This window comes from Colossoma macropomum, unplaced genomic scaffold (genome assembly GCF_904425465.1).
Source record: "Colossoma macropomum unplaced genomic scaffold, Colossoma_macropomum, whole genome shotgun sequence".
Lineage (NCBI taxonomy): Eukaryota > Metazoa > Chordata > Actinopteri > Characiformes > Serrasalmidae > Colossoma > Colossoma macropomum.
In genome coordinates, this window is record NW_023494801.1 from 27,659,830 (window position 1) to 27,718,502 (window position 58,673).

At 39.7% G+C, this 58,673-nt stretch overlaps 1 protein-coding gene across 5 annotated transcripts; it reads right to left on the reverse strand.

Moving 5' to 3' along the window:
* Window positions 1-18,010: 18,010 nt before the first annotated feature.
* Window positions 18,011-54,535, reverse strand: sec24b (SEC24 homolog B, COPII coat complex component). Of its 5 annotated transcripts, none has more exons than XM_036589284.1 (24): window positions 54,249-54,535; window positions 50,606-51,277; window positions 49,355-49,495; window positions 45,823-45,942; window positions 39,324-39,407; window positions 36,095-36,261; window positions 35,577-35,761; window positions 34,517-34,619; window positions 33,608-33,731; window positions 31,817-31,926; window positions 31,522-31,634; window positions 30,578-30,696; window positions 29,906-29,961; window positions 28,827-29,033; window positions 28,334-28,457; window positions 27,957-28,115; window positions 26,845-27,018; window positions 26,124-26,234; window positions 24,718-24,893; window positions 24,189-24,326; window positions 23,088-23,192; window positions 22,623-22,715; window positions 20,185-20,288; window positions 18,011-19,180 (listed from the first exon to the last, which is right to left on the reverse strand). In XM_036589284.1, exons 1-24 carry the CDS (start codon window positions 54,361-54,363, stop codon window positions 19,066-19,068), a joined length of 3,615 nt encoding a protein of 1,204 aa, XP_036445177.1. In that variant the 5' UTR covers window positions 54,364-54,535; the 3' UTR covers window positions 18,011-19,065. The 5 variants fall into 5 exon arrangements, with proteins under 5 accessions (XP_036445177.1, XP_036445176.1, XP_036445179.1 ...); XM_036589283.1 differs by having other exon boundaries at window positions 33,608-33,734; XM_036589286.1 differs by lacking the exon at window positions 54,249-54,535 and adding an exon at window positions 53,992-54,106 and having other exon boundaries at window positions 33,608-33,734.
* Between the last annotated feature and the right edge of the window lie 4,138 nt (window positions 54,536-58,673).

The window sequence follows — 58,673 nt, forward strand, 5'->3', positions numbered from 1 at the left end:
TAAGTTATGATTTTAGTAGTTCTTCCACAAGTTGTATTAAACCAAGCGTGAGAAGGTGAATGTACACCACCATTAGCACTGAAACACTACCATGATGTGATACAGGTAGCTGGTACATGTTTAAGTTCAAGTATTGCAATGTACAATGATGGGTTACACTATATGGCCAAAAGTATGTGGACACCCCTCCAAATTGTTGAGTTCAGGTGTTTCAGCTGCTGACAGCTGTATAAAATCAAATACATGGCCATGTAATCACCATAGGCAAACACTGGCAGTAGAATAAGTCTTGTTGAAGACTTTAAACGTGGCAATGGTAATAAGATGCTACCTTTGCCGCAAGTCAGTTTGTGAAATTTCTGCCCTGCTTGATCAGCCCTGGTCAACTGCAAGCACTAATATTTTGGAAACGGGTCTACACAATTTGCTTACATAATTTTGTTTACACAAACCACAGATATATTTGCTCAGCCAAGACAGGTTTGGTGTTCAAACTTTGCTTTCTTTAGTTTAGCACTGGAGTTACCAAGTTATTGTTGCTAACAAACTAGAAGTCAATAGTCACCCAAATCTTATCTATAAACACATCTCCAAAACTCATCTCAGCTGGCTTAAACTGTATCCAGCTCTTTATTAATGTCATGCAGTGTAAAATTATAATTGAGTTTTATACCATGATATTCCATTATAACCAATAATCTCCTATTCCTGCATGGAATGACTGATTTTTCACCCAGAGGGCTTTAATCTGCAATTCAGAGAACCGAACGGATTACTGCTCCAACTTCTGATGGAAAGATTGGTCGAGGCGTCTTTCCAGAAGGAAAGAGTTACACATGGACCTTATGTAACCATCATCCTTCCCACAACACACACACACACACACACACACACACACATATATACCACTCTACACATTTGGAACCCAAACCAGCTCAGACCAAAGAGAGGAAATGAGTCTCCTGTTATTGAAGATGAAAGAGAGAGAGAGAGAGAGAGAGAGAGAGAGAGAGAGAGAGAGAGAGAAGAGAAAAGGAGAAAAGGAGGAGAGAGAGAAAAGAGAGAAGCAAATAAAGGGAGAGAGCAAAGAAGAGAAAATGAAGAGAGAAAGAGAGAGAGAGAGAGAGAGAGAGACTAATATTCTATCACAGACTGTGAGAGTAAAACCTCCAAACCACCAGCAGGGCAGACTACACGACAATAGAACCTAACAGAAAAGTGTGTGTGTGTGTGTGTGTGTGTGTGTGTGTGTGTGTGTGTGTGTGTGTGTGTGTGTGTGTGTGTGATTGTGTGCAGAGCAGGATGTCTTGCACTACTCAAATAAGCAGTGTTATTCATCCTGACATCCAGATCAGGATTACTGTTCCTGTATTACTGAGAGATACAGAGCAGACAGAGAGAGAGACAGAGAGAGAGAAAGAGAGAGAGAGAGAGACAGAGAGACCCCTTTTCTCTGTCAAGTTCTGAAGCTGCAGTTCATATTGTTCAAGTAACAAATAAATAAATTTATAATTAAATATCTAATTTGCACACTTCCCTCTCATCACTCCCTCGATCTGCCAAGACATGTTTGGCATCTGAAGTTTCAGTTTTGCACTGGAGCTACAGGCTAATGTACATAACAAGTATTGAACACTTACACTCCAACACTTAGCATTGTACGAACTGTATACCTAAATTATCACATACTTTATATAGTGTCGTATAGTTGGTCATCTGAAATCTTGACTTGCTAATGTGGTTTCTGACGCTGTATGATATACTGTCATCTATAAAACTGGATGAAACTGTATTGAACGGCTAAAACAGTGGCTATTCAATGTACTTAATTACCTTTGGGAGAAGAATAAAAACTGTAAGGCAGGAGTTAGTGCTGGGCAGGTGCTGGCCAGTAAGTAAACACTTGTGTTTGCTCTGCTATCGTATAACACAGCATATATGACATGATATTAGAATACAGGATGTGTACAACTGTGTGTGCACATCAGAAGGACCAACTGACTGACTGCTAAACGCTCATGAAATATTCATACATTTATACATAAAGGTAATAATAGTATGTAGTGTAATAGTATGTAATAATTTGTGCTTTACACATATCGCTGTTGTCAAAATAAAACCTTGTATCTCCAAAATAGTAACTTTATAGGAGAAGGAAAAAACAGCTTTACTTTTGATGTCAGTCAATGGAACCAGACTTTTTTCCCAGTCATTTTGGGTCAGTTCTTTTAGTCCATTCATCATGAAATTTAGTTACAACTAAAAGGGTAAACAGGTATTTTCAAATTATGTCAATAACTGAAAAACGTCAAAAATGGAGATATGAGGTTTTCTTCAGACAACAGCGATATGTGGGTATCTAGCAGTAACATTCCCTATATTTATTTTACAGTATGTATGTATATAAGCACCTACAATCTAAAATGTGATGTTTATTGATAACACACTTACTTGTGTTACTTGTTTTACCACATTTCACACCTTATGTTAAAAGTAATAATAACATATTATTAATAGTCTGTATTATATACCATATGTATTACATAACTGGCCACTTCATTAAGTACACCTCCTCGTATTTTCTCAGCTCTACTTCCCATATAAGTGCATGTCATAGTTCTGCAATTACAGACTGTAGTCCATCTGTTTCTCGGCATACTTTGATAGCCCCCTTCAGTGGTCAGGACCCCCACAGGACCACCACAGAGCAGGTATCATTTGGGTGGTGGATCATTCTCAGCACTGCAGTGACACTGACGTTGGTGGTGTGTTAGTGTGTGTTGAGCTGGTATGAGTGGATCAGACACAGCAGTGTCTAATTGTGGAACCACAAAGTGCCTGTATATGGTCAGTGGAGCTGATAAAATGGACAATGAGTGTAGAAACAAGGGGGTGTACTTTATGAAGTGGCCAGCTGGTGTATACTTAGTGTAAAATAATAACAGTATGTCTCATAAGTATCATATATGGGTGGGTCAAATAGCTCTATTTAGTAGAAGAAATTGAATGATAATGCAGAGGGGAGTCAGTGTGCTTTGTGTACTTTATGGTCAGTGACGTGGATGTTAACAGCCTGTTTATGGCTGAAGAGCAATACCACCTTAAGAGCACCGCTGTATCAACATCACCACTCGGTCCTCACTCGGCAGCACCGCAGGAGTCCAGTACTCACATTACAACCAGTGGCTTTGAACCATACAGGTCACGGTTTGTTTCCAGTTGAAAACATCTGGCTTGTGCTCACGGGTGCTTTGTGGGGACCGTCCTCATAACAGCCTCATGTGAAAAGCTTCAGGCAAGAGTGATAGAGCTAAATAGTGAAAGTAAAGTCATTACTAATGCACACAGCTCACTTCAAAATTTACAGTCTTTGAATAAGACTGCTTTTGCATGTTGATGAAGGTCAGATAATGGTCATATACTATAGAGTGCCAGTCATAAGTTTGGACACACCTGACTGAACGTTCATTATCTTGAAGACAGTGTGGTCTAAAGGCTTGGACGTAAATGCTTGAAATGTGGTTCTGAGAGAAATGTAAATACAGAAAAATCATGGAAAACCAAGTGTTTCTCAGTTTTTTGGTGTACAATTGTATGCAAAAGTTTGGGCACCCCGGTCAAATGAAATGTTTTGTTGTTTTCTAAGTGAAAATAAGTCAACATATCCTCTATGGGGAACACACTTCCACACATTTTGATACACGAATACTGTTTATTTGCTAAAGTTAACATATTGGAGTAAAAAATAATAAAATGTGGCTTATGCAAAAGTTCTGGCACACTTTATGTTTATAGGTTATGTTAACCTCACCAAATGAATAGAAATTATGCACTAAAATTTGCATGTGTTTTACTTATCTTCACTTAGAAAATCACCAAAACATTTTTTCAAACGTTTGCATATGGCTGTATGTAAGCATTGTCAAAGTTTCTAAATGTCTTTGGTCCGTATATGGAAACCAAGCTGATGATGTGTGATGTCACAAAAACCAACCTATTTACATACACTCCCTTTTGCAGCCTACAGCAGTTTAGCCCCGCCCACTCATGAAACTCACTTTTCAGACTAGTTTCAAGAGTGATTTAGCCCAGACTGCATTTAAAAACAAAGAACAAAACAGGGCAGCCAATCAGAATAGAGGTCATTTAAATATATCAGTCTTCAGGCACAGCTTCTTTCACTCTTAGGAATATAAAAGGTCATATAAAAATGAACTATGACTGTTTTAGGGTCTCAGTGGAAAAAATGAAATACCTTTTAACGTATTTAAGCTTATCAGCTATGGTTGTTTGTAGGGTGGCTCTAAATAGCTCTGTTTGGTAGAAGGCCAAAAAAGGTAAGAATGGTCAACCACCTAAAAGAATCCAGCCAAAAGTAACACTGCGGTCAATGATGAAGGGCTAAAAAAAGGCTAATACAAGTTGTGCAGTAACAGATCAGCCACAGTCTCTAACTGTATACCAGCAAAGCGAAAACAACAATGTAAGGTTTTCTAATAAAGTGACCACTAAACATACATAGTGTCATTGCCTAAACTTGTACTAGCGCTACGCAGAATACAATGAAACTACCATGGCAGTGTCACTGCTGTGCTGAGAATGGTCCAGCAGTGGACCCTATTGTGGTGTAAAGCACACTGCCACTGAACTCTGGGGTAGTGCAAACGTGTTGACTGAAGGGATGAATTACATGTCACTACCTGGCAGTCTGATGGACAAATCCAGGTTTGGCAGAGGCCAGGAGAACACAACCCACTGGAATGCATAGTGCCAACAGTAAAGTTTGGCAGGGTATGGATAATGGCCTGGGGTTTTTCAGGGTTTGGGCTTGGCCCCTGAGTTCCAGTGAAGGGTAATGTTAATGCTACAGCCAAGCTGTGAAATACAGGGGGTCTGGGACCTCCTAATGAATCTCTTGGATCCCCTGAATGTCTTAAAATCAAAATTCTGGAGGGTCCCTGAAAATAAAGATATTATGAAAAATAGACACTCAAATACAAATTCAGGGAAAGGTCATTATTTTCCCTACTTCACAATTGGTGAGCTTCTGTCTTGTGTCTAATATTCTCAACTTACTATGCAGCACTGGTGCTGTAGCAAATTAGTTCACCCTGTTGGTCCTTCGTAGCCCAGCAACTGTAACTATACTCAGAATATTTCTGTAAAACTTATACATGAAGTAGTATATATGTAAATCTGAAAACTTGCCCAATTTCAGAAGAGTTGGTGGAAAGAGTGAATTAGAGTGAAGACATTTTAGACAATCATATGATTCCAACTTTTTTGGGGAACTGTTTGGGGAAGACCCTTCCCTGTTCCAGTGTGGCTGTGCCTCTGTGCACAAAGCAAGGTTTATGAAGACGGTTTGATGAGTTTGGTGTGGAGGAACTCTAGTGGCCCTGACCTCAACTCCAGTGAACACCTTTGGGATTAATTGGGATGTTGATTATGAGCCAGGTCATCTCTTCCGACATCAGTGCCTGACCTCACAAATGCTCTTTAGACTGAATGGGCACAATTTCCCACAGACACACTCCAAAATCTTGTGGAAAGCCTTTCCAGGACAGGCAAGGCTATTGAAACTGCAGCTGCAAGGGGAGGGGGCAGGATCTAGATCTTTCTAAAGATCCACCCCCTGTCACGTCCCCCCGTGCGCATTAAAGTCTATGATTTTGGAATGGAATATCCCACAAGCTCATATACACCAATCAGGCATAACATTATAAGATCCTTGTTTCTATGCTCGTTGACCATTTTATCAGCCCCACTTACTATATAGGTGCACTTTGTAGTTCTACAGTTACAGACTGTAGTCCATCTGTTTCTCGGCATACTTTGTTAGCCCCCTTTTACCCTGCTTTTCAGTGGTCAGGACCCCCATGGACCCTCACAGAGCAGGTATTATTTGGGTGGTGGATCATTCTCAGCACTGCAGTAACACTGACGTGGTGGTGGTGTGTTAGTGTTTGTTGTGCTGGTACGAGTGGATCAGACACAGCAGTGCTGTTGGAGTTTTTAAACACTGTGTCCACTCACTGTCCACTCTATCAGACACTCCTACCTTGTCAGTCCACCTTGTAGATGTAAAGTCAGTGACGATAGCTCATCTGCTGCTGCACAGTTTGTGTTGGTCATCCTCTAGTCCTTCATCAGTGGTCACAGAACGCTGCCCACAGGACGCTGTTGGCTGGATATTTTTGGTTGGTGGACTATTCTCAGTCCAGCAGTGACACTGAGGTGTTTAAAAACTCCAGCAGCACTGCTGTGTCTGATTCACTCAGACCAGCGCAACACACACTAACACACCACCACCACATCAGTGTTACTGCAGTGCTGAGAATGATCCACCACCCAAATAGTACCTGCTCTGTGAGGGTCCATGGGGGTCCTGACCACTGAAGAACAGGGTAAAAGGGGGCTAACAAAGTATGCAGAGAAACAGATGGACTACAGTCTGTAATCAGGTGTCCACATACCTTTGGCCATATAGCGTATATGGTAGGTGTTTCTGATAAAATGGCCATTAAATGTAGGTGAATGGTAGTTGTATCTAATAAACTATAAACAGTTATCGCTAATCTTCGCATTATTGCTTCTTGGAACTGTTACAGGTACATGATCACATGATAAGATGAACGCAAAGTCCGCAGTGGTAAAGCACAGCATTAAGCTTATCCCTACTGGGTGAATCCAACTGACATGTTCAGCGTTTGATGTGGAAAAGGAGCTTCATTGTTGATAGCACTGTTTGCTCCATAATGGTGGAAAGTTGTTTAGTTTCGTGTGCATGAGGAGCAAAGCTATCTTAGCTCATTTTCCTGTTAAACAATGCTTATTGTGTCCAGAGAGGAAATACACGCACGTTCAGGCCCTGGGCAGGAATAAGGGCTATCTACTGTAGATCATCTACAAAAGCCTTGTTGCTCTTGTTTTGCCAGCACTGTAGGAGAGCAAAATGCTGAAAGTGTCCCCTTGTAGAGACTTTCTAAAGATCGACCCTGTCACGGCACTCTGATGCTTATTGACAGAGTTAGAGGTGGGTTATGATGAAGTTTAGGATCATGGTAATGAGTTTGGGTTCAGTTTGAATGAGACAGAGACAGAAATCTGACAGTTCACAGTGACAGTGATAGGGGAAGCGTTAAAAAAGCTCCCTCACAAAAGTTCTAACATGAAATGGTTATGAATGTTTCCTGATACCTGAGACATTATTTTAAAAACATTTGAGAGGTTTTTGTCATCAAATGTATTTTTTTCTGAAATCCATTCATGTTGGGTGGTCGAAAGGAAAAAAGTCCCCAAAGAAAACTTTTTTTTTCATATTTACTAATATTTTACTATTGTCAACATTACATATAAAAGCAGATGTATTCATGTTGTTTTGGATAGCAAATAAAACTAGAAAGGAGAAGTTTGTGATTTTTTATGAATTTTAAGTTGGCAACTAGTTGCTACAATTCCATGGTGTTCCTACAATGTGGTATTCCAGCTTGCTGTTCAGGCGGTTTGGTTGCTGTTAGATGTTGCCAGGCTGTTACTATGGTATCCCAGGTGGTTGTTAAAGTGTTGCTAAACTGCTACTATGGCATCCCAAGTTATTGTTAAGGTATTGTAAGGTCTTGTGTTGCTATGCCATTGCTGTGCTATCTACAGTGCTTGCTAAGGTGTTGCTATGCTGTTGTTAGAAATTCGGCAGGAATTCGGCGTTGACTGGAGTTTATTTCCACGTACAGAATATGGGTACAGCGTGGTCATCAAAGGTCAGTCAGCAGTATCAGGAGTCTAGTCTTATTTACATACATGCAGACGATCATGCACGGGCACAGCTTGGTCATCAATGTGTCACCAGTCCAGTCTGGTCACCAGTCCATTCTAGTCTAGCCTGGTCAGCAGTCCAGTCTCCAGTCCAGTCTAACAAGAATATTTTGGAAGGACCTTATATACACTGAAAACTGTGGGGGAGGAGGGAGGAAGGAAAGGAGTTTGAGGAGGGGTAAGGAGTGAGATTTTTGTGCTATCTACGTTGGCTGCTAAGGTGTTGCTAAGCCATTGCTATGGTAGCCCACATGATTGCTAGGGTGTTGCTAGGCTGTTGTTGTGCTATCTACATTGGTTGCTAAGGTGTTGTTAGGCCATTGCTATGTTATCCCAGGTGGTTGCTAAGATGTTGCTAGGCCTTTGCTGTGGTATCCCACATGACTGCTAAGGTGTTGCTAGGCTGTTGCTATGGCGTCTGAGTTGGTTGTTAAGGTGTTGGACAGCCATTGCTGTTATCCCAGGTGGTTGCTAGGGTGTTGCTAGGCTTATTATTATTTTTCTTTTCAGATTTTCACTTTTCAACATCATTTGAGCACACCAGCTGATCTTTGTGTAAAAGTCATATGAATGGACCAACAGAAATGCTCTAAAATTGCTTGGAATAGAATAATTTTACGTTAACGTCTATTAAAAATAAAGATTTCTTTTGCCTTCTTGGACATATTTGTTTTTTTTTTTGTTTTGTTTTGGTTTTTTTGGACAGTGACAATTTGCATTGTGGGCATTGTGATCCCTGGTTCCTGTAAATAAATCTGAGTTGGGAAGTTTGTCTACTATGAATCATTTCACAACAAACCACTCTAAATGGGTTAATTTACATCTCAGGGTTTGAATTTTGTCGAATTTTTGTTTTAATTTGGTGGAGTTTTCCTTCATGTAATCTCAAATAGACATATAACGATTCTGATGCTGTATGATCTACTACATATACATATATATATGCCACCAAAAAACCAAACAAGCAAGAAGGTAGAATATAAAAAAACTTTATTACCTGTTGTTCCATTAAGTTAAACATTAAAAGGGTTTATATTACAGAAGCCTGGTGAAGGCAAGTGGCCAACATAAAGAGGTGTTTAGTTGTGTAGATGGTAGGTGCTGTATAAACAAATAAAGCTTTTGTAAGGTTGGTTATCTGCTGAACATTCTCCATTCTGTCTGCCTGTTAGTGTCATACTGTATCAGAGGAACACGACACACAAGCTGTTTCATATTCAGCATGAATAAAGGAACAATGCATGAAAGGAACAGCTTATCTACAAAGAGTTCCTTCAAAACAAGCATAACATACACACGTACAGCGTAGAAGACATAACATCATTCAGAGAGAGAGAGAGAGAGAGAGAGAGAGAGAGAGAGAGAGAGAGAGAGAGCGAGAGAGAGAGAGAGAGAGAGAGAGAAGACGAAGAAGACAAAGAAGAAGAAGAGGAAGAAGGATTATAAAGAAAAGAAAGAAGAGAGAGAACAGAGAGAATAATAAAAAGGACAGAAAGAAAGAAGAGCGAGAAAAAGTGCAAGAGAAGAAGGAGAGAGACAGAGAAGAACAGAGAAAAGGATTAAAAGGACAGATAGAGGGAAGAGAGAGAAGAAGTAGAAGAAGCAGAAAAAGAAAGAGAGAAGGATAAAAGGACAGAAAGAAGATAGAGATAAGGGATACAAATGACAGAAAGAGAGGAGAGAGTGATTAGAAAGAGAAGAAGAAGAAGACAAAGAACAACAACAACAACAGAGAGAGAAGGATAAAAAGGATAGAAAAGGGAGAGGAAAAGAACAAAAATGACAGAAAGAGAGCTAGAAGAAGAAGCAGAGGAACACAGAGAGAATGATAAATATGACAAAGAAGAATAAAAAAGAAAGAGAGAAGAGAGATTAAAAGAAGAAGAAGAAGAATGGGGAGAGAGAGAGGACAGAGAATGATAAAAACAGAGAGAAGGAGGAGAAAGAAAGAGAGAAAAGGAATAGACACAAAAAAAGGGGCAGAGATGAGGAAAGAGGAGAAAGAGAGAAGGATGGGGAGAACAAGGAGGAGGCAGAGAGAGATATAAAAGAGAGAGATAGGAAGAGAACAAGACTGAGAGAGGGAAAGAACATTAGAGAAAACGGGAAAGAGAAAAGGAGAGAGGAGAAAGAAAGTGAGATATGGTGAAAATGAGAAAGAGGAATGAATGTGAGAGAGAGAGAGAGAGAGAGAGAGAGAGAGAGAGAGAGCAGAAAAAGCTTTGGGATTGCTGGAAAATGTCATCATGTAACTGGGCAAGAGAACATGTGACATCATCCTCATGAAAGTATCAAAGAGATTCTGCAGTGGAAACAGCTCAGCCAGTGTTAGAGAGGTTAAAGAGAGAGAGAGAGAGAGAGAGAGAGAGAGAGAGAGAGAGAGAGAGAGAGAGAGAGGCTGTTCAGCTGATTGGCTGCTCATAAACAGGCTGCAAATATTTGCTGCAGCTAGCTGGTGGCTACAAAGCCCTGAGTGGTTTTACTGCACCAACTAACAAAACCCACCAGGAATGGAGGAGGGGGTAAATACCTTCTGCTGAGTGTGTGAGGGTGTATGCACTCTACAGGCGTGGAAACTCTCAGAATCAATGTTCTCATCACTGCTGGCGGACCATGAGTTCCGTGTACATGCTGACCCCTTAACTACTCAAATCTCCCAGCAACAGAAACAAAATTGCAGGCCATTATTTCAGAAGCAGCACTGGGCGCAATTTGGAAAATTGCTAAACCATTTTGCTGGTGTTAACGCAGAAAGCCTGTGATTAGGGTTTTACATGTTACTTTGACAAAATTGTGGTCATTCAACCTGGGGCCTGCATATTTGATCTGCAAGGGCAAACTCACTGGCCACTTCATCTCGCACACTTACTGTGTATCTGCACTCATTGTCCATTTTATCAGCTCCACTTACTATATAGTTGCACTTTGTAGTTCTACAATTACAGATTGTAGTCCATCTGTTGCTCTGTTTAATTTGTAAGCCCCCTTTGATCCCCATAGGACCACCACAGAGCAGGTATTATTTGATTCTCAGCACTGCAGTGACACTGACATGATGATATAATATCAAATCTATGAAAAAAAGTTATTCACTTAGTTATTAACAATTTTAAGACATATCTCTAGAGATTAGATATGAAATAACCCTCTTGCATAAGGAAGAGAAAATCAAAGGAAAATAAGTGAAAAAAAAACAGGAGTTTCCAACAGAGTTCAAAAAATTATTAAAAGGTACTGAGAAAATTAGACTCCTGACAACCATCTGCAAGACTTGGTAGACCACCAGAACTGTCCCCATCAGATAAACAGTACTTAAAGCTCTCATCTTTGAGAGAGAGGAGAAAATCAAGCTCCATTCTTACTTCAGATCTGAAAGTCTATTTGGGAATGCATAACATCTGACATGACATTTGGAGTTGGTGATTTGTTTTTGATTGAAGGCATCATGGTTGCTCATAAGTACTATTGAGTTTTAAAACATCATGCAATACACTGTGGAAAATGTTTAATTGTCTTATTCATTCTACAGCATAATAATGACCCAAGCACACTGCTGAGATCACCAAGATAAAGGCTCAGTTTCAGGCCCCACTTCTTACTTTTACCTCTACCCTTGTTTTCGAGTGTCACCTTGCCCCTTGGAAGTGAGTTACAAGAGGTAGTGGTTGAAATCTTCCTCTACAAAATGGGACCCTCAAATAAAAAAGAGCATTACTTCATTATCAGGCTACTAGCACTGCTCTGTAGGCGACCCTGCCAGTCTGCAGTGATAGCAGAGGAGGGTAAAGTTCAGCTCCTCACTGCTGGGGTTTAGTTAAATTTGGGGAATCATATGCTTTCAAAGAGTGGGGGGGGGCAATTATTTATTATCACCCACCCCTAATTCTTCAGTGATATGAAGCTGAAGTCAGCTATTCACCAGCTTCTTGTTCCAATTTTCCTGTTCCACCTTAAATGAAGCAGCATTTACATTCTGGCACTTCAGGCGACAGAACTGCTGGGCTATTTAAGGTGGAACGGGACATTTAGCTTGCTAGCTACCGAGACATTAGCATACTATTGTCAAGCATTTTTATGCTTGTTATGAAGAAAAGCACCATAATACACTAAAACAACATTAATCAAAGAAAATATGATGGTTATCATATTTTTTAACCAAGCAAATTCTCACATTTGTAGGTTTCTTTGGTCGCTTGCGCCGCCATCTTGGCGTTTTTTCTTTTCTTCTCACGCTTTGTTTGGAGTGTGCCTCTGAAAAACCTCCATTTGGAGGGCCGTGTAGCCCTAACACTTTGCCCTACCCCTCTATCTCAACAAAAACCGGGACACCCTACCCCCTAGACATGAATGTGCAAAACAGAGGGCTAAGGGCTAAGTGGTAGGGTGACGGGGTAAAATGGGATTGCCCCAAAGAAACCGCTGGTGTTCTCAGAAATCCACACCTCAACATCACCGAATGTATTACTTGGTTTATGAGAAGCTGAAAATGCAACCAACTTCTTAGACTGAACTGAAAAAACTGAAAGCGAGTCTCCTTAAAAGAATGAAAGCTGCAATAAAGGCAAAAGGTGGACACAGTAAATACTGAAAAAGTATATATAGTTGTTGATGCTTCTGTGCAATTTTCTGTCAACCATGTTTTCTGCTTTTTTCCTGATGCTAAAAAATGCACATCTTGTACTTAATGACTTAATGAATGGCTGTTTAGACAGGAAGCTGAAATGAATGAAGGGTGGACACATTGGTGACATTTGCACTGTAATGTATATAGTGGACATTATAAAAAGAATGTGTGTGAAAGCCACTGTTTCCCAGTGTTTACCTCTCTGTGCCCCTCCTAATGCTGGACAGGGAACAGGCTCACTAAACATGGGACAATGAGGGCAATTTTCCCTCCTAATGGTGCGCTGCAGTGAGAGTGTTTTTGTTTTTATCAGTAGACCTCTACAGTCCGGTTAAATGACATGGCTCTTGAGTTAACACCTCCTCTACAGGACAAGATTAAACCCACAACAGTTATTACATTAGCTTGGAAAAGCTTTTGTTCAAACACAGCTTTTTTTCCAAAAATTCAAATTTAACTCCCCTCTATCTCAACAAAAATCGGGATACCCTACCCCCAGTCGTGAATGCGTAAAACGGAGAGCTAAGGGCTAAGTGGTAGGGGCAAGGGGTGAAATGGGTTTGGGCCAAAGAAACTGATGTCATAAAGGATTTCTCTCACACTTCCCCCAATAGACATTACATACACACTCATACATACATACATACATCAACTAAACCGCTTATCCTTCTGGGTCGCGGTGGGGTGCTGGAGCCTATCCCAGCTGTCATTGGGCAGAAGGCAGGATACACCCTGGACAGGTCACCAGTCCATCACAGGGCCATACAGACTCATCCATCCATCCATCATCTAAAGCGCTTATCCTTCTGGGTCACGGTGGGGTGCTGGAGCCTATCCCAGCTGTCATTGGGCAGAAGGCAGGATACACCCTGGACAGGTCACCAGTCCATTGCAGGGCCATACAGACTCATATACATACTAAATATACACATATTAGCAACCACCTGCAATCCCATAGCGACAGCCTAGCGACACCTTAGCAACCACCTGGGACACCATAGCAAAGGTCTAGCAATACCTTGGCAATTACCTGGGATAACATAGCAATGGCCTAGTAACACCTTAGCACCCACCTGTTATACAATAGCAATGGACTAACAGTACATTAGCAACCACCTAGGATAAAAGTTAAACAGCTTAGCAACACCTTAGAAACCACCTGGAATACCATTACACAGGCCTAGGGACACCTTCGCAACCACCTGGGATACCATAGCAACAGCCTAAAAACACTTAGCAATCAACTGACATTTCATAGCAATGGCCTAGCAACACCTTCGCAACCATCTGGTATACCATAGCAATCACCTGGGATTCCATAGCAACAGCCTAGCAACACCTTAGCAGCTGTGTGGGATTTTATACCAGTGGCTTTGTCAGGCCAACTTAAAGCTCATTCACAAAAACTTTTTCCTTCAAGATCTTAACTGTATTCTCTACTATAGAACATGTTGATGATATCTTTATTTACACTGCAGAATAAATATATATATATAGTGTATGTAAGGAAGGCAGTTTCAAAAAGGAGTTTATATGTAATGTAATTGTAATAACTCATGATAAAAACACTGAATAAGTGGTATTGTGGCGCTGGCGAGAAATGCCCAGCCCAGTGCTACTAAATAACAGTGAGAAAAGCAGGGAAGGTCACCAATAGCCATACAACTTCACTTCATGGTAGACACTGAACCCACACTAACAAACTCACAACCATAAACACAATAAAACACAGCTAACACACACGTCTTAAACCAACAAATGACAGCACTAACAACCATGGCAACACATGTCCTTTTAGTGGAGGGGGGGTGAGTGTGGCACAGCTTTGCATGCCATGCCCCTTAAGCAACTTCGGAAACACGAAGCGCGTGGCGGACGCTCAATGTGGTTTTCAGGGAAGCCTCAGTGGCAGAGTATTTTTAGCCTTTGCTATGGGTAATTATTGAGCAATTAGCAGAAACTGTGAGCGAATAATGACCATCTGCTCAATTTCCTCTGCTCTGAGATCAGGGCAGGCCCAGTAAAGTGGAGTCATTTCCTGTGGCCATTGTTGCTCTATTCTTAGGAGCCTTTTACACTAAGTGCAAGTGCTACTTTTTCATCCTACGGTCAACATCTGCAAAAGTCTGAGAAAAATATCAGAAGAAAGGTCAGTGTAAATTATATTTTCTCCAAATCTTCAGTCATCCACAAACAATCACAAGGCCACAGAAGTGGTGTGGGTAAAACGGTCATCTGATTTCTTAATAAAACTATTTTTACAGGTATTCAATCGAAAAGAGCACAAAGAAGTTATATTTTACCTTTATTGATTTTTTCAAATATAGGCTAATTCCAGATTTGATACCTGCATGACATCAAAAACCTGGGACAGGGGAAATATAAGCCTGGGAAGTTTGTGTAATGGTGTTTTTTTTTTTTACTTTCAGGTAAACAGGTGAATAGGTAACAGGTGGTTCTGTTACGATTGGATATAAAAGGAGCATTCACGTGAGGTTCAGTCACCACTTTGCAAAAAAAAATGGATAAGCTAATAGTCCAACAGTTTAGTAACAATGTTTCTCAATGCATGATTTCAAGGAATTTAGGGATGTCACCATCTACAGTCCATAATGTTATTAAAAGATTCAGGGAATCCGGAGAAATCTCTGTCCATAAAGAGTAAGGCCGAAAACCGACGCTGAATGCTCATGACCTTCAATCAATCAGATAACACTGCATTAAAAACTGACATGCTTCTGTAATGAATATGACCATATGAACCTGGGAATACTTGTCAGTAAACAACCACAAGGCCTAAACTGGTGGCTCGTAGTTGCATTTTTGATTGTTACCAGCATAAAGTTCAAAATCCAGCATCTGTCATGGTATGGAGGTGTGTTAGTGGATAACTTCCACTTCTGTGAAGGCACCATTAATGCTGAGTGGCACGCATTTTAGAACAACATATGCTGCCATCTAGATGACGTCTTTTTCAGGGACGTCCCTGCTTGTTTCAGCAAGACAATGCTGAGCCACATTCTGCACCTATTCCAACAGCATGTCTTCGAGTAAGAAAGCGCATGTGCTAGACTGTCCTACCTGCAGTTCAGACCTGTCTCCCATTGAAAAGATGAGGTGCTCTATTAAGCTCATTATACAATGGTGATGCTGTCTGTTCTAATTTCCATTTTTCCTACTGTCCATACTTTTTCCTACTGTGTTTTTTGAAATTACTGCATTGAAATCCAAGGTTCTGTAGCAGTATCATACTCTTCTAATGGATGTGAACACACTGATTTCATTTTCACACTGAATATTGCTTATTAGAAGCAATAATGTCACCGATTCTGATAGCAGTTCACTACGTAGTTACTCCAACACAGTGGATATGCACTGGTCTCATAGTAAACATCCACCGTGTCCAACGGTAAATAGTGGTTTGGCCTCTCTTGCCCAGTCGCTGTGCTCTGTGGTGCATTCTGAGATCCTGTTTAGATAAAGGGTGGCACAGTTATAGTGGGCTTTGGCCCAAACCAAACCATTCCTGTTTAAACACATCATTACATGATGCAAAAACTTGTCCCAGTTCTGGAATTTGGATTCTGGAATTCTTAGCACTCTGGAAGTCTGGTTGAGCCCGAGTGAAAACTCAATTTGATGTAAACAGCGAGACCTGACTGTACATCAGCACATGCTGTGAGAAGTTTAAAGGAACACTAAGCTGTTTTTAAACTACAACAATCTCTATCTGCAGCATCTGTAGAGCACGGCAGATGAGTACAATCACATTGACATGTTTGTTGTAGCAAGAAGAAACTTACTAAACTTACTAAAAGACTTAGTAAAGAGGAGCCACTGAGCAGTTGCTGAATTCTGTCAGTAAACCACTGCATGAAAAATGTACTTCTGACAAAGACTCATGATTTCTTCAAAGATATTTGCAAATTAAGCTGTAATCTTTATAATTCATTGTATCAGAGATGGGACGACTTTTCCCAGTAATTGTGGTAAATCATAAGACTGGAAAAATGTATCCTGGTCTGATGAATCATGATTTCTGCATAGAGATTTCTGAGGTGTACAGATGTTAGAGTCATAATTTGGCGGCAGCAGAACAATCCTTGGACCAAACCTGCCTTGAACTGGCAGTGAAGGGCTGGTGGAGGTGGTGTAATGGTGTGGGGAATGTTTAATTGGTACACTTTGGGCTTGTTCATACCAATCAAACATCACATGAATGCCACAGCCTCTTTGTTGCTGTGTGCATCTCTTCATAGTCGCAATTACCCATCTTCTAATGGCTACTTCCAGCATGATAGCACTCCATGTCACAAAGCAAGTCATCTCAAACTGGTCTCATGAACATGACAATAAATTGTGTTCTTCGGTGGCCTTCCCAGTCACCAGGACTGAATTCAATAGACGGATGTGGTACAATGAGAGATTCATAGCATGAACGTCCACCTGTACAATCTGCAGGAAGTGCATAAGGCAATCATATCAACATGGATCAGAATCTCAAAGGAATGCTTCCAACATCTTACGGAATCCATGCCACAAAGAACTGAGGCTGTTTTGAGAGCAAAGGGTTGCACTACCCAGTATTAGTATAGTATTCCTTAAGTTTTTGGTGAGTGTATATTGTATATTTCTTACTCTTTTTTTGTGCTTTTCTTTTAGTGTTAGTGGTTATATAGTAACTTGTACCCTGAGAAGTAGTGCAGAGTAAGAATGTCATTGTACAGTGCAACTGTCTTTTTCTCTGTGCATATAACAAACTTAATTTGCATATTACACATTTGAAACTTGAATCATATACATGCAATTTTTAACCACAAACATACAAGCATTTTGGAAGATCTTGCTGGTGTGGATTTCCTCTTGTTCAATGATGCACACAAAAGCAATTTGCATGCTAATAGAGAATTCTCAGTTTGTCAAACGTCTTTATTAAGACCTGCAGATACCCTGATTACCATTCAAACTGCACACGGATCACTGAGCCTATTCATGGAGAAAGTAAATTTTAATTGATTTTTAAAATGAAGTTGTGTTTTGATACCTTGCATCATCATGAAAACCCTACTATGGACACTAAAACAAATGTAGCATACAGTAACAAAGGTACTTCATTACTGTACTATACTGTAAGAACTTTTCCTTTTTTCCAAGTAATTCCAATATTTTTTTTTTACTTTTTTCAATTCACTGCATTTACAGCAGAACATCCTACTTTATAATCAATTTTTCATAATGACCAAAAAAGAATGACCAAAGACATACAATGTGCCTCACCTTTCACTAATTCCCTGCCCTAAATTTCAAATGTATAGTGGTAGCTTAGCAACTTGAATAAGGCCTGCACACCTTTTACTAGCTTTTAAAACTTGACATTTAAAAGAAAGTACCTTTATACTTGAACTCAAGTGGAAATATAAGTACAGCACCTATACATTTTCACTTGTGTAATATTTTACAAAGATGACCTCCACTTTCATTCAAGTACTGGATTTGTGTACTTTGTCCACCACTGTTTTGAACTAATGTTAAAAATGCCCACTTTTAATGGAAACGCCACAACACTCAAAAGGAGGAATAGCCTTTCATTTTATTCAATAAGCTCATCATAAATTATCGCACATAAAATATTCTTTTCCCCAGAGTTACAAAGTGGATAGCAATGTCTGTCGGCAGCCTTATTGTGTTAGTTCCCCAAGAAAACGAAAGGAGCTGTTTGGGAGGAGGATTATCCTAGCTTCATAAACAGCACAAATCCAGGCAGCTTGGGAGGGTGGGGTGAGACAAGGGGGTGTGCACGTGTATGTGTTGGGTGGGGCGGGTATTAGGGTTATGCCACTGCTCAGTCTTTTGTAGCTAGAGACGAGATACAGATGAACTAATCGCTCAGCACGCCAAAAACTATAACCACACACTCCCAATACGCATAAAAAGGAAAAAAAAAGAAATAAAAAGAAAAAAGGGGAGTAGATGGAGGACAAGAGGAAAAGAAAAAGAAAACATGGGTGAGAAAGACAGAAAATGAAACGAAGTGGAATGACAAGAATGTCTACATGTGTGATTGGTGTGATATAGAGTGTGAGGTATGGCAGTGTTTGGAAAGAAAGAAAAGAAAACAAAAATTACCAAAAAATAGTGTTAGTGATGGCTATGTGTGCAGCGCAAGGTCTAAATAATATTCTGTCAGTGCAATTAAAAATGATAAAGCAAAGAGGGGAGGGGCATAAAAAAAATCTGGATATAAATGTTGTGATACAATAGTGGCTAAGACAGGGCTAAGCTTGGGGGATGGACTCAGAACAGCCAGGTCCAGTATGTGTGTCTATCTGCAGTCCATATAGTCTAGAACGTCTTAACACTTTTTGATTCTGTCTCCTGCACTCCTTGTTTTCTCCTCTGCATTTGTTCACAGGTTTATGTCCATTCATTATTTAGCTTCTTTGTTTTCCTCAATGGTTCTTAACCCTCCCTCTCTGGGCGCCACAGGCTGTGATTGGCCAGTGGGAGATGGGAGGTGGGGTGTGTCTGTCACTCTGCGGTCCGATGGGACAGCCTCCTGCTGAAAGTGGATCCATCCGTGGTGCTGAAACTAGCCATGAAATGCCAGGTTTGGCTTCTACGCGCCTCTATTTGGACATCTGCTGCTGGATGTGGAGCAAAAACTCGTAGTAGGAGAACGCAGCCTCGGAGCGATCCTCGACCAAATGCTGGAAAAAACTGCTCTTAGTAGAGGGGTCATCTCTAAAGAGAAAAAGGAAAGAGCGAGTGCATGAAACAAACATCTAGTCCATGTGGGTAAATACAGAAGAATATAAAAGATGGAGGGAGACAGGATGGAGAGGTGTTAGAAGGTCTTTGTACTGTCATTCTAAATAAGGTACCAATTAAACACAGTCTATCACTACAAAATGGAGAAGTCAAGAAAAACACTCAAATCCCTAATTAACAACTTAGTCTCACTACAGGGGTGAGAAAGGGAGGGAGGGAGTGAGAGAGAGGGAGGGAGGGAGAGAGAGGGAGGGGGAGTGAGGGAGAGGGGGTGAGGGAGAGGGGGTGAGGGAGAGGGGGTGAGGGAGAAGGGGGAGGGAAAGAGAGGGAATAAGGGAAAAAATTAACAGCACAAAAAGAAAAAAGGAAAAGGCAGGAGGAAAGAAAGAAAGAAAGACAGAAAGAAAGAAAGACAATGAAAATCCAAAAAGAACGAAAGAACAAAAAGAAAAATCTGAAAAAGTGGCAGATGGAAAAAAAAAACAAAGAAATAAAAACAAAAGAAAAAAATGCAGAAAGAAAGAGAAATAAAAAGAAAAGCAGCAAGAAAAATAAAGGGAGAGCAGGTAGGAAGATGGAAAAAGAAAAACAAAAGCAAAAAAAAATGAAAAAAGAAAAGCAGAAACAGAGAGAGAACGAAAGAAAGGTAAAAAGAAAAAGAAAGCATTAGCAAAAAGAGAAAGAATTGGCAGAAAAAAATCAAGTGAAACAAAAAGAATAAAAAAGCAGAAGAAAAAAAAGAAAAGCAGAAAGAAAAAAAAAAGAAAAAGAAAAACAAATAAATAGTAGATACAAATAACAAGGTAGAAAAAAAATTCAAGAAGAGAAAGAAGCAGAAATAAAGAAAAATCATATATAACTGAAAAAAGAAATAAGAAAAAAAAAAACCATGACAGAGAGAGCGAGAGAATGCGCGCGAGAGAGAGAGAGAGAGAGAGAGCCAGAGCAAGAGAGAGAAAAAAGGACTGCTGTCATACTTTAGCACATAGAAGGCGGCAGGAAAAGCTCTGGTCTCCTGCAGCCACGACACAAACGCTCTGGTTCTCTCTGAAGACGCCGTCTCCAACTCTGGAATCTCAGTCTGCTCACAAACAAATAAACAAACAATCATAAACAAGCTTTTTATTTATTTTCTATACACCTCTCTCAGTTCTGCAGATCTGCAGACACTAGCATGCTGTAGTAGGCTGAAGCTCGACTGTCCGCAGAGCCGCGCCGTGGTTGGGTGAAGTATGTGTTTGGTTTGGGGGGGACGGAGACGGTTTTTCTAAAATATGAGTGGGTTTGGATTTTGGTTCCTCCAGCACTTTATAAATAGAGACAAGAACAATACAGTCTCAGTGCTGCTCTTCCTGTCCTAAAACTCCTTCAGTCTGATGTAATGCTGCTGTACAATACTGTTAAAGGAACAGTGTGAACAATGGGCCCTGTTTATCAGCCATCTCAGAGTAAGAACACTGATCTGAGCCTCATCACTTCATGCAGAGCCAATCGTTAGGGTTACCTAATTGGGAGTCACTGGCTGTGTTTACATGAAAAGACATTTGCCAATCCGATTGAATACATTCTGATTACAGATTAAGACTGAGGTGTTTATATGCACACACTACTATATACACATGCTCTACTCAACAATCTGATGGAAAATCTGTTTACATGCGCACTAAAAGTAATCCGATCCAAAATGACGCGCATGCGTGGAGTAACACTTAAACGTTACCATGACAGCGAACATCACGTGAGGTCCAGTCAGAGTGAGATGAGTTTTCAGTTGGTGCGCTTGTGTTTTGAACTGCTTTAAAATTATGTCTGACTCAGAAAAATGACGACAGGAAGACATCATGTTCTGAGACACATAAGCTGGACGCCCGTCACGCCGTCATCTTTTAAAGTTCAAAGAGTAAACTTCGTCTCCTCTGCAGACCAGTTTCTGTTCCCGCCATGTTGAACGTTCTAAACTTTCACTATGACATGTGCAGAGCGTACGAACATGTTCCGATTGAAGATGTAATCAGATTTAGGCGTTTACATGGCTGTTATTCTTCCATTTAATGGATTATTTACAGGATTACCCACCTCGTTCAGTCGGATAGAAACTGTATTCCGAATGGCCTCAGTTGGACTAGTCTATTCCGATTGAGGTGTGTACATGGACGTATTCTTTTCCGATTGAGCTATCAGTCGGATTATTAGGCTGCATGTAAACGTGTCTACTGAGTCATGATGTCACACATATTCCCCTAAGTGGTGTTTAATAACACTTTGGTGAATATGCTCTTCCCTTGGAATATTTTTTTAAGGATACTGATTTGCAGTTGACTGAAAGTGTTTATATAAAATCATGTGCTTTTTACTTTCAATGGTTATGCTGTGAAGTGTTTAGTATAGGGCGTAAACCTGACGTCAGGGTTGCCAGGTTTGCCAAATTTCCGTCAAAATGTTCTAGTTTAAAAAAGGCTGTTGAAAGGCTGCCGAAAAGCTGTCGCGGGACAAAATTGAAGTTTCAGTTTCGGATGGACGGATTTTAAGGAAACCTTGGGCTGGAGACCCTCCGTTGCTGGACCTGACAACCCTGCTGACTATATGGAAAATCTCTGGACTACTTTTAAGGTAACGTATTAACCCCTTAAATGGCCAGTTTTATTACACACTTCTATAACCTAGGAATAGATCAACCAGTTTGCATTGAAGCTGGTACTGAATAATACGCCTTAGTATGTAATAAGGCTGGGATCTGAAGAGGTTAAACATATGAAAGTGCTTTGATTCAAAATCTGAGGTTGAAACATTTTGTGTGTAAGCCCAAACACACGTAAGAAAATTGTAATAAAATGAATTAATGATGATTGTAAAAGGTTATAGACTGTTATATTGAAAACAACTTGTTCTACATAAAGAAATTAGGGCCAGTCTAATCACAATATAAGATAAAATATCTGGTAGGGAACGACCTCACCCAGACTTATTTTGTAACTTGAGCACTGCATACAGGCAAAACTCTGTTATCAACTTTTCATGAGCTTTGAAGACTCTGATCCATGATTGGGAATCTTGGAACTTTCCTTGAAGTCCCTCCACCAAAGGCTATTATACTGACAGTTTTGTGAGCCCGCAATTGATCAATTTATGGTCACTTTTTTTGTTTACTGTTTCATAAGTTCTTAATGTTCCCAAAATACTTTAAATTATAAACAAACAAGTTTGCATTTTGTATTGTAGTTTCTATTCTAGTTTTCATCTGCAGATTTATATCTACACTGTGTATTACATTACTGACTAACAAGTGGTTATAAACATTAGAATGAAATTTGTGAACAAAAATCTCCATCTGTGTTCTGACAAAGTGGAAATGTTCAACATGAATGTCATATGAATGTCATAAAACCAGGTATCTACACAAACAAACTGCACTCACCATGCTGGCAGGTATAGAAGTATAGTTGGGGCAGCCCAGGACGTCCCGTATGAACGTCTCATTGCAGCACTTCCCCACCCACAGATACATCATCTGTAGCATCAAAAACAAAAGGGAAGAAAAGTTATTCCCCCCTTTTTAACCCATAAACTCTTCACCATCTGCAGTATAATTATGCAGTGGCACCAAACAAACCAAGATTTCACATATTTATGAAACTATGTTTATGGTGCTGTGTGGCTTTAAGCCAGATAGACGTTGCTCCATTTTAACTCTGCTGTGAATCTGAAACTGCAGGAGACCTGCCTGCAGAACTCACATGCACCATAAATGAAACAAAGCTAAAAGAGTTAACTAGAGCTGAATAGAGCTGACTAGAGCTCTGTAGAGCTATGCAGAGTAACATGAAGGCGGATAATGGACAGACATATGGAGTTGTATAGAATTGTGTAGAGTTGCACTAACGCTGCCACAGTCCATGAGGAAGGCTCCCTCCCTGGTTAATTTCTCAGCTGTGAGCTGCAACATTGGTGGCTGGGGAATCACACGGTCATTCAGGTGCAGCGCCCCCTACAGGACACAAACACACAATAAATTTAGTGTACTGAAGTTACACACTCCTGGTCAAATAAGATGTTTTGATGATTTTGCAACTGAAACACATCCTCAACGGAAAGTTAAATACAGCACATTTCCACAAATTTTGGTGCACAACTTTATATTTATTAGCTGCTGAGAGTAAAACAGAAAACATATGTGCCATAACTTCTGCACAGGCCACATATGCTTTTCTTCTCCCAATGCGATAAATTTCGCAAATAAACAGCAGTTGTGCATTAAAATGTGTATAAATGTGTATAAATGTGTTCTCAGTAGAGGATGTGTTAACTTCTTTTCACTAATAAAATCAAAATGTCATTTGACCAGGGGCACCCAAACTTTTGCAAACTTATACAGTACACTGGCACATTTTGGAATGGTTATAGGAGGTGTAAGAACGCATAATGCATCATCAAGGTGTCAAACTGCAGCCATTTCAATTATATTAGAGTCTATTATAATAATATTCAATTAAGTATGCTCTCATTTTTAAAAGCAGAAATCTCTCTTTTTTGTAGTGTTTTCATTCCACTACTATGTAATTAAATAAAAATTCTGAAACAAAGCAAAGTAATGAAATGTAGACAATTACATCCAATCTGAGATTTTATTATATACTTAATCATTTCCTTAGGAATTATAATCAAATAATTTCGAGAACAGAGATTTGCACCCATAGGGTGTTACAGACATTGCTATAGACTGTTATTGTATACTTTACTGCTGAAACTTGGTTGTAGTCCTTGCTATCCATATACTGCAATAGTACTGTTAACTGCACACATGCAGGGCTATACCAAAACTGCACATATTCTTCTTTATTATCCAAATACTTCAGGTATTTGAAGAAAATTTAAACTAGAGATAAATATTACGGCCTTTTTCACACATTCAATGAATGTTTATAGTAAATTTACTTAGCCATATCGTCAACACTAAATGTCTTGTGTGTGTGAGGTGTTTTACCTGGTCGGTCAGATTATCGATCCGGTACAGATCAGGGTGGACCATGCGCATCATCTGTTTCAGTGGCTGGCTCTTAAACTCGCACATGGAAAACACTCGCTCATCCAGGCGCGTACTGATCCCAGTTCGCAGCGCTTTCTGTTTGAAATGACATTTCATTTGAAAAGAATCATATGTTCACATCATCTCATATAAAACAGACGAGTCCAAGTTTCAAAGCAAATGCCACATAACTAAAGCTGAAAAATCAATAGACAAAGAAGTAAAAGACGTTTGTAAATCATTCACTTTACTGAAAAATGCTCCTGTGTAAAATATCACCCTGGAGGAAAAGAACAAAACTAGTGTTTTCACTGCACTAATACGCTTAATTTCACTAACCGTTGTAATCCAGGACTGGAGATACCAGCCCATGTGACACACGCACTACATATAAAATACTAAATAAAAATACTGTTTTTAAAGCATTGTGCCAGTAGGTTTTGTGAACTTATGTGTAGCAGTATCTGTGCACATATAGCACCCCCACCTGTTTGAGCAGTGCCAGTACATATAGAGGGAAGAGGCGCAGGCACGCAGGGGCGACAACACCTGCCGGCTGTAGATTGGAGCCATTAGCACGGAACGCCTCTAAAGAATCTACCACCGCATTCACCAACGCGTCGCGTGCATCCGACAGACTGGAGGAGATGGAGCGGTCTACAGCTGCAGAGGAGAGAGAGCACATGTAAATATTTTGGGGATTTCTGTAAGAAAAAGGTTACTATATATATACACACACACACACACACACACACACACACACACACACACACACACACACACACACACACACACACACACACAATGTCCATTAAAGGTTTTATTCATTTTTAGTAACTACTGACACTACATAAAACCACTACTTCAGCATCACCATCCAGCTTCGAGTATATCAAAATGTCTTCCTTTGTATGAAAAGTAGGGTCTATCGAAATAATCATCTGAAAATGCTGGATTGTATTTCGGAGGAAAAGAGAATCAAATCCAGTCCTAGACAATTCCATCCAGATGTAGAGTGATTAAATAGTTTAGTAGATGCAGTGCATAATAGTCTGCTTTTAGATTTATAGTCTTCTGAGGTAATTCCAGAAAAAAATAACTTATAAAAAGGCCCATCTCATGCAAATGAATTGGCCTTGCATTTTGTGAAATATAGAACTAAGGCTTCAACTATCAAATGGTTCCATTTTTAAATATTCAGCTGAAGATTATCTAGAATATTTGAATATTCTCTATTACTATAATTTTTGTATGATTGCCATAATGTATTTGTTAATTTTCTTGTCATTTATCACAAGTAATTAGCCTGATAAATAAAATTTGTACACAGGTGCACTGACAAAAACCAAAATGCGAGACTGTGTGGTTTCAGAAAAACAGGTAGAAGTAGCTGTTTTTCAAATTTTTTTTTTTCTGTTTTTAAATAATTTGTCAAAATCATTTAATTTTTGTTGCAGCCCTATAAAGAGCTTGATGCTGTATGTAAATAGTGTTACAAGTTTCAAAATGTACATCTGCTGCTGTCCATATTTAGAAACTAAACTGCAAATCAGCCTGTTTTGCATTGATTATTTTTGTGACGTCATGAAAACCAATACATTTACATATTTATGTGCCTATTCAGCCTTTAAGGAGTGAATCAGCCTGGAAAATAACAAAAAACAGCCAGTTCTATTTTCCCCTTTATTCTAAGGTATAATGAGAGGTTGGAAAATGGTCAAGAAATGGGAAATATGTAGGATATGGGCCCTTGAAAGTAGAAAATTTTTTTATATATTTAGATATTCAGATATTCAATACTAGTATCAGAAAAGAAAAGCTGTGAGATCTCCCTGATAAAAGTATCAGAGAGACTCTAAGAGGGAGTGTGGTGTCTGTGTGTGATGAACTCACCCATGTTGGCGAGCAGGCAGGAGATAGCTTGAACGTCAGCTCCCGCAAACACATCGCTGAGCTGGCTTACCACTGGCAGACACAGAGTGTGCACTCTGATTCGCCGTTTACCTGTCAGTCACACAAACACGCCAATCAGAAACATGGAATTCAATCATGGCTGCGAGGAGACAGAGGTAAAAACATTCATCACTGTTGCTGTTTTACTGATCAATCTCAGAAGCACAACTGAAACATGCATGAGACTAGAAACTAATTCAATAATGATGTGTTATAGAAAACAAACCTTTTTCTGACACCAATAATGCACACTTGGGGCATTTCTGATAAAAAAAAATATTATGCCATTCTGCTCATCAAACAGCTCAACAATTGCTACTTCAGTAAACTAGACTGAAGCTAGAAGAATTCTAGCCGTTCACTAACACCACCATAAACCGAAATAAGTTATCAGAGCTAGCTGGCAAGATATCAGTTTAAATACTTATTATATTTTATTTGGTTGCCTTGTACATTACATATTACATTTATATTGTATATTTGTACATTTCACCAGAAGTTTTCTTCAGGGTTCAAAACACTACACTTACAACTGATTTTGCAGTAACAGTTAATAATAATTAAGGAGTATCCATACAGGATGATATGAAAAAATATATCGATTTTTAGCCACATCGCTCAATTCACGTTTTTTTTTCCCATATGCACACAGCACATATACCTTTGCTGGATGTATAGAGAAGAGCAGCCTGGAAGCACACTAGAGTTGTATCGGCTAAACTCTCGTCTATGGACATCTGCACAGCGAAGCCAGAATCCGGGTTCACATTTGCCAGAGACAGCAAATCAGTGGAGCGCACAAAGAAGTTGCCATGGAACGTGTGGATTGACAACCCTGTCAGCCAATCAGAGAAGAAAATAGTTTAAAAATAACATACAAATTCTCAGAACATGCCAATGTTACCTGAAGCAAGAGAAAAATCTAAGATATTGCTCAGAAAAAATAAAATGACCAAAGTTGGCTGTAAAAGCTTGTCATGAAACACGTTCATAAATAGTTTTTCCAACTGCTTTTTTGCCTTATCTGTCTTATAATGGAAGGGAATTGGTTTGTTATTTAGGCTGAAGTTTGGGCTAATAATCTAATACCTTCAGTCACAAAAAGGTAGCCTGGTGACTACCACCTCAGACACGTGAGCAGGCAAGGGGTTTGCTGCCTTTTCCCTTTGCATATAATGCAACCAGTCAGACTGGCTTTGCTACCACTCACAACGGGTGGGACTTGGTGAGACTAAGAACACAAATGTACAGCGTAGACAGATTGGTGATGTCCCATTAAAGCAAGTTTTCCCCAGTTTCCCTACCCATTAATGTAGCCAACCAGCCACAACATATTTGGTGTCTTCCCTAGTAGGCTAGAGCTAAAGTACCTAACAAGTGGAAGCTTAAACTTCACCAATTTGCACTGTTCAAACTGCATGTTTAACCCTTCAAAGTGCACAGAGTCTTAGAAAATCTAAAACAGACACTGTATCACATAGTTATCTATAAAAATGAATGAAAGTATGCTGAACAGCTAGAAACAAAAAAAACTAAATCTTAAAGCCTAAATATTGTCAGTGTTTTAGTCCATACACTGTCAGAAACCACATAAGCAAATCTATTTGAGATTACTTGACAGTTTGACATGATGTGAGGCAAGAGTATGAAGATTTAGGCATGCAGTGTGCAGGATGGCAACTGGCTGGATATAAGTAAATAAGTAAACTTATTCCTTTGCCTCCTTACCACTTATGAATGAAACATGGAAGACTGACCCAACGCTCTTCCTACCTTTGGTGCATCTGATCCTCATGACAGCCTCAAAGCCGATCTTCCTAGTGAGGTAGCGCTGCAGGTCCTTCTGCAGCTTCACCCTCTGAGCTGGGTTATGGATGTGGTGGAAAGCCGGGTAGTAGAAGACACTGCCAGCCGAATACTTCGACATACACGCTACAGGAGAGAGAACAGTCTTAGTTATGTGTTACTCACTGACTGAGTATTTTGTCCTGATCACTTTACTAATTTGCTTACTCCATTAATGGAATGACTACTCAAAATATTATGAATTTGCGTGTATACAGCTGGTGCATGTGTGAACTAGAAGCCAAATCTGTGTACTGGAAGCTCAGTAAGAACAGGCATGTGTCTGTATGGAGGTGTATGTATACCTAAAGAAGCCATATCTGAGTACTGTGAGCTCAGTAGGAACAGGTCAACCCCTATCTGTTGCCCAGAACAGTCCAGAGCCAGCTTCTTATAGAAATCTGTAGCAGGACCAAGGTGCTGCACACCCTACAAATTACAAACACATACGAAACATTATCATATACAGTGCACAGTCACTTTATTTTCTAAGTGAAGATAAATTAAGACATCCTGCCCAGTTCTGCAAATTTTAGTGCACCGTTATTGTTTATTTGCTGAATTTAACATATTAGAAAAACATTAAACATAAAATGTAGTCTGTGCAAAAGTTATGGGATCACTTACATGTAATTTTTTCAGTATGCTGAACTAACTGTCAATATTGCCCAGGCTATTACAATGATAACTATTAACAAACAATATATTGTTCAGTCCTACAGCAGTCCAGTAACAAGTAACTAAACCAGCAAACATACAGTTTGTGACATTTTTTGTGTGTTGGTGTTATGTACGTACCTTGATGCTGGACCTCTGGTTGGGGTCCTCTCGTGACTGTAGTAGTCCTGCTCCAATGGTGGGTAACTGGGTCTGGAACACAGACACGCGCCCCCCGGTGGCTGACATCAGCTTATAAGCTGCCTGCAGCGCCGGCCCCAGAGCACTGTGGGTTTCCCGTGTGTGTGTGAACATCCCTGGCAATGCATTCAACAGGTCCTTCACCAGCTACACACAAACACACACAAACACATCAGAGGTAATAGTGGGTAGTGAAATATGTGCAGAAATGTCAGTATCATTGATTTAAAACTATATTGAATAACACACAATTAGGAATGTGCATTCTGACTAATCTTGGTATCTGTAACACATAACAGTCAGTATAAGAGTGCTGATCTAAGACCAATTCCAGTCAGTAAAGCAATAGTAAATAAAAGAGAAATCTGACTCCAGATTAGTACGCCTACTCTGAAGGCCAATGACTGGTTATCCGGTTTGCCACATGGAAGGAAAAAGCGTCAAAAAGAGAAAAATAGCTGCAGGCTTACTTTTCTTCTACACTTACATACATGTCATCTATTCCTTTGTCAGAGACATATATTTTTACTGTTTCTGGACCCAGCTAACATCTCCTGGCCTAGTTAGTGAAAAAGCTGCACCAGAGCCAGCGGCATGCTCTCTGCCTCTTCAGACATTTATATGTTCTTGGCATCGTGCTCACAGTTAGCCACTCCTGTTTCATGATAGCCAAGTATAATACACTTATCGGCAAAATTGTCATATTTTACAGTCATGTTAAAACATAAAATCTGTGCTTCCCTGAATTGTTAGCCATTTGTCTTCCCGTGATGAAACATAATGAATTACCAAAAGTGATTTCAGTACTAGAATTCTCCTTGAACGGTTAACCAAGTATTTGAGAACCAATGCACATCCCTATTCACAACTCAAAAAGACAGCACGACTAGACAGAATTTCAAAGCACACTCCCTCAAAGGAAACGCAGCTATAAGCTGTTAAAGGCCACATGAAACAAACAGGTGGATGCATTTCACTCATTTCCTCACACACAAAGAAAAGATTAACGTTTTCTGTACCTCCTGGCTCTCTTTCAGATTCACCAGCAGACTGTCAGGAGTTGGTATGAACACATCTACAAAACACATTTTGATTATTCATACATCAGAAAGTAATTTAACATTCTTTAAAATACTGGTTCTCAAACTGGTCCTCAGAGACCTCCAGATGTTCCACATTCATGCATGTCCTTATTTGTTAGGCACAAAAATGTGGACCTTCTGGGGGTCCATGAAGAACTACGGAAGCCCTAAAGGGCCATGGATTCCTTTTTTCCCCTCATTTTCATTATCATTTATTATTATTTTCATTTGTTTTCCTGTGATATATAAATAATGAATATTGTTTTACCAAGATAACATTCGTTATGTAGTGATAATGGCATAAATATCTCCAGAAAACAACATTCATTGTGTCATGATAACTGGAGATCTTGAGAAAACAAATGAAAACAACTCATCATTACCGAAGAAAAGACACACACACACACACACACACACACACACACACAACTGACAGGTTCATTTATTCTTTGCTGGTTAGTGCAAACTGAATTAACTAATTCATTTAATTCCAGCAAACTTAAACCCACTTAGTGCTGATCCTAACCACATTTCAATTAATCCTAACTTAATTCCAATTAAGCATTAATTCTGACTTGTCAGTAGGGTGAATAAGAGCGGTATCATTACCGTTGATATCAGAGACCACCAGCATCTGAGGCTGGGACAGTCCCTCCTGCAGGTTATAGAAGTGGATGGTGCTGTCAAAAGTCAAAAATCCAATGCGAGTTCGAGCATCTCCCGGCAACCTGAGTGAGACAGAAAGAGAAATCATTTAAGGATTGTGTTTATGAGATGACAGGAACAGCATTGCCAGTACTAGCAAAGCACACCTGTAAGAACTATAGAAAGGATCACTTAACAGCAGTGAAACTGATCTGCAAAATGTATCATTTTTAGAGCTGGTCTGTACAGCATTTTACAGGCTTCAAACACTAGGTGGTATTTCCAAACCTGTGTACCTTAAAATCACTAATAACAATTATGATTATATAATTAAACAGTTTTAAGAACATTTGTTACTGCAATTCAAAATATATCCCACGGCCTACAACAATGTATTAAGAGTATTGACCGGTGACAGCACAAATTTACTGGTGTTTGGTCAATAGTGTATCAACTGGTAATCTGATAAGGTTCACTATGTTTCCATATTTGAGATTATTTCTCAAACTTGTGCTTCCTTGGCTTACCAACCTCAAATTTTTCAGGTCAGTCCTTTTTGTATGCATATACATTCTGCACTCTGAACCAGCTCATCATATGTTCTTTGATGAACAGTGAACAAAGAGCGGCTACATCAGGAAAATACATCTGAAGCACAGCTAAATGTTTAGCTTGTGTAACTAAGGCTTTGTTGCCCTCTGTGGTACAAAAGAAGACCGTCTCAGACATACTGAATACTGAAGTGTACAATAAGGGCAGTTTCATATAATAAATGTATCTTAATGAATAAAAATCTCTTCATCAATAAATTTACACCAAATTTTTGCTCAAAACTTCTATCGTCACAGCCCAAGTATGGACTGAATTAAACTGAAAACAACCCATAATAACAAATGTTTTTCATTCACTTCTCTAGGTTTTCCAGCAGCGACTGGCACAACACATCCAGGTAGCCCGTCTCCACGGCATTATGGGAGACATCCAACACAAACAGGTACACCGCAGGCTGAGGAGGCCGCAGCTAGAGAGAGAAGAGAAACATCATCCGAAATCAATCAACATGAAGTAATGTAGTAAAAAATTTAACAACTCAACTGCATGCATGAAAAGAGCAAAAATCATAGTTTGTGATTATCACTGTTGTTTATGTGCAGAAATACTTGTATCCTCAGATGGAAATCTACAAAACACACACATCCTCACCATGTAGTCTGAGGACGCGATGAACTCTACAGTGGAGTTCTGCACCTCTGGTCTCTTATGGGGTTCACCGTAGGACCGTGTGACTGGGTTATACATAAACTCATCAGGAACTGGCAGAGAGACAGAAAGAGAGAAAGGGGGAGAGAGAGAGAAAAAGGGAGAAGGAGAAAGAGAAACATCAGATTTCTGTGCTGAAGGCTTCAACTCTCACATTCTGAAGCTGTGTAGCAAAGTGCATATTTCTAAATCTGTGCTAAGAATCCTATGACTACATGCTCATCAGAAGGGCCTTACTAGCCACGTTTACATGCAGCCTGATAATCCATTAATAATTAGACTAATAGCTCGATCGGAATAGAATACGTCCATGCATACACCTCAATCGGAATAGACTAGTCCGATTGAGGCCATTCGGAATACAATTTCTGTCCGATTGAATGAGATAGGTAATCCTGTAAATAATCTGTAAAATAAAAGAATAACAGCCACGTAAACGCCTGTATCTGATTACATTCCCAATCGGAAAGTTTAAGCCCGTTCTGTGCATGTGCGCTGCGTCAGAGCGAAAGTTTTTAATGTTCAACATGGCGGGAGCAGAAACTGGTCTGCAGAGGAGATGAAGTTTATGCTTTGAACTTTAAACGACGGCTGTGGGACGAACATCCAGCTTATGTGTCTAAGAACACGACGTCTTCCTCTCGGCCTTCTGTAATAAGGAAATGCAAAGCATGTTTTCCTGAGTCTGACATAATTTTAAAGTAATTAAAAACAGAAGCACTGCTTACTGCTGCTCAGCTCACTCTGACTGGACTCAAGTGATGCTTGTTGTCATGGTAACGTCTACACCAAGTGGTGCTCTATGCACGCGCATCATTTTGGATTGGATTACTTGTAGTGTGCAACGGAGATTTTCCATCAGATAAGCTTTGCATATAAACACAGCCTCTGATCAGTTGGCTGATAACACAGACCAATATCGATGTTCTATTGGTACTGGTGGAAAAAAAATAACATAACTAGTGTACTTTATAAGTACTGCACCACCAGGATTTGAACTTGCAAACTCTTGATTATAGGTCAAAAAGTTATAGCTGTGCTACTGGCAAAGTCAATGAGACCAAACCTATTTAACAATATAAGAGCAACACACACTAAACCAGTAATTCAACATTTTACAAAATACAATCTTGGTTAGCGTAACAAAACACAGAGGTCAGTTTCCAGGTGCAGGGTTAGTCAAGGTTAGGGCTTGATTGCATTTTATATTTTATTATATTTCAATATGTAATTAGGTTCTAGGTAGTGAATATCAGCTTAGCTGTATCTGTAAAGACTGCTGTACAACCTTGAAACCAATAAAACCTGATAAAACATTCTTCTTTTAAGTTTTCATTTGAGGTCTATTACGATATAAACCGTCACTAAATAGCAGCTTTATATCTACCAGATTTTTTTCCCACTCTGCTCTACCACCAACAGCAGGGGTGTCAAAGCTCTGTAGATTAGCTTATTCCCTCTGCTAACACCCTAAATGTAACTCTTGAAGGCTGTGCTAATTAGCTGAAGAGTTATATCAGGGGTGTTTAATGAGGTAGAATGCTAAACTCTGCAGTGCTCTGGCCCTCCAGGACTGGAGTCTGACACCCTGCAGTCCCCACAGGGACTCAGTGACATGAAGCCTGACTCACAAAGCACATTCGACCTAACCAAGTTTCAGTGTCACAAAACCTAACAAATGCGACCACTTTCTCTATTGACATCAACGCCACTGACCACACTATTTTATCTTACCGTCGTTCACACGGTAGCAGAGGTTGCATTTCCATCGGCGCTGGTCCAGAAACGACACAAACGGATTGATGTACGTTCGACATGAACGGCAGCGAACGATAGTGTTGGAGGTGATGACTGGCAACTGCTGCAGAGAGAAAGGGGGAGAGGGTAGAGAGAGAGAGAGAGAGAGAGAGAGAGAGAGAGAGAGAGAGAGAGAGAGAATCCAAGAAACAGACAAAGAAGTAGGAGAGGAAGGAAGGGAGAGAAAGAGCGAGCAAGAGACGGTACAAGAGAGAGCAAGCGCAAGAGAGAAAGACAGATGTGAAGTGTGTGAGAAAAGAGAGAGAGAGAGAGAGAGAGAGAGAGAGAAAAAGAGAGAGAGAGAGAGAGAGAGAGAGAGAGAGAGAGAGAGAAAGACAGAAAGAAGAGAAAGACAAAAAAAAGAGACAAAGAAAGAAACAGATCAAGAGAATGAGAAAGTTACATATCTATCATAAATCATTAGCCTTCACTACGAGTGTCTGTGCTGAATTAAACATAAAATGAATGAACTGACAATTTAAATCTCATTTCACAGTCCAGGAGTTTGCAATCACCAAATAATTGGAACAGATCAAGTGTTTCTGGGTTTTTACTACCATAAACATTTCCAAGCTTCATACAGGAGACTCAGCACTTTATTTGATCTGTTTGGATCAAACAGACTTCAGAAAGGCCTTCAGGCATTTGGGAGTTGCTGACCATCAATCTTTCACAATCTGCATCTCTGTGCACGCTTAGCTCTCAAACTGATGCTGGTGGTATGTTTTATTTTCAATATGACAAAATGAATTTTAATATGCTTAATGTTCATTTATGTCTAATGTTCATGCTGAAAACAATGGTGTGAATTTGAGTTGTAAAAGAATCTGAAACAGGTTGTCATACCGTCAGATCTCTGAAAGGGTGCAGCAACAGCCCCAGCGGCAGACGAGCTTTATTCAGCAATGCCTGAGTCTGAGGGATACAACTCAGAGTGCAGCGGAACGTACTGATGGAGAAGGAGAGAAAGAGAAAGAGGTAGAGAGAAATCAAATGAGATTAATGACAAGTCCTCGTTAGTATTCTGTGTTGTGCCAGTTAGTGTTTACTCATTATCTCATCTTCTGTTTCTCATCTGACAGGAAAACTACCGTTTTCCTTCCTCTTTTTTTGAATAATAAATGCTTTCAAATGTTAGCCTCTCATCTAAACAGCCCTACACTTTTTTTTTCCCTTTTTGTTGAATTTTTCTTCCCTACAGTTAGTCGGATATGCCTTTTTTCGTGATCACATAACGTTGTTAAATGTATCCTGTTAAAGGGGGATTTTCTGCATAATTCAGTGGTTGAGACATAAACATTCAGAGCGGTTTGATGTGAAACGCTTCACTGCAGAGAAATGTATCAACTCAGATTCTTTACAGTGGTAGTGATGGGCAACTAGGGGTTGCGTTCCCTACAACATTCATTTATTCGTTTTATTTACTATCCAAAACCACTAGTGAATCGACATGTGCCTGAGTTTATATATGTAAAGGTGATTATGGTAAAAATAGTGGTATACTTAAAACGTTTCCTTTGGGTACCACTTCACTTTACAATGACCTGTATGTGCCTCTCCACCATGAATGCCTTTTAAAAGGCCAAAATCATCTGAACAGTATCATAAAAAATGTCAGTTAGTCGGATTTGAAGTATTTGGCAACATTCATAACTATTATGTGAAAAAAATTTCTATGTGGTAGTGCTTCTAGGCATTAAACCCTTCAGAACAACTCTGACAATTCTGGTAAGCTTCTCTAGAACATAGCATTTCACATAAAAACACTCTGTTCAGATTTTAATGATTTGTGGAATTCCCCTTTAATTTATTAAGAATAAATTATGCTCACATGTTCACAAATTCGCACACACTGAAGTGAAATTTGCCATTTACATATGCACGAGCACACACAGTGCAGGCTTACTCTGGACTGCAGTTGACTTTGCGCAGGTCGCTGCTGAGGTTGGGCTCAGGTGGAGCGATGGGTTGCGGGGGGAGAATGTTTCTCTCCTGCAGCAGATTCACCGGTCGCAGAGCTTCTACCTCCAGCTCAGGAACTCCGCTCAAACCCCCCAGCGCCGCCGACAGCTGAGACAGGCTGGGGAATGGCTACACGAACAAGACAGAGAGAAAAGGAGAGAAAAGGAGAGAAATGGAAGAATCATCTTAGTCAAAGTGTCAATTCGTTCAGCAACATTTTATATTAAGGCAGTTCAGAAGTTTATTAAACATTCTAGAAAACAGTATTTGTGACAGCTACTGCAACTGCAGGTATAATCTGCAGCTGTCAGCGCTGCAGGGATCTGCAGTCGTCTTCATAATCATTCATAAACATCTATACCTGACTTAGAAGGTAGGAATGCATTATAGCTGTTTTGTGAAGTCCTGAAGCAAATATGTTACACCTGGAATGACCCAAAAGAAACCAAGCATTGCTGGTACCTGTGAATATGGCTGATACCCAGGTGCGTTGTATCCTCCATGTGATGGGGAGGAGTCTGGTCTCGGGGCAGGGCCTTGTTGGTAACCTGGCTGCATGGTTGGATAGTTGTAGCCAAAGGGTGGTGCTGGCTTGGAGGAGTCGCTTGTAGGGGGAACAGATGAGGAGCCTGGTAGAAAGAAAAAGAGAACCGAAAGCGAGAGAGACAAAAAAAGAGAAAAAGAAATGATTTGAATGTTAAAGCCTTCGTCTTTCCATTATGCAAATAAGCCTGGGAGATTTTCATAGTAAAACAATTTGCAGAATTTAAAGGTAACCCTCTGGCAGCTGCAAAGCAAAGGCCATTAGATCTACACGTAGGGCTGTCACGACTATGCAATTACACTCTATTACTCGAGAAAAACAGTTTAAATTTGACCTTCAGCAATGACTAATTGCTACTTTGCATGATGACAATGCATTTTAATTCTTTTAAAGTAAGAAACAGAGCCTAATATTGCACATTCTTGACACATAATTCTCTTTAAAGCCCCTGTCCACATTTATTTTCATGATATCCTTCTGACTATTATTACAGTGATGTATATTTTCTATAGGTTTTGTGATGTCTTTTCTGGTGAGAGAACTCTAAAACTACTTTTACTGCAGTTCTCTTCTGTTCACTTTGAGTTGGTTGGGAGGTGAGGTGGAGCAGGTGACGTCATATCTGCCAAAGTAACAGTCAGCAATATGTATAGGTCAGCTACTCTTGTTCCTCTCCCTCATATAAAGTGAATGCCCTCCTGCTGCTCCAAGTCCCAAACAAAACTCCCCAAGCTTCTAAATCTGTTAACAGTGCTTGCTATTAATGTTTATTACACTATTGTTGGTGATTAGTCATTGCTTGCTACTTGTATTACCCACGTGTCGCAGGATCTTACTACTAAGCGGTTAACTTCATTTACGAGAGCACGACAGATAGTTCTCCAGTTTAACTGTAGAAATAAAATTATGCATTGTCTTAGTAAAACATTAGCTACTCTCCCAACATCAAGGCTCAGTGTACCCCTACAACTGTACAGGAATGGTGCACAACTAGGCACACAAGAAATTTCTCCACAGTGTCCACAAATATGACTGAGCCGACTCATAACGGAAGCTTGTGTGGCCTGCATGGTCCAGCAGTTTGCTAGCTAACTATACAGATACAACGTTAGTGCTGAGCGTCGAAATATCGGAAAAGATATGTCCGCTCAACATAAGATGAAAGACTGAGTTGTGAACATTAGCTGTGAAACGTATTTAGGCCAAAATGACTATTAGGCAGCTTGTTCTCTATTTTGCACGTTTTACTCACCGTTCAGTGAGCGGTCAAGAAGAGTGAGGTGGTCTGTGATTTTTCTGTGGGGAACACTAAACATTCAGAGCTGAACCACTGGCGGTGTTATGGGTTGTTTACGTTGCCTGGGAGATACCACTGTCAATCATATTGTGCTCTGACATGTCCACATAGCTCTGAGCAGGCAGCAGCTTAGATTTTTTTGGAGCATTTATCTCCTATTAAACTGTATTATTTTAAATATATTTATTAAATATAACACTGGAAAATGCCTTTTCTGCAGTAGATCTTTACTACTAAAACAAAACGAAGTATTTGAAACCATATCGACAGGGGATTTCTAGTTTATGTCTTTTTAAAGTAATATTTTGGAATTCTTTAAATGTGACACATGGTTTGGTACTTTCTTCTCCTTATCGCTCTTTACCTGTTCAAACGAATGTCCTCACGGTAAACACCATCAAAGGTTCCACAGATTTTTCAACATTTCTGCATAATTAATCATTAAGCTTAGCAAATAACTTCATGCTACCTTGAGTGCATGTTGCCATTAAAGTAAAAGGGGGACATACCAAATACAAAGACATTTTGAAATTCATGTCCACATTCAAAGATTAATTCTGCATAATTAAGTCATTAAGATGTAAACAAAGTCACCTGAAGTGGCTTGATGCGAAATGCTTCATTCTAGAGAAACTTTGTTCACAGTGATGGTGATAGGAACCAGACATCTTTACTATGATCAACACATAAAAACTCTTAACATGTGTAGGTTCACTGGTCACGCAGTACAGTAAATAAAAGGGCTATCTTTGTGTACGCATCAAGACCCCTGGTTTCTATCACCATCACTGGAAAGAAATGAGCTGGTAAGTTTCTCTGCAATTAACTATTCCACATGAAACCAATCTGAATTAGTTTGTAATTGTAACGATTAAATTATGCAAAGTTATGCATCTTTATAAGCCTTCTAAAATTGTGTTTACATGCTTAACCTGCATCTCTCTGCCTGATGAGGTTTGCTTCATCTCTACATTCATTATTCAATTTCAATTTTTACCCCAATTTTCTCCCGAATTTAGTCGTCTCCAATTCCACCCGATAGTTAGGACTCCCCCAATCACACACGATGCTATCAACGCTAGGAGGGTGAAGGCTAACACAGGCTTCCTCCAAGACCTGTGAAACCAGCCACTGCATCTTTTCGAGCTTCCGCTCACGCAGCGTCATAGGACAGCTGAACGCACTCGGAGGAAAGCGCCAACCGCCAGATCTGCTACGTCAGCTAACAGACGCCTGCGCTGACTAGCATCGCGCTGAGTGATGGGGGAGAAAAGCAGCCATCCCACCCACCCAGAGAGAGCGAGGCCAATTGTGCTCTCTCGGAGTCCCAGCTACGGACGGCTGTAGCATTATTTATTAATGTATTTAAATAATCATATCCTTATTTATCATCCTCATAACTCTTAATGCTTTTGTTGTCTGGTGTCAACCTGCGGAGGATGGCTTCCCCCTTTGAGTCTTGATTTCTCTCAAGGTTTCTTCATCTTGCTCTTAGGGACTTTACCCTTAGCTACTGTTGCACTTGGCTTGCTCCCTAGAGGATTGGACCTGGAATTCTGTAAAGCTGCTTTGTGAAAAAAGCCCATTGTAAAAAAAAAATGCTATACTAGCGTTTCCCAACCCAGTCCTTACGTCCCCTCTAGATGGCCCAGTTTTTTCCTTCATGTGTTAGTTAGGCTGGAGCAAAAAGGTGGACTGTCTGAGAGGCCCTGAGGACCAGGTTGGGAACCACTGCTCTTCACAAATAAACTTGAATTGTGAAAAAAGTACATAATCAGTAGATTTTTAACTGTCAATAGCTGACAGTGACAGCCCTCATCTACTGTAAAACCTTGAGATCGAATATGTACCTGTGTAGCTGCCTCCCTCTAGGGATTCGTAACTGTTTGGAACAGGAGATGCACTTCCTGTAGTGGTGGAGGAACTGTCTCCACCTGCGAGTGAGAGAGAGAGAGAGAGAGAGAGAGAGAGAGAGAGAGAGAGAGAGAGAGAGAGAGAGAGAGAACACAAAACAATGAATGAAGTGAAAGTCGTACTGTCAAACACTTAATTGATCCTTATTCACACATTACATCTCATTTTTCTCCTCCTCCTTCTTTCTCTCTCAAACACACACAAGGAACTGTACATAATAGGCTATATCAGAAGAGAAGAGAGCCAAAATCTTCTTCTAAAACAATACCACACGTCCAAGGGATTTACCGTTCAGCCGCAGCTTTAATGACCACTCACCAAACAGTGGCATGCGTGTAATGCATGATAAACATGCTCAAAGCCACACAGAGTTAGATTGAGGACCATTCTGTTATCGTGTAACTTGAGGGAGTCTAAAGCTGGCAATATACTTCAAACACTTTACGTTTTATAGTTTAAAGTATGTTCACTACAGCAGTTCTAAATACGGTAATGGTGTATTAATTTACTTCCATTGTCTCTCACAGGGAAATTAGGTTTGCAGGTTAAAATTGGCATTCTACACAACATTTAAGACAATGTTCACATATAGCCATCACAACACAAGGAAATAAACAGAAAATTATAGACTCTGGAAAATGTAAAACAAAAGGTTATGACAATAAAATGAAAAAGAAAAAAAAAAGTTATTTTAAAACAAATTTTAAAATAAAACACTACTCAATTATGAAGCAAATTTGTGAAATTGACCATGTTAAGGTCCGTTTTGCTTTCAGTTTTATTCCTTTCTTCATTCCTGAAACAGAAACACAGTGAGAGAGAAAGAAAGAGATAGAGAGGGGGATATAACCAGCTAAGCTCCAGTTAGCCCAAGCTAAAACTGTGTCCTCAGTGGATTAGTGCCTTTACTTAACGAACAGCAAGACGGCGAGAAGACCATGACGACATCTACACCTGCTTCAAGACCTAACACTTCCTGAACTGAACCCACTGCAATCCTTATCTGAACCTGCTATTAACCTTAAAGCCCTCTGTCTCTCTCTCTCTCTCTCTCTGCACCCATCAATGTCTGAAAAAGAACACTTAAATCAAAAGATAAAACTGTTCATAGTTCTCCTGTGAGCACTGCTCAGTGTAGTCAGCTGGATTACTAATATTGTTATGTTATGTTTTGCTTGTAATTAAATTTTAGACTAGATATATTTTGGTGGCAAATAATAGCTGTGAACAGGTAATGGTTGGAAATAACTTTAGTTTTGTCGACAGCCATTAAAGGAACTTGCCATTTAAAGGCTGTATTTGAATGAGAGGCCTGCAGTCAGTCATGGCAACATGCAGCATACAAGCGGCTTCCGCCTGGACTACTGTGGATGGTTCAAAAGTTCAAACAAGGAAAATGTGTTCACAGTGGTTTAAAAAACAATTAATAACAACGTCCATGTGTTGACCTTGACAGCACTAATAAAATGATTAAAATATGCTAATTGTGTGCAACTTCAATGCTTTCAAATAATTAGTAGCAAGCTGTAAATAAATAAATAAATAAATAAATAAATAAATAAATTTTAGACACATCCAGAACAATAAACAGTGTGATTCTAAAATGACTGAGCAATGATAAATGTTATAATAAAATGATCTAAAAATACAAAAAGAGGAAATAGAGTATTTGATTTCTTATTTCCAAAAAAACTTGAAATATTAAAAAAAGGGTTGGTGTCTAAAAAAAAAAAAAACACCACATTTTGGTATCTAGTTTAGAATTCATTAATTGTACATTCTATAAGTAGCTATTGTGCATAAAACAGCAAATTATTCATTTGACAAGTGATTTTTTTCCCCTTCCCTCAGTCAACTGGATATCCATTTGGATACTCAAAATTAGACACAACGAACATCCCTAATTGTCACACCCATACGTACTGGTTCCACTGAAAAAGAGGCAATCAAACATTCATCAACAGCAGGGTCTGTGGAGTGCAAAACACCAGTTTGGACACGTCTCCCCTCTCCTCCCCAGAGGAACACTCAATACAGCACAACTGCACACTCATTAACACAGAGCTAAATATAAAACCAAACTAACCTCCAGACACCGATTTACAAACACACGCGTGCAGATTCTCTCACTCACAAACACCCAGCGCAATCACTAACAGATGCACTTTGAGCAGATACTCACATACAGTACTGTGCAAAAGTCAGAGACCATGTACTTAATACGTACTTAATTTCCAGTCAAAAATGGCAAAATTAAGCACAAGTTATTAATTTTTAAAAATATATTATTGATGAGATTAGATAATCCACTTGCATACAGAAAAGGAAAAACAGGAGCTTCTAAAACTTAAGTTACAAAAATGATTAACAGAGAAAATGGGACTCAATGGACTGTTGGCTTTTATAAGCATATTATTACAGCACAATTAACAGAACGTAAATTGCACGCATTTTCTTTTCTTCAGTTGGTTTGAGACAAATACATACATAAAAAGAAGAAAGCAGATCCGTTTACTGAGATGCATCGTTTGACTTACAAAAACAAGAAAAGCTGTAACTGACTTGTGCTATTTCCCCTCTAGATTGTGAGTAATGTTTGTTTATTTGAGCTTAAGCTGTGTTCAGATCCTACTAAGTGTTGACAGCAATAAAGCAAGATAGCAAATTAACCAATGTGGCCACTTTAGGAATTTCTTACATACAACGAAGACAAGAAAAACAAAACTGATAATCGCTATTACTTACACGGCGATTAAACATCAAGTAAAATTTCACGATCGTGACAGGCTGTAAGAAGACAACACTATGGATATGAAAGGATGTGGCGCTGTTAAGAAGCTGTAACTGAGAAATGGACATTTGCAACAGTACCTGCAGCTGAAGAACTCAGGAAAATGGATGACCATTCTAAACTCCAGACCTCAACATCACTGAATGTGTTAAGATAATGAGAAGCAGAAAATGCAACCAACTTCTTAGACTGAGCTTTGGAGGCGCAGAATAACATCCTTGCAGATTTATTTGAAAAGCTGAAAACAAGTGTCCTGAAAAGAATGGAAGCTGTAATAAAAGCAGACACATGAAAAACTGGAAAAAAAATGATATTATATTTAGCTGTTCAGGCTTCTATGCAATTTTCTGAAACTGAAAAATAAATAACTTGGACTTAATAGCAATTTACACTGAAAATTAAATAAATGAAGGGTGGTCTCTGACTTTTAAACAGCACCGTAGAATCACAAAATATTGAAAACCCACACACCCGCTATTTCTCTCTAAAACCTCAGAGAGAGTAAATTATTGATAAATATTTGATGGTGTCCACACTATCAAAGCCATTTGAATCCAAAGGTCGTGTCCACCAAGTATAACCTGACTAAACAGGGTGTGTGTGAGGGTAAAAGGGAACAAAGAAGCCTGCAGGAGTAAAGACACATTTTCGTGCAACAACGCACAACGTTTCAAAAACTGGCTCAGTGAGAACATTTAAATGAACATGTCACACTGGGATTGAGCAACACTCACCTGTACACACCCCACACAAATTCCCTGTCAGACCCAAACTCAAGAGAAGGTAAAGAGCCTATAGAGTGGACTACAAAGAGTGTTCATGTGCACATTTTAAAAGAGCACTGAAAGTTCTTCACAAAGGCCTTAGGCCTAATCCTGAGTGTGTATAGAGAGTGTATTTGAGTGTGATGGCTGTATTCCATGGCTAAAAGGGGAAGAATTTTCTGAAAAAGTCTCTGTAAATATATTGGCCTGTTCCAGAGTGGTTTTGCTTAAGCGCAGGCTTACATTACAAAAACACTCAGTAAAAGAGTGGCTCTGTAAAAACAAACAGAAGTTACACAACCTGCCTTTTACCCCAGATATCCATCACCCAGGACATGTTTGGCATCCAAATTTAGCTTTTTTAGGTTAGCAATGGAGCAACAAGGCTAATGTTGCTGACAAATACTAGACATCAATGGTCATCCGAGTCTCTTCTGTAAATGCATCCCCAAAACGTCTCTCAAACCACATACGGGGGCCTGTCTCATGAAGCTCAACTTTGACTTAGTTTCAGCTTCACAAAACCTGAAAAATGAAACTATGAAGGCAGTTAACAACTTTGTTATATCACGTTTAGACACTCAAGTTACGATTGCCTCACACACGTGCACATAAAGGCATGAAGTTTATGGCCAACAGCCGAACTGTGTGAAACATGAAGCAGCTGATTTCTCAAAGACCGATATAGTGTATAAATGTTTTACCTTCCACATACTTATACAGATTTCTGTCTTGAATGCCAGTGTTAGCGCTTATTGGAGTGATACTATTAATATTAATATCCTTAATATTTACATAGTATGATTTGTTCACAAAGAAAGAAAAAAAAAGTGACCGAAGGATTCCACCTCAGTCAGCCACTGATTGGTCAGAAGGTCCAAGAGCTGGTTACAATCCGAAATCAAGAACTCGACTCGCCCTGGAGAATGTCTGCTGGGCAGCAGAAGCTGCCATGGTAATGCAACCAGGTAAAAAGGTATTCACCACCGTAAGACTGAAAATCCTGAGTTAGACTGAACTAAGCTTAAACTTAAAGCTTTGTTCAGAAACCCTGCTTTGTGAGACAGGCCCCAGGTCTGGTTTTTCAGCCCCGCTCCAGTCCGCCCCGACAAGATTTCATCCCACTCCCGCAGAAAATGGGAAACTGACATCCAATATCTGACAGTCTATTCACAAATACATTATTCTCTGCTGAAATAACACTGTCGGCATGGTCATCAGACTCACTGTGAAGTAACCTCACCAAACCCCATTTATTCCCAGTAAACATAAAGCAAGAATTAAACCAAAGAGTGGTTATTTTTGGTGTTTTGCTGGGCTCGGCAGCTGTGGCCATCGGACTAAAGAGTCCGCCATCTCTTTAAGCTACAAGAATTTATGCATTGTTCACGTGATTTGTTGCTTCGCAACTCTTTAGAATGACTTAATTCATTTTATTTGTTTTACTGTTATTCTTTTATATTATTTGTGTATATGATTTAACGATCATTTTACTTTATTCTACTTAATATATTCATTAATTTGCGGGATTTCCTGCCCTCTTCCGCACACAACCTTGAAGTCTTGCACCGAGGGTCCAGCTGGAATCCGTGGGAGTGCACACCTCTACATCAAATCTATACATATAACTTCGCCAGGTTGTTTGTGCCATAACAAAAAAATTAACTAAAGGAACGTCTTCAAGTGACAAATCTACTCTTTGCTTCTCACAAAATGGCCAAACGATGACAATGGGTGGGCTACTTCCCGTTTTGGAAAAGTGAAAAGAACATGGACCGTTTCACCAGCATTTCGGTAGCTGGGCGGTAATAAGAGCTTTCACATGTAGCTTGGATCTCTGTAGCTCAGTTTGAGCTGCTTTTGGAGGTCCTAACAGCAACCTTGAGGAAATAGGCGGCCAACAAATCCTTTTAATGTTGGTAAAAAAAAAAAAGTTCTAATTGCAGGGAAAAAGCTGAAGTGCCAGCTTGGTTGTCACCATGCCAACAGCAGAGATGACAGTGATTGGTCAGAGAGTCCATGTTGCCTGTGAAAGTTCTCAAAAGTCATACAGAGAACGAATAAAAAAAATGTTGCAGTTTTATAATTTTTGAAGGTCTTCACTGTGAACTATAAAAATTAACCAAACTGCACTTTAGACACCAGCAGTCTTTATGACTGAAGCTCCTGCTGTCCACGGTCCAACAACCAACCCAGTTTCTAAGTCAAATACGTCTTTTCCTCTTACCATCTTTATCCAAAAATTAAGGTCAACTGGACCTGCTTAGCATTTTTACACCTGCATTTTCTATGCTTCTCCACTCAAGTTAAAAAAAAAATAAATAAATAAATAAAATAAAACAATGTGTGACCTATTTGTACTTAAGTCAATACCAACTCAGTGTACTATTTAGGGGGATGCTGTTTGTTTAGTGGGGTCACATGGTGCTTCTGCATGTTTGAGAAACTGGACACACTTACTGAAACATGCAGATGAACGTACAGACAAGTATACAAAACCGCAAGTTTTTATGAACTTTAGGGCAATGACTATGAGAATATGTGACAGATTTTTAGAGGATGGCCAGGCCTTAAAACAAGACAAACTGACTGGAAAAAAGTCAAGAACCAAACTGGTGGTCTTGTTAGACCATAAAGTAAGGTGTATGTAAGCATGTGCATGTGTGTGTTAGCTCTCTCTGTGGCTTCAAAGAAGAGGACGCACAATGGATGAGAGGAATGTGGATTGTAGAATAGATGGCAAAACTGAGCCTTATTCTAAGGAAGGAGGAAGCAGTAAAAGGGAGTGAGTTTTCGAGGGTTCGGGTACGTGTGGGGATGGTGGGATGAGAAACAACAGGACGGAGGGATGCGGGCGAAGGAATAAAAGCGAAAGCCGACCTGCTTCCTCATCCTCCTCATCCTCGTCTTCGTGGTCAGAGCTGGATGAGGAGTGGTCGCCTGGCAACCCTGTGGAGGAACTAGCAGCTCTAGTGCCCCCATATCCACCATACAGCAGCCCTGAAATACACACAGCCAACCATCAGAGAGAGAGAGAGAGAGAGAGAGAGAGAGAGAGAGAGAGAGAGAGAGAGAGGGAGAGAGAGAGACAGAGAGAGATACAGAGAGAGAGAGAGAGAGTGTGTGAGAGAGAGAGAGAGAGAGAGGGAGGGAGGGAGAGAGAGAGAGAGAGAGAGAGTGTGTGAGAGAGAGAGAGTGTGTGTGTGTGTGAGAGAGAGAGAGAGAGAGAGAGAGAGAGAGAGAGAGAGAGAGAGATGGGCAATATTACAATGTTATTTTTATACATTATGCTTTTCTAAGTATGTCAGGGGTATCAGTACTTCAGCATCACTAAATGACTGCATGTGGCATTAAAAAAAAAAAGAAGCAAAGACAAAATCACTTTATTTAACTTTTAGTTTATTTTTAAATGTTGTACTACTATTCTGCAGTTGTATTTTTAGGATTGCATCTATACCTTTTTTTCCAGACTGCAAGTACGAGAAAAAACCTACCTAAAATTAAGTAGTTGTTAGTGTAAATGAGTAAAACATTCATAGTAACCTTCACAGTAAAATCACTAAAATCTAGTCTATTTTAAGTGCCGAGTATTAGCTGACTACGCTACATTAGTTATTTTGGATAGAGTACCATTGCAGGGTAGAAGAGTGGGTTTTGTTCCACATCAGAAAAGCACTTCAGTAAAGTTGTATGTAAGTATGTAAAGTATGTAAAGTGCGTTTTTATAGTTTTGCTCACCGCTCCTCACCTGTCTTATTCAACAACAGTTTCTGTAGTGACAGCAGGAAACGTGTCCGAGGCTAATCCATCCAAAGAACTCACTTGTGGAGTCTGATTTTCTGGTTGAGCTGCAGTTCAATGTCCTCTAAAGCCAGGCATACACTGCGTGATTTTAGAAACCTTGTTTCTTAGTGAAAACTTTTACTGTACATTTGAATAGATCATCACATAGACAAAGCCTACGAATTGTATACCCCCACGCACATCAAAGACCACTGAGAAAAAAAAAAAAAACCTAAAGTTTACACCCTGCAGTTTTATTCATTCAAACAGAGTAAAGTAAGTAAATACATAATTTTGTTAGCAAATGTTGATGTTTTTGCCTCTGTTTTGCTAGCCTACCTGTCCACATTGGGGAAGTGGTTGTGACTGGTTTTGTGGGTGCTTAAAATGGGCTAAAATCGCACAGTGTATGCCTGGTGGGAATATGCAAAGTGAACAACAACTTGGGGTCTAACGGTCACACAGTCAGCAACACTTTTGTCTGTGTGAGCAGACCCTCATTTACTGCTAGCTTGAGTTGTCTGTTCATTAGTGTGGAAGCATAGAAGGCATTTGAGCACAGTATCGGGCCAGTATTGGTATCGATGCATAATCATACCAGTATCTGCAAATAATTTGGTCAATATTCCAAACCAGTGTTTGATAAAGTATTTATTCTACTTGTACTGAATGATCAAAAAATATTTAGACAAAAATTGGCTACAATTTCTGCATTTTACTGCATTTGTAACCCTATAAAAACTACTGTTATATTTTTCTGTAATATTAATACAACATTAAGTTTTTCCCCTGACAAAGTTCACAGTCCTGAAAAAAGTTCACAGCATACGGAACAATAAAAACATTTTTCAAATATAAATATGTATGCATACACAAATATGCATACTATAAATACTTAAAATGATTGTTATTGTTGTTATTATAGTTGTTACTACTGTTACTATTACATGTATCATATATAACTACCCTTAGGTGCAAACGTCGTTTTCCAAGAACGAATAGTTTTTTTTTTTTGTTTGTTTTTTTTACTTACTTCCACTTTCACTCCCACTTCAGTGACATTTTGAATTACACCTTGCACTACAAACAATGACGGAATTGGCTAGATTTAAAGGGGAATTCCACCAATTTTTCAAAGTTTCTACATTTTTCAATTGTGGCACAAATTCAGATCATTCAGAGCGGCCTGGTGTGAAATGCTCTGTTCAAGAGAAACTCAGAGTCAGAATAGCTCACATGTTCTTGGTGGTAATACGCAACAGACATCAGAAGAGTTTAATGTCTCTAAAGGCTGTGAAATGTTTCACTGTAAAGAAACTGACAGACTAAGTTTTCAATATGCTGCTATATATACAAACACACATACAGATGCTGCTAGATAAAACATTGTGTATCGGCAAGATTTTTAATTTTAGCCTCTTCGCAAAACACAGCAAAACTACATATAGTGATACACTGTGTCTCATAAAAAGTATTAAAGGTATATAGACATTACATTTCTGCAATATTGCCCACCTTTAAAAGAGAGAGAGAGAGAGAGAGCAAGTGTTTTCATGAAAAAAATGTGTGTGAGAGAGCAATGAGAAAGAGTGAGACAGTGACTGTGTGAATGATGGAAAAAGTGATAAAGAAACAAAATGGATGATAAAGCTACAATCAGTTGTTTTATGAGTAGCACTGTTTCAGGCTAGTAGTGTTCTGGACAATCAGAAAGTGAAGGGGGAGAGCAACAAGCCTGGGCAGCTAAGGATGCAGGAAATATGCATGAGACAATGTCAAAATGAAGAAATGCCCACTCCCTCTGCAGACTGTTGGTTCTTAATGCCATTCCTGGAATTCACTGCACTGCTCAGTTAAAAAAAAAACAATTCAGCTCTTTAAAAGGGGAATTCCATAGATTTTTCAAAATTCTAGATAATTAAAATAGTATATGAGATCACATTTCTGGCGAGGGCAAAATTCCACACCACACTATCGCTTAAAGGTTTGATGAGGCACACAGAGTCATAAGTAACCAGGGAAAAATCTAAATAAAATGCAAAGATATCCAGGAGTGGCATTTAGATCCCCCTAGATAAGCCAAGATACTAGATCAGTCTGGACAATGAAACTACGAAGCACTTGACGAGGAAGGGAGGAATGAGGATGGGTCTGCGTGTCTACAGCGGCTCCGGAAGAACGGGCTCAAAAAGATGTGAAATGGACACAAAGATGAAAACGCATGTGAAGCACAACTAAACGGTCCGCAGAAAACCGCTAGACACTGTTTTTTCTTAGCCATCAGAGAATACCACCCTGAGGACATCAACTGTCTTAATGATGGCACAAACACACACATACGCGCACAAACACAGTCACACTGAGCAATGGCAAAACAAAGTAGACAAAAGAACACTAGATGAGAAGTGGGACACGGATGGCGAAAGCGTCTGAAACAGCAGGCTTCTGAAACGCCGAGCCCCCGCACTGCACAGCTGCACTCATAAGTAACCAATTATCTATACGAAATAGAATGAGTGATAGAACAAGAAGCACTGGACTGTGCAGTGCTGCAGGTTTCTAGTGTGGAAGCCTGAAGAAGAGTGGACAAGCCGAAGGTCTTTCTGGGCTGAAGCTCGGCCAAACTCACCTTGCTGACGACCTGGTGAAGAGTGTGTGGAGGGGGCGCCAGAGGGTGGGCGATCTCCTTCAGGACCCTCCGAGACGGGCGGAGCTCTGTTGTAATGTGAGCCAACAGGAGCCTGGGGATTTTGGTCATAGTGCTGTTGAACTGGGGAGAGACCGGAGGGGGGAGAGAAAAAAAAAAAAAAAAGTCACTACATCTGGGGCAATACTACAATTAAAGAGCCCATATCTTACATTTTTCGTGCATTTATAATGTTGTTTTCCCTCTTGAGGTCCACTTATGTGTGGGTTTCAAGAACAGATGTAATTCATTTTTACATAACATTTCCTCTCTTTATTCCTTAGAATTAAACAGGCTATTGAGTGTTTAAGACTGATCTACATAAATGATCTCTGCTCTGGTTAGATATATTGTGCATCATTCAAAAAGCCGCCCGGACTGAAATTCTTAGCATGAATGCTAAACTGCTATACACTGTAAGGCGCACATATACGTAAAGTTTAAGAACTTTAACAACATTTACAAAGTACATCAAAGTATTTTATCTAAAAAAAAACGCAAGTGACATTCTGTGTTCCATGATAAAGCCTCTTTAATTTTTAAATTGAGATTATATTTTTTGACATTTGAACCCTTGCTTTGATATTTATTTATCTGTTATCCCATTATAGGTGACCTGTTAAATCAGTGTAGATGATGACTACTGATATCTCCATCTACAGATGAACAGTAAATCATCTTGTACAGGTTCTTTTATTTTTGTCTGATACTCACTGTCATAAAACACAGCCATGCAATTTAAGTATTTCTTTATTTAATACTACAGTAAATCACTTCGTTTTTATGTGAAGAAAAGGTACTCAGCTCTGCTACCGGTAAAACAGAACATCTGGACGATCCTAATAGGTTCTTTATGGTGCTTCCTGTTCGCTACACATTCGCAATGGCAGAAATATGACCAGTTCCTGCAGCATTCAGTGGACTCGCTTTATCAAGGAACACAGAGTTTAATAGCACTATAATTCTTAAATTTATTTTAAGCACTAACCCTTGTGATCTAATAGTGTCACAATTACTATTGTGAGCTGATTGGAAACAGATGACCATGTTATTCACTATAAAATGCTACTGTCTAATTTTTACAGATACAAATTAAACGAAACCAAATGAACAGCGAACAACCACAGGTAAAAATAATGATATGTTCTAAACGGAAAACATTCTGATTCTGGTTCAATGCTACATCTCGCATACCTGCGTTTGACTGGCCATTAACTGTGGCTGTTTGGTTGAGGGGTGGGGCTCCATACCCCTGCTGAGCTGGTGTGGGTGTGGCCCCTTTGCCCTGAGTATACTGCTGCTGCTGCTGCTGCTGCAAAGCACTCTGGGTAGGTGGTGGCATCATGGTGGGGATGGGTGGCTGCCCTGCCGAAGTCTGAGACGATCGCAGCGTCCCATACTGGCTGCTCCCAGGGGCTGATGGGTAGGACACAATGGGGTAGAGTTGAGTGGCAAGATTAGTGCCACTGGATGCAGGAACCAAGTTCGGTTGCTGCTGTTGCCCCTGTGAAATGGTGCTATAGTGCTGTCCATAGTAGTTAGCAGGCACAGAGTAAGGGGCAGGCTGCTGGATAGACGGCGGTGGGTACTGGGGAGCTCCAGAGACAGGGGGGTTAACAGTGGAGGGTGGACGAACTGGGGTTTGCGAGACAGGGGGAGGTGGGTAAAGAGTGGGTCTTGAGCCCGGTCCTGCTCCAGGCTGCGGGTGGCTGTTGTGGTAGTAGCTAGCACTGTAATCAGTGTTCATCAGGGGGGCCTTGCCTGGCGCTGGGGGAGTCTGGGCCGGCACAGAGGGGTAACCCTGCGGAGGAGGTCCGGCATAGTAGTTTGTAGTTGGATACATGGCTGGGTGTGACTGGTCTGGACCTATTAAATGGAAAGAAAACATTCATCACAAACAAGTAGAAAAATAATAAAATTTCCATGACAACAGAAATGAAAAAGCCTTTATTTTTTATATCTGCTTATCAATACCTATGCTGAAAACATGTTCAGATGGTATTTTAACCTCCTGTCCATAGTCATGATGTAATAAAGGCTGTCTAATTTCTTGAAGAGCGCCCCTATTTTTGAGCTCCCTTCAGAAGTAAACTTTACTCTGAACTGTTTTATTCATCACAACCAGCTGAAATATGTTCAGATTTGATTTTCACTGGCAGTCATGTTGACAGACTCCTCTGAGATTGAAAAAGATGAATACCGTTCAAAATCAGATGAGATGCCAAAAGCATTTTCATCTGTTGAATGATTGGCAGGGCAAATCATGTGTTTGTACAAGAAATGTCTGGGCCATTTGCCAGTGCCAAGCACCTGCTGCTCAATCTGCAGGGCAGACTGCAGGAGGAAAGCACCAAACCTCATCTCTATGGGTATTAGGATGAAGAAGTAAATACAAAGTCACTAGACACTTTATTAGGTACTACACTCACTGCCCATTTTACCAGGTCTGCATACCACATAGATGCATTTTGTATAGATTTCAGATAACAGTCTGTACAATTTGTTAGCCTCTATTTACCTCATTCATCCCTACAGGATCACCAATGAGCAGGTATTATTTTGGTGGTGGATCATTCTCAGCACTGAAGTGACACTGACATGTTAGCAGTATGTTAGAGTGTATCAGACACAGAAGAGTTACTGTGGTTTTTTCCTGTGTCACAGCTGGATTGAGAATAGCCCACCAACCAAAAATATCCAGCCTATGACATCCTGTGCCCAGAAACTAACCAGTGATGATGAACTAGAGGAGGACTAATGCAAACTGTGCACCCACAGATATAGTGCACCAACCAAAGAATAGTCCTGACTATTGATCAAGGGAGTAAAGAAAGGTAAATTATACAGACAAACAGACAGACTACAGTCTGTAATTACTACAAAGTGATGCCTGATAAATTGTCACTGAGTGTAAATACAAGTACAAGGTAGATGTACTTAAAATACTGACTATGAAGGAAGCAGAGCTGGGCAATGTGACAATATTTATTGCTTTCATAATAAATTACATCACAATATGTTTTTCTGAGCATATCGTGGATATCAGCAGTACTTAAAAACCACTAACTGCATGTTTGATTAAAAAGGGATCATTTGTACTGTGTAAGTGGATTTAATGCAGCACAATGTGTGAAATGTAGACTACAAATACACTGATTCATAGTTTATGACAGTAATTTGACGTTGTTGCACTACTTTGTCTGTTATAATGTGTGACAAACCAAATGTTGTGACATCACATATCATAAACATGCTGAAGTATCATTATATTACATTATGCCACATCACCCAGCTCTAATAAAACAGTGAATACACATAACTGGATTCAGTTTAGTCTGTTCTAACCTATCAGATACCAGAAAACATAAGTCTCATAACATATTACATTTCATTGAATACTTTCTGAAGTATCATGTTATTACATTTTGCCATATTGCCCCCCTCCACACTACAGGTTCTATATTATCTACTCCAACTTATTAGATCTCAGACATTACATATTGTGATGTATATCGTGAAAATGTCCTGAACTATCGTGATATAATTTTTGACCATATCACCCATCCCTAGAAGGCAGCAGCTTCACATGTAACGTGTAAGACCTTTGAACAGTGATAAGAATAGGGACATTTAAGAGAATACAGCTAATCCAAGCCCAGCCTCCTCAGACAGAAAAGGCCTTGGGTTAAGAACCTTGGACAGTAATCAAGGCATTTTGACATACGTTCTTCAAAACTGACCAAAACTTAATTTTTCTCGATCTACAATCAGAGCAGTGCAAACTGAAGTGGTTTAACGGAACAGCAAATAAACGTGGAACGTTACCCGACCATAGAGATTAGCTAACTAGCTAGCTAGCTAGCTAGCTAACTTCCCCTACACCAAAAAAAAGTCTAATTTTATATATCTAGGAATTATACATACTTTCGAAAACGTTCATAATAAAAAAATATGGCTAAATATACCACTTTACACCGGAGACATCCTCACATCATGAAATATTTAACAAGAACACGGCAGTGAGATGCCGCTGCTAAACTAGCCAGCCAGTTAGCGAAAGAGCTTAGCTTACGCTGGCTAACACAGAAAGCTAAGATAAATTACAGATCGTAGTAACGTTACCGGATTAAACCATGATATAAATGTATTTTAACTGTGTTGGCTTAGTGTTGTTCATCACTCCGTGCGTCTTTACTATCTTTATTAGCTACTAATAACGTTACCAATGTGGCTAACTAGTTACGTCCCTCGTAACTGTACGTAAAGCAGTCGTGCCAGTAAAGCTCATTAAACTGAGACCCGAACTGAGAACTACTTACGTTGTCTAACATAACACTTCAATAATATCAGTTCTGATGTTATATTTAAGACTTGTCCACCGTTGACTGTTTAAAATCCAGACAGTTTCAGCGCAAGGTTAGCTAGAAAACCGAAAGTAGCAACACCCCGAAATCAGATCTCTAGCTTAGCTAACGCTAGCTAGTAGGCTAACACTACCGTCACTAATTTTAATAACAACTAACGTCAAAACAACAAATACAAATAAAGTCACGTAGCTATATTCTTTAAAAACGACCGACCTATAACATCAAGAAGGAAACAACGAAAAATGTCAGCTCTCCCGACGAATCTTAAGCTGGCTTCCTATCCGCCAGCTTCTTGTACGAATTTTCCCGTTCCACCTTAAATGGCGCAGCAGTTCGATTCCTGCGCAGGAGAGACCAGAACGTAACTGCTGCACCATTTAAGGTGGAACGGAAAAATTCGAATAAGAAGCTGGCGGATAGGGAGCCAAACCCCGTTAGCTTAGCTCCGCTCCGCTCCGCTAATCCCGTACCGTTTCGGTGATGATGATGATGTTGATGAAGCGCCGCAGCTCCGTTCTGCGTTGGGTTCATGCCGTAATTATGAACAGACGAGTTAAGATTGTTTGTATAACCCGGCGTTGACATCTTCAGTCGGGTGGCTGTCTGAGTGCCGGATTTAGCTACATATATCTGGCGGAAAATAAACACACATATAACGCGGTTTCAGCGGGTCGGAGTTTCCATTAAAGCCGCTTTAGCTCTTCAGCTGGAGGAGGATCTGACAGTCATTTACCGTCACAGCGCTCATCTGCGCAGACTAAAGGGCACCAAACAGAGGCCTCGCTCTGTTTTTTTTCAAAATAAAAGTACTAAAATTAACACTAGAGATAAGGAGAACCTTCTGAAGTTCCTTATCTCGGTTGAAGTGCTAATTAAAAATCAGGGCTGGAAAAAGTACAGAGAAACTGTGCTTAAGTGAAAGTACTGTGGGTACTGTGACAAATTAATTACTCAATTAAAAAACGGAAGTTTGGAGTCAAAAATACACTTGAGAGAAAGCAAAAAACATTGACATTCAAATACACTCAAGCATGTAAAACTAAAATGTAAACATCTTAATTCCTAAAATATTTACGGTTAACTTTTAACTACTTACTTTTTACTTTAATTTAAATAAATGATTTTTTTTTGGCATGTGATTACATCGGCAGTTTTGGTTCTCACAAATTTCTATGGATGTGGACCATTTTATTTTACCCTAATTTTAATGTGAATAATAAAAAATACATTCAAATGCACAGCAGCTCAATAAGACAAATCTGCTGGTCTTTTAGATTTGTAAATATATATATATATATATATATATATATATATATATATACATATATATATATATATACATGTGTGTGTGTGTGTGTGTGTCAGCACTTTGTAGCTCTACAATTACAGACTGTTGTCCATCTGTTTCTCTGCATACTTTGTTACTTTGTTTCTCTGCACACATTGTTAGCCCCCTTTCACCCTGTTCTTGAATGGTCAGGAACCCCACAGGGCCACCACAGAGCAGGTACTATTTGGGTGTTGGATCATTCTGAGCACTGCAGTGACACTGACATGGTAGTGGTGTGTTAGTGTGTGTTGTACTGGTGTGAGTGGATCAGACTCAATCAATCACTGTCCACTCTATTAGACACACCTAACTTATTGGTCCACTTTGTAGATGTAAAGTCGAGACGAGAGCTCATCTGCTGCTGCACAGTTTGTGTTGGTCATCCTCTAGTCCTTCATCAGTGGTCACAGAACGCTGCCCACAGGTCGCTGTTGGCTGGATACTTTTAGTTGGTGGACTATTCTCAGTCCAGCAGTGACACTGAGGTGTTTAAAAACTCCAGCAGCACTGCTGTGTCTGATCCACTCACACCAGCGCAACACACACTAACACACCACCACGTCAGTGTTACTGCAGTGCTGAGAATGATCCACCACCCAAATAGTACCTGCTCTGTGGTGGCCCTGTGGGGTTCCTGACCATTCAAGAACAGGGTGAAAGGGGCTAACAATGTGTACAGACAAACAGATGAACTACAGTCTGTAATTGTAGAACTACAAAGTGCACTTGTATGGTAAGTGGAGTTGATTTTGTACAAAGAGTTAAAAGTGTGAAAACGTTTTTAACACTAAGCAGGAGGAACAGGGTGTAATCGGCAAGATCTGCCACCATAGAACTACTGGAACTTTTATTATGAAATACAATCGTTCGTTTGGAACTGCGAGTTCATCTTCGACAGAGCTCCACCGTGTTCTGTCTCGTCTTCTTCCACTCATCTGATTAAACTAGTCTTCTGTGTTTAGGAGCGGTTTATAAACACAGAAAATCATTTTTAACCAGTTTTGCTTCAGTTTTTACCTGAAATAATACTGTTCTCTAATCTTATTTAACTTTGACCTTTGGCCTAATATTTAGACTGAATCTCTCTCTCTCTCTCTCTCTCTCTCTCTCTCTCTCTCTCTCTCTCTCTCTCTCTCTCAATCCAGTGTACACAAATATATGAGATTACGCTAAAAAAGACTGTGTTCTACTCTGTGGGCGATCCAGTCTGCATAATGTGCAGATAACCCCCGACACTGAGGTAGAAACACCCGCACTGTCTCTGACCAACCAGCAGAGGCCGCAAGTCCCATATTGTGACGTTGTAAATGCAGCAAGTCTCTCTCTCTCTCTCTCTCAATCATCAATATAACATCATTTAAAACTTTACATAATAAGAGCTCTCAAAGTTATGTGATAATAATAATAATAATAATAATAAGAAGAAGAAGAAGAAGAAGAATAGATAAAATCAAATAGTAGCATGAAAGAACAACAAGAATAGCAGTCTGAAGTCTGGAAAATTAAAGTTTTTTATTATATTAAATAAATGCTTCTTTCTCTGATTTCTTCTAATATGATGGGCAGTTTGTTATTATTAGAGAAATTATTAAACTGGAGATGTGTCATCTCATATTTTATAAATTTCACATAATTCTTTCATTTATTCACACTCTGATAAAGTGCAGCTCTGTCTTAAGAGTCCATGTGAAAGTTTAAACATCCACAGTCAGATTAGTCAATGAAAATAAGTGAATCCTCTGCAGGGAATAACTTTATATATACCATTGTTCTGCTAATTTTAGTGCACAATTTGCTGAGTTGAATATATTGGAACAAAATAAAACATAAAATATTGAATGTGCCATCACTTTTGCACAGGGCACATTTTTTCTGATATATTAAATAAGCAAATAAACAGTAACTGTACATTAAAATGTGCTGAAGTTTGTTCTCTGTAGAAGGTGTGTTGACTTGTGTTCATTTAGACCAAATCAACAAAACATGGTATTTGGCTGGAGTGACCAACGTTTTTGCGTTCAACTGTTTTATTTATGAAAGGCTGGCACAGTCTATATGTCAGACAATCTATATGTCAGACTGAATGGTCAGTGAAGCAAAATCTGCTAACTTCATCACCTGCACTGGATCTGTTTCTGATAAGTTCATCACCTGCACTGCAGCTGTTTCTGATAAATTCATCACCTGCACTGCAGCTGTTTCTGCTATCTTTATCAGTTCATTAAAGTTGATTTTGCTAACTCTATCACCTGCACTGGATTTGTTTCTGCTAACTTTATCTGTTCACTGGAGTTGCTTTTGCTAACTTCATCACCTACACTGGGTCTGTTTCTGCTAACTTCATCATCTGCACTGGATCTGTTTCTGCTAACATTATCTGTTCACTGGAGTTGCTTCTGCTAACTTCATCACATGCACTGGGTCTGTTTCTGCTAACTTCATCACCTGAACTGGATCTGTTTCTGCTAACGTTATCACTTCACTGGATCTGTTTCTGCCAATGTCATCACCTGCACTGGATCTGTTCCTGCTAACTTTATCACTTCACTGGATCTGTTTCTGCCAACGTCATCCGCTGCACTGGATCTGTTTCTGCTAACTTTTTCACTTCACTGGAACTGTTTCTGCTAAACTGTACTGGATCAGTTTGTGCTAACTTTGTAACTTCAGTGGAGCTTTTTCTGCTAACTTCATTGCTTGCACTGGATCTGTTTCTGCTAACTTCATCACATGCACTGGATTTGTTTCTGCTAATGTCATCACCTGCACTGGATCTGTTTCTGCTAACTTTATCACTTCACTGGATCTGTTTCTGCCAACGTCATCCGCTGCACTGGATCTGTGTCTGCTAACTCTTTCACTTCACTCAAGCTGTTTCTGCTAAACTGTACTGGATCGGTTTGTGCTAACTTCATCACGTGCACTGGATTTGTTTCTGCTAACTCCATTGCCTGCACTGGATCTGTTTCTGCTGAGATTATGACTTGCACTGAATCTGTTTCTGCTGAGATTATGACTTGCACTGGATGTGTTTCTGCTGGGATTATGACTTGCACTGGATCTGTTTCTGCTGAGATTATGACTTGCACTGGATGTGTTTCTGCTGGGATTGTGACTTGCACTGGATGTGTTTCTGCTGGGATTATGACTTGCACTGGATCTGTTTCTGCTGAGATTATGACTTGCACTGGATCTGTTTCCACTCACTCCAACACCTGCACCATCATCCAGATTAGGAAAGATGGTTAAGAAATTGATGTAACCAGTTACTCACAGGGAGGGACGGTGTGGTGTTGCGAAACATTTAGCGTAGTTGACTGAACTAATTCTCATGTGCTTGTTTTCCACTCGTTCTGTCAGACACGTTCCTCTCCACATTCACATTCATGTCTCTTCACTGCCCTCATAAAAAAGAGGAGGTGATGCAAGCTTTGAATAATGCCTACTGTTCAAATTCACATGCCTACTGAATGACTGGCACACAGTGTAGGTGCAGTTAATTTACACCCCCACATGGAAATATGTTTCCTGTGTCAGATATGGTGGTTTACAATCACAGAGAAAA

Coding starts and splice junctions, on each gene's coding strand:
- sec24b (XM_036589283.1), bottom strand. CDS start 54,363: ATGTCAACGCCGGGTTATACAAACAATCTTAACTCGTCTGTTCATAAT. Junction 39,408..45,822: donor TGAGGAGGATGAGGAAGCAG/GTCGGCTTTCGC, acceptor TCTCACTCGCAG/GTGGAGACAGTTCCTCCACC. Junction 29,962..30,577: donor GGTGGTCTCTGATATCAACG/GTAATGATACCG, acceptor TGTGTTTTGTAG/ATGTGTTCATACCAACTCCT.